At 54.2% G+C, this 57,500-nt stretch overlaps 1 protein-coding gene and 1 long non-coding RNA gene across 6 annotated transcripts; one reads left to right on the top strand and one right to left on the bottom strand.

Annotated features, from left to right (window-relative positions):
* Positions 1-11,654: 11,654 nt before the first annotated feature.
* On the bottom strand, positions 11,655-37,281 carry HCFC1R1 (host cell factor C1 regulator 1). 5 transcript variants are annotated; one of them, XR_012790616.1, is made up of 6 exons: positions 37,098-37,256; positions 33,260-33,322; positions 23,747-23,881; positions 19,337-19,495; positions 18,166-18,427; positions 11,655-13,633 (listed from the first exon to the last, which is right to left on the bottom strand). XR_012790616.1 is itself a non-coding variant. In XM_075581035.1 (5 exons), the coding sequence occupies exons 1-5, from the start codon at positions 37,264-37,266 to the stop codon at positions 18,262-18,264; spliced, it is 588 nt and encodes a 195-aa protein (XP_075437150.1). In that variant the 5' UTR covers positions 37,267-37,281; the 3' UTR covers positions 17,856-18,261. The 5 variants fall into 5 exon arrangements, 2 of the variants coding, with proteins under 2 accessions (XP_075437150.1, XP_075437149.1); XR_012790617.1 differs by having other exon boundaries at positions 11,657-13,337; XR_012790615.1 differs by lacking the exon at positions 11,655-13,633 and adding an exon at positions 17,863-17,956 and having other exon boundaries at positions 18,010-18,427.
* Positions 37,282-44,958: 7,677 nt separating this feature from the next.
* LOC142474891 (uncharacterized) lies at positions 44,959-51,651 on the top strand. Its single transcript, XR_012790614.1, has 3 exons — positions 44,959-45,025; positions 45,889-46,140; positions 51,343-51,651. It is a non-coding gene; the product is annotated as an uncharacterized LOC142474891 (long non-coding RNA).
* Positions 51,652-57,500: the final 5,849 nt, after the last annotated feature.

Raw genomic sequence — 57,500 nt, 5'->3', positions numbered from 1 at the left:
TGTGGTCAATCCAACATATTGTTTCAAACAACCACATGTCAAAAGATATATGACATAATCTGTTTGACACGTGGTAAAACTTTTAATAGAGAATGATTTAGTTCTCTCCATGTTTTCAAAAATAGGTGTACGCTGCATATACGGACACATATTGCAACGGCCGCACTTATAGGAGCCCTTCCACTGTGGAAAGAATCCTTGCGCATACTTGTTATAAGACTGTGTACAGAACATGGAAGGTGATATCAGATTGCCTATAGTCTGAGACTTAGAAAAAACTATCCAGGGGCTCTGAATGGCTAAATGTTTGATCTGGGCATCAAGGGTGAGCATAGACCAATGCTTTTTAATAATGGCTGAAATCGCCATGGCCTGACCACTATATGAAGTAATAAAATACGATGGTTGTTCAACACTAGTATCCTGTTGTGTACTAAAGTTACTCTTTGTCTTCGCATTGGTCATGCTAATGAGTTCCCTCCTATCCCTAGACAAAGCATATTCAAAGGCATCATTCAGATCCTGAGCGGCGTAGCCTCTATCCAGAAAACGCTCCTTCAAATCAGCAGACCGTAACAGGTAATCATCCACAGAACAGTTCCTGCGTAAACGCAGAAACTGTCCTCGTGGTATACCCTTGAAGAGGGATCTGTTGTGACAGCTGTTATCGTGAAGCAATGCATTGCGCAAATGCTCCTTGCGATAAATATCGCTTTTAATAGTACCATCCATATCAATGAATAGGTACAGGTCCAAGAACTGAATGTGATGTCCGTGATGAGAGTGAGTGAAAGAAATGTTGAGAGTGTTGTCATTGAGATAGTGTATGAATGAAATTAAATCTGTGATGGGACCCTTCCAAATAATAAGCAGGTCATCAATGTAACGGTTGTAAAGCATTACATTGTGACGGAATGGGTTTCTGTCTCCAAACACCTGGGACTGCTCCCACCAACCCATGAATAGGTTGGCTTAAGATGGCGCAAAACAGCTGCCCATGGCAGTCCCACGTGTTTGGAGATAAAAATGAACATCGAAAAGAAAATAATTGTGATGTAAAAGATATGTAATACTGTCCAATAAAATTTGATATGTGATGGTGATAAAGTGGAAGTGTGTTCTAAACAATGTTTGATGGCAGAGATGCCATGTGAATGCGTAAGGATTGTGTAAAGCGATGCCACGTCCAAAGTGACCCAAGTGTAATCCGTGCACCAAGTGAAATCATGCAAGAGTGAAAGTACATGTTTGGAATCTAATAAAAAAGAAGGTAAAGGTGCAGACTAGGGGTTGCAAAAAGTGATCAACGTAAATGGACAAGTGCTCACCCTGGGACCCAATGCTGGAAACTATAGGTCTACCAGGGGGCGCCAAAAGTGTTTTATGTATCTTGGGTAAGTGGTGAAATGTGGGTGTAACCGGGTGTGGAGTGTAAAGGTATTCATGTGCAGCCTTGGACTGAAAATACAGCATGATACCCTCTTCAATCAATTCTGAAAGCTCCAACTGGAACTTTAATGTTGGATCACTCTGGAGTCTGGAATATGAGGCTACATCGCTCAGTTGCCTGAGAGCCTCATTTTTGTAGTACACGCTATCAAGAAGAACCACAGCAGCCCCTTTGTCTGCATTCTTGACTACAATGGAGTCATTGTCAGACAAGGAGCGGGTGGCCTCTCTTTGCAGCATAGTCAAATTATCTGATTGATTGAAACATTTTTTAATGCCTGGTACCTGAATGCCCCTTGATAGCAGATAAAGATCTCTCAACGGGTTATGAAACATATTGATTGCTAGGCCCTTCATAAAAGTGGGATTGAAAGTGGACTTATTTCTAAGTCCCGAATTTCTAGTTCCCAAGAAGGTATTCCAAGAATCATCAAAACTCTCATGATATAAATCATTTAGATCTTGCATATGACTGTGATCTCTGTAGTTGAGTCTAGATTGTGAAGAAATATCCAAGTCAAAAATAGAGATAGTCATGCTATCAACGGAGGCATTACTGTCAGGCATGTTATTTCTAGTCTTGAAAAAATTTTAAGACACAATTTACGTATAAACTTGTGTAAGTCCATAACTGTAGTAAACAGATTAAATGCATGATATGGTGCAAAGGAGATGCCGAGCTGAAGCACTGAGATCTCTGAAAGTGTGTAGTTGGATAAATTAATAACATTGCTGTTAATGTTTAATCTCTCTGCCGTTTGCTCCGCAGTCTTCCCTTTGTTTTTTCGGCGACGCGTCTGACGTCATTTTTTGACTGTATTGTGTCATCACCATTGGCCTGTTGTATACCAGAATTTCTAATCTGTTGTATCTCATCACCAGAAGAGAAGTTCGATTCATTCTCTGAGAATGAAACCCCAGAAGCAGAGAGTTCATGACCAGAGCCATCGCTATCCCATTTGTGTTGAGTTTTTTTTCAAAATAGATTTAGTTGTAATTTTGACACTCTGCTTTTTATACCGGTTACCCATCTTTAATTATAAGCTTTTGCCACAAATATGCTTGCTTACGTTTGTAGTCTATTTTGTCGCGTTCAAATTTATTCTGTTTAGTAATCATAATATTATTCTCTATGGTGTTAATCCTAAATGCGAGTTTAGTATCATATTCCTTAAAACCATCAAATTGTGTACAGGCTCGGAGTTTTACCTGTAATTCATTGACCTGTTTTTTAATATTCACATTTTCTCTCTGTCTATGTATGATAATGAGATTCATCAATTTAAGAGAACAATCATCCAGAATCTTACACCAGTCCTGTTTGAACCCCCCATTTTCAAAACCAAAAGATGGTGCTTTGGTCAGGCGGGGTCCCCTGGGTATCCGTTTAGTCTTGATGTAGTTCTCTAATGTAAGGATGTCCCAACTGGAACGTACGTCCTGAGTGAGGTATTTCTCTAGATGAGTAAAATGCGCCTTTAGGTCAAGAGAATCCTCACAAAACAGATCCTTAGTGTTATCAGGGACAGATTCAGCCCGTTAGGTCCTCTTAGCTGTGTTAAAGCAGTTAAGAACAACGTGTGAACTCATCTCCGCTGATGTTTCCATGCTGTGTCACTTTTGTAATTTTAGTGCAAAAAAAAGTCAAATATTCCACTGATAAATCAAAAAATGTGTACTGTGCCAATAATCTGTCAATAAGAGTCCCACAAATCAGCAAATGTATCAAATACTCTAACAATGGGAGACTGTGACGTTCAGGGGATTCCTTCCCCTTCTTTCTCTTCCTCTGTCCCCTCTCTTACTAATCCCCCTGCAGTTACCCACTCCTGTCCCGCTCCGTCCTCCCCTCTTTCTGCCCCATTGCCTCAGCACATGCCCCACAAGTCTCGCGCACCCGCGCGGTCCCCGAGCCCCTGCGGCAACGCTCCCCGCTCCCAGACACTCCCTGTGCCCGCTGCCTGTACCTCACCTCCGGTGGCGGTCCCGTCCGGTCCTCTGCTTCCCTCCGCTGGGGTGTCCGCGGCGCTCCGTGCGCCGTGTGATGCAGCCTGTGCGCGCGCACCCACAGATTACAGGGGGCACGCGCACATGCTCCTCTTCTAAGCCCTGTCACTCTCCTGACTCCTCCCCCCATTCCTTGCAGGCGATCTCGCTCTCTGTTCCTTCTGGCTCCTCCTCTTCTCTCCCTGACCTATCCTTGTTGTCTCCCACTTCTCTCTCTGCTCCTCCCCTCTCTCCTATTGGTGTGTCTCCGTTTATAATCCCTGTCTGTCCTCTCTATTGTCGCTCTGCATAGTTCCTGTTTCCCTGTGTGTGCTGACCTATGCTGTGCTCCCTGTGTCCCTGCTGTATCCTGCTCCTGTGTTACTTTGGATTTCCCTGGCTTTGACCCCTGCTTGTCTTGGACTACCCTGCTCTCTGTACCCCTTGAACCTTGCTACGAACTCTACTTTGCTGACCTCTGGAATCCTTGGACCTGGCTTTGAACTCTGACTACTCTGTTCTCTGGACCCCTGGACATTGGTACACGGACACGACCATTCTTACGTTTAACCCTACAAGACGTTGCAAGTATCCTAACCACTTTTCCAACAGGCCCAGCAACGCTATACCACACTCCGGGCTTGCTTCCACTGCTGTGGGTGTGTGGTGTAATACCGTTCCCACCTCAGTATTGGGGTCCTGCCAGGTCTGCAGGCATACAGGCGTGACATTATGCAGAGCCCAACAAACGCAGACCCCCCTGAGGTGGGTACAGGTATTTCCATAGACGCCTTACAATTTGTAAGTAACCAGTTGTCTACTGTCTCCCAGCAACTGGCCAAGTTCTCCCCTCAGGAGAGTCCCATGGTTCCTACACCACCGGTTGCCACAACCTATGCCAGTTCTGGACCCCGTATTCCTTCACCGAATCGCTATGATGGGGACCCCCTCGCCTGCCGCGGTTTCTTACACCAATGCGAGGTGCAATTCGAGATGTCCCCCTCCCTGTTTCCCACCGGTCGTGCTAAGGTAGCGTATATCTACGCCTTGCTCACGGAGACGCTCTCGCCTGGGCCTCCCCCCTATGGGAGTGCAAAAGCGAATTAACGCAAGATTACTCTCTCTTCAGACGCAAGTTTCAACTTGTATTCGATACTCCTGCACGGCGCGAGGCAGCCGCCTTCTCTCTTTTTCACATTTCACAGGCCCGAAGATCTGCAGCCAAATATGCCATTGAGTTCCGCACGCTAGCCGCTGAAACCCAATGGAATGATGAGGCACTCGCCGCCGCGTACTGGCACGGACTCTCAGATACGTTGAAGGATGATCTTGCTACTCATGCCCGGCCTTCATCCCTGGAGGAGTTGATTACCCTGAGCGTACGCATGGATCAGCGTACTCAGGAGCGACGGCACGAGAGGCACTGTTCTCGCTCTCCTTCTTCTGTTGTTTCTCACAGGTTGCCTACAACACCCCTCCTGGCACTAGAGGCTCCGGAGCCGATGCAGGTCGGCAGTCAGCAACTTCGGGCCACGGAGAGAGCGCGGCGTCACCTGAATAGACTTTGTTTCTACTGTGCTTCTCCGGAACATCGTCTCCAGAATTGTCCCCTGAAGTTGGGAAACGGGCACACCCAGTAAAGGTAGAGGGGCTTCTACTGGGTACTGTCTCTCCTTGTCCCTCTCTCCCCGAAACTTTCCCAAAGAAGTTTCTGCTTCCTGCTACTTTGGAGGGTCCTAACCTTTTCCTGCAGGTAGAAGCTTTCATCGATTCGGGATCTGGTGGTAACTTTCTGGACCAGAAGTTCGCGTTGGAGAATCAAATCCCTATGGTCAGAAGGAAAACTCCCATTGGCCTCGAGGCCATCGACGGCTGACCACTCCAGCCGGCGTTTATCATTTGGGAGTCTATTCCTCTCACACTGACCTTTTCTGATGGTCATAAGGAGGTAATAATCTTCGATATTTTTCAATCTCCTACTGTGCAAATTATTTTAGGATTGCCTTGGCTTCAACTCCACAATCCGCGCATTGACTGGACCGGTACTCTGCCTCTCCAGTGGCCTTCGTCCGCAGATGCCGTTCCTGCGGAGTCTCCTGTTGCAGTGCTTGCTGGCCTGGATTCCGTTCCTTCTAATCTATTGATCCTGCCTACCGTGTATCATGAGTACTTGGATGTGTTCAACAAGGTACAAGCGGAGGTTCTACCTCCCCATCGCCCATACGATTGTCCTATCGATCTCATTCCTGGGACCATCCTGCCGAAGTCTAAGTCATATCCACTCTCCATCCCAGAGACCGAGGCCATGACGTCCTGCATTCAAGAAAATTTGGAGAAAGGATTCATCCGCAACTTTACCTCCCCTGCCGGGGCTGGCTTCTTCTTTGTGAAGAAGGATGGATCACTTAGGCCGTGCATTGACTTCCGCGGACTCAATAAGATCACGGTGAAGAACCGGTATCCTCTTCCGCTTATCTCAGAACTGTTCGATCGTCTCCAGGGGGCCTCTATCTTCTCAAAGCTCGACTTAAGAGGTGCCCATAATCTCATTCACATAAGGGAGGGGGACGAGTGGAAAACAGCATTTAACACACGTTCAGGACATTATGAATATCTTGTTATGCCCTTTGGTTTATGTAACGCTCCTGCCGTTTTTCAAGAGTTCATGAACGACATCTTCCGCGATGTATTAGGAACATTTGTCATAGTCTATCTAGATGACATTCTTATTTTCTCTAAAAGTCTGGAGGAACACATTCAACATACAAAACTAGTGCTTTCTAGGCCCCGTTCTAATCGCCTATATGCCAAGATGGGGAAGTGTTTGTTTCACCAGACCTCTACTGCCTTCTTAGGCTATATCATCTCCAGTCAAGGCTTCTCCATGGATCCAGAAAAACTGAAAGCTCTTCTCGATTGGCCGCTGCCTAATTCACTCAAGGCTGTGCAGCGTTTTCTCAGCTTTGCCTACTATTACAGGAAATTAATCAAAAATGTTTCTTCTATTGCTCTTCCCATCACAGCATTGACCAAGAAGGGCGCCGATACAACTTCCTGGTCCCCGGAGGCTATTCTTGCTTTTGAGGTACTCAAGAAGGCTTTTGTTTCCGCACCCATCCTTCGCCATCTGGATACCTCCCTCCCCTTCACTTTGGAGGTCAACGCCTCGAACGTTGGAGCCGGCGCAGTCCTTTCCCAGAGGACTTCTCCCCAAGAGAAACTCCACCCCTGTGGGGTTTTTTTGCGGAAATTTTCATCTGCCGAAAGGAATTATGATGTCGGTAATCGTGAACTTTTGGCCATAAAACTGGCTCTTCAAGAATGGAGGCACCTTTAGGAGGGTTCCAAGGAACCAGTTGCTATTCTCACTGACCAGAAAAATTTGTAGTATATCGAGGGGGCTCGTCGCCTGGGGTCCCGCCAAGCTCGGTGGTCGCTCTTCTTTTCCCGCTTTAACTATACTATTTCATATATTCCTGGTACCAAAAATGTTAAAGCGGACGCTCTCTCTCGTCAGTTCGCCACCGAAACCGAAGCTAATGAAACCACGGAGCCTATTCCTCCTGCCAAATATATAATTTCCGCTAACAACTTCGATGTGTTGGACGAAATCAACAAAGTTCAAGCTCACATTCCCAGCAGGTTCAGGGTACCAGAAGGACACCTATACGCAGCTCCACACTTTCACCATAAAATTTTGCTTTGGGGTCATTCTTCTAGAGCAGTCGGTCATCCAGGCTTCAAAAGGACAGCAGATCTCATTAAACGGACATTTTGGTGGCCAAAGATGAACAGAGATATTCTCGACTTTACTTCTGCCTGTCCTGTATGTGCCCAGAGTAAAACACTCCATCACAAACCTTCGGGACTTCTCTTACCTCTTCCCATTCCGGAACAACCCTGGAAGCATATATCAATGGATTTCATTGTCGAATTGCCCAATTCCAAAGGAATGAACACCATTTTGGTCGTAGTGGACAGGTTCTCTAAACAAGCACACTTTATTCCCCTCAAGGGTCTTCCTAACTCTGCCACTTTGGCTGATGTCTTCTCCAAAGAAATTTTCAGATTACATGGCGTTCCCATTTCTATTGTCTCTGACTGTGGATCGCAGTTCATCTCTAAATTTTGGCGGGCATTTTCCCAAAGACTCGGAATCTCTCTCTTGTTTTCCTCAGGATACCATCCTCAAACCAATGGTCATACCGAAAGGATGAATCAAGCTCTAGAACAATATCTAAGATGCGTCATATCTGACTCACAGGACAACTGGGTGGACCTTTTGCCATGGGCCGAATTTGCTATCAATTCTCTCAAAAACGAGTCTACTCAAGAGTCTCCCTTTTTTATTAACTTCGGTTTCCACCCCAGTAGCCTTTCTCTCTCGCCTTCTCCTTCGGGCGTTCCTGCGGCTGACTCTCATGTTGCTAATCTACAGGAATCTTGGAAAAAAATCCTCAAAACTCTACAATCTGCAGTTGCCAAACAAAAGACCAAGACGGATCGTCATCGTCAACCTGGGCCTTCTTTCAAACCTGGTGACAGGGTGTGGTTGTCCTCAAAGAATATCAGGCTTAAAACACCATCACCTAAATTATCTCCGAGATTCCTGGGCCCGTTCAAAATATTAGAAAAGATTAACCCAGTAGCTTACCGTCTTGACCTCCCTCCCACCATGAGGATTCCTTCCGTGTTTCACGCTTCCCTTCTCAAAGTTGTGCAAAGTTCTCATTTTCCTGTTCCCTCTCGGAAACCCAATCCAGTCTCCACCCTAGGACAACAGGAGTACGAGGTCCAATCCCTCATTGATTCCCGCTGGTCTAAAAACAAACTCCAGTTCCTGGTCCACTGGAAGGGCTATGGTCCGGAAGAACGTTCGTGGGTACCAGCACGTAATATCCATGCCCCACGATTACTCCAGCAATTCCACCAAAAATTTCCGCTTAAGCCTTGGTTGGATCGCTCGGAGATTGATCCTAAAGGGGGGGATACTGTGACGGTTCAGGGGATTCCTTCCCCTTCTTTCTCTTCCTGTCCCCTCTCTTACTAATCCCTCTGCACTTACCCACTCCTGTCCCGCTCCGTCCTCCTCTTTCTGCCCCATTGCCTCAGCACATGCCCCACAAGTCTCGCGCACCCGCGCAGTCCCCGAGCCCCTGCGACAACGCTCCCCGCTCCCAGACACACTCTATGCCCGCTGCCTGTACCTCACCTCCGGTGGCGGTCACGTCCGGTCCTCTGCTTCCCTCCGCTGGGGTGCCCGCGGCACGGCGCTCCGCGCGTCTGGTGACGCAGCCTGTGCGCACGCACCCTCAGCTTACAGAGGGCCCGCGCACACGCTCCTCTTCTAAGCCCTGTCACTCTCCTGACTCCTCCTTCCATTCCCTGCAGGCTATCTAGCTCTCTGTTCCTTCTGGCTCCTCCTCTTCTCTCCCTGACCTATCCTTGTTGTCTCCCACTTCTCTCTGCTCCTCCCCTCTCTCCCATTGGTGTGTCTCCCTTTATAATCCCTGTCTGTCCTCTCTCTCATCGCTCTGCATAGTTCCTGTTTCCCTGTGTGTGCTGACCTATGCTGTGCTCCCTGTGTCCCTGCTGTATCCTGCTCCTGTGTTACTTTGGATTTCCCTGGCTTTGACCCCTGCTTGTCTTGGACTACCCTGCTCTCTGTACCCTTTGAACCTTGCTACGAACTCTACTTTGCTGACCTCTGGAATCCTTGGACCTGGCTTTGAACTTCGACTACTCTGTTCTCTGGACCCCTGGACATTGGTACACGGACACGACCATTCTTACGTTTAACCCTACAAGACGTTGCAAGTATCCTAACCACTTTTCCAACAGGCCCATCAATGCTATACCACACTCCGGGCTTGCTTCCACTGCTGTGGGTGTGTGGTGTAATACCGTTCCCACCTCAGTATTGGGGTCTTGCCAGGTCTGCGGGCATACAGGCATGACAGGGATCCACGAAGTGTGTAATAACAGTCACAATTCCTTCCTTCTTTTTGATGGTCATTTCTATCCCCAAACACGTGGGACTGCCATGGGCAGCTGTTTTGCGCCATCTTAAGCCAACCTATTCATGGGTTGGTGGGAGCAGTCCCAGGTGTTTGGAGACAGAAACCCATTCCGTCACAATGTAATGCTTTACAACCGTTACATTGATGACCTGCTTATTATTTGGAAGGGTCCCATCACAGATTTAATTTCATTCATACACTATCTCAATGACAACACTCTCAACATTTCTTTCACTCACTCTCATCACGGACATCACATTCAGTTCTTGGACCTGTACCTATTCATTGATATGGATGGTACTATTAAAAGCGATATTTATCGCAAGGAGCATTTGCGCAATGCATTGCTTCATGATAACAGCTGTCACAACAGATCCCTCTTCAAGGGTATACCACGAGGACAGTTTCTGCGTTTACGCAGGAACTGTTCTGTGGATGATTACCTGTTACGGTCTGCTGATTTGAAGGAGCGTTTTCTGGATAGAGGCTACGCCGCTCAGGATCTGAATGATGCCTTTGAATATGCTTTATCTGGGGATAGGAGGGAACTCATTAGCATGACCAATGCGAAGACAAAGAGTAACTTTAGTACACAACAGGATACTAATGTTGAACAACCACCCTATTTTATTACTCCATATAATGGTCAGGCTATGGCGATTGCAGCCATTATTTCACCCATTGGGCCTGCGGGGACCCGCGGGTACGACCTGGAGGCCCACGGAGCCTAGCGGGGACCACCCAGAGGCCCCCAGACACCCGTGGTCACCCCTGGGGAGCAGTGTGGGGCTGGAGTACACCCGTTGGGACCCCCGCCGGCCTGGGGTATTAATCGTGTGTGTAAAATAATAAATCATGTTTTTATGGAGGGGCACGTGGATGGGTGGTGTATTAGATATTGCAATGTTTATTGGGGGCCTAGGGTGTGAGTAGTGGGGCTGTTGTGTGTATTGTTTTTATTGTGGGTAGTGGGGGTGGGTAAAGGGGGTATTAGCCCCAAGGATGGGTGTTTAGGCCTTGCGGGTGGGTTTAACCCCTTCATTACCTTAGCGGTATTAACCGCTAATGTAATGAAGGGGGTTAAGTCCACCTGCAACCCCACAGCAAGGCCTAAACACCCATCTTTGGGCTAATACCCCCTTCACCCGGATAGCCGCGATTGTAATGAATTTTAACATTGTTTACATTTAAATTTTATTCATAGTGTAAATGAGCAGGGGGTCTTCGGAGCAGAAACGCGGTTGGTTTCAGGTCCGGGACCCCCTGCTTCCCGAGATACAGGCCCCGTTATGATTAGCCCCTGAGGAAGTCCCCGAGATTAGCCCGAGGAAGACTTTTATGTAGAAACGCACGTTGGGTGAGTCGTGGATTACAGAGCGGCACTTTGCTGGCGACATTCACAGTGGAGGACATCACTAATCAGCCCAGTGCATGCTGGGACGGCCGCGGAGCAGGTGCTGTTGCTGTGAAGAATACTGTCTGTCCATATGGCCCAGGGTGGTCTGAATGCTCACCACAAAGACACTTATGTAAGTGGAATACTTTGTGTTTTTAATATTAAAAGCAATATTATACTATTTTGCTTTTTCTCCTTTGTATATGGATTTCCCTTCCTTTCTTGTGGAACAATTTCAGAGTTGATCTGGAGCATGTATCTGGATAAATAAAGTTGGTAACTTCTAACAACCACAACGCCCCAATATCACGTTGTACACGCGAGTGCAAACTTTATAGCGCTTTCAACAATGACCACATTGTTGTAATTGACAATATTGCACTATTTGGTGTCTTCGTTTCTTTCTTCTATGTCCTGATGAGATTTGCGCACCGGTTTCCTTCGTAGATATTCAGTGGGGATAGAAATTGGTACACATACAAAATGCTATATTTCAATGCATCTGGCAGAACAAACGCTGTACAATTCCCAGATCTGTCTTATTGGACTCAAAAATAAGAGGAGGCCTAGCGGCACCCGATATTAAAAAATATTACTCAGCGTGTCAATTTGCTAAACAAATTAAAAATTGTTAAAAACGAGGGAGATATTGTTGGGTGGATATTGAAAAACACTGGTTATCCCACATATTTTACCCCCAACACCAAGGTAATTGAAAACCAAACAAATAAGAAAAAAATTAGAAAAAAAAACCAGGGGTCGTGTCCCATACCTGGAAGATCGGGAGTTACGCAAACTCTACGCAAACTCTACGCAAACCCTAAATACCGATTGACAAATGTAACATCAAAAATGGTCCCGATTCAGGATCATTCAAATTTTATTCCGGGCTTAAACTCAAAGGCATTTGAGGTATGGAAACCAAAGACATTTTAGATTTTGTTGATTTACCCTCTGGGGGAAAATACCTAACCTTTGAGGAATTCAGCACAAAACGTGACCTTTCAGAGAGGGTGGTTTATAGATTTCTGCAGATAAGACGTTTTCGTACCCAGACCTTCTCTACCTCGGTATTTCATGCAGACAGGGGGTCCCAGAGAGGTCCGATCACAATCCTATATAACGAATTAGTGGATTGGGAAACCCAACAGGACCATTCTTATACTGTATGACAAGGTAGGAAGCTGATTTCCAAAGGGAATCCATTGGAGAGGAAGCAGCAGTCTTAAAGATCTCAATGTGTGCAATAACCAAGGAAAATATATATAAAATAATGTTGATATACCACACCAAAGAGGCTGAGCATAATCTTCCCGGGTACCTCGAACCTCTGCTGGTGGTTGTTTGTGGTTCTGTTCCAAGAGCCAAAGATTTTGGACAAGGACTCAAAATCTAATTGAGGAGGTTGTGGATGTCTTAATACCACTAGGACCCACCGATTATCATTCCGGCCAAACCATTGGAAAACCCCAACTCCGCTAAAAAATAGCTTGCTGCCCAGATTGTCACCTGCAAGGTGTTGTATCATGGCACGTTGAAAGAACCACGTGGTCCCCTTCCTGAGAATGGCAGAACAAAGGGTAGATGAGGTGATGGAGATGGAAAAGTTACCTTTCCTGTCTTGCCGTCAAATACTTTCTGGGCAAGCTACCTGCCTATCTGAACAAGCTCCTCACCCCTACCACACGCAGCACTTCTCCTCTGAGATCTGACTCCAAAAGACTGTTCATGGTCCCAAGGCTCAACAAAGTATCCGGACGTTCCTCCTTCTCTTACCGTGCACCCCAAAACTGGAACAACCTACCAGAGACTCCCACATCCACCACCAGTTTAAGTTCTTTCAAATCTAAGGCTGTCTCACACTTTAATCTGGTCTGTAACTGTTTCATACGCCCATAATATATATTATCTCTAACTGTGCATGCAATGTCTTGTATATAATATATACCCTGTTCAATTATGTAACTGTATTTGTAACTGTGTATTATTTGTCTTAACTCTGTGCCCAGGACATACGTGAAAACGAGAGGTAACTCTCAATGTATTACTTCCTGGTAACACATTTTATAAATAAATAAATAAGGTTGACTGCATTTTTGAGACACAGTAGTTGGACCTTCTAGAAAACCTGGGACCCGCGGGAGAGGAGAAGGGGCTTGAGTAGTCATTTAGCCTAGAACAACCCAGGGATGCCAGCTTTGGCACAGCTCCCTGTTTAGGGTGTTGATTATAATGATTGTAACCCGTGTGTCCAGCTGTTTCATGCTGTTTGCCCTTTCCTGCGAATACCTCCCTAATATGCATACAATACTGCTGTCTCCTCTCCCCCCTCTCTGCTCGTTCTGTAGCCTTTGTCCGCAAAAACCTCAATAAAAACTTTTTGCGATAAAAAGTTTATTTTGATAAAAGTCCATGTGGCCCATTCTGCGTTTCCTTCTGCGCACCACCCCGGGCCCACTAGACCCTGCCGCCATTTTCCCTTGTCCCTGAAAAGACGGCAACAGCATTAGCCGACCACTACGAGTTTGGATTGTGTACACCCGGAGGTCAGGAGGGGGGGTCACTCGGACGTATCCCATCAGGCGCCATTGAGTTTCTCACTTCCAGTTTTGAAAGTTTCAGTAGGACCGTCTCCTGGAAATGGACTTGTGCCCCTCACTGCATCCCTGTGCCCCTCACTGCATCCCTGTGCCCCTCACTGCATCCCTGTGCCCCTCACTGCATCCCTGCGTCCCTCACTGCATCCCTCACTGTGTACATCACGGTGCTCCTTCCCCTTCAGCTGTGTAGACAGAAATAAAACATAATAATGGAGGTGTCTCCTCACTGTCTCCTACACCTGTCTCCCTCACTGTCTCCTACACCTGTCTCCTCACTGTCTCCTCACTGTCTCCTCACTGTCTCCTACACCTGTCTCCCTCACTGTCTCCTACACCTGTCTCCCTCACTGTCTCCTACACCTGTCTCCCTCACTGTCTCCTATCCCTGTCTCCTCACTGTCTCCTACACCTGTCTCCCTCACTGTCTCCTATCCCTGTCTCCCTCACTGTCTCCTCACTGTCCCCTCACTGTCTCCTCACTGTCTCCTACACCTGTCTCCTCACTGTCTCCTCACTGTCTCCTCACTGTCTCCTACACCTGTCTCCCTCACTGTCTCCCTCCCTGTGTCCTACACCTGTCTCCTACACCTGTCTCCCTCACTGTCTCCTCACTGTCTCCTACACCTGTCTCCCTCACTGTCTCTTACACCTGTCTCCCTTACTGTGTCCTACACCTGTCTCTCTCACTGTGTCCTACACCTGTCTCCCTCACTGTGTCCTACACCTGTCTCCCTCACTGTCTCTTACACTTGTCTCCCTCACTGTGTCCTACACCTGTCTCCTTCACTGTGTCCTACACCTGTCTCCCTCACTGTGTCCCTCACTGTGTCCTACACCTGTCTCCTTCACTGTGTCCTACACCTGTCTCCGTCACTGTGTCCTACACCTGTCTCCTTCACTGTGTCCTACACCTGTCTCCCTCACTGTGTCCTACACCTGTCTCCCTCACTGTGTCCTACACCTGTCTCCTTCACTGTGTCCTACACCTGTCTCCCTCACTATCTCCTACACCTGTCTACCTCACTTTCTCCTACACCTGTCTACCTCACTGTCCTACACCTGTCTACCTCACTGTGTCCTACACCTGTCTACCTCACTGTGTCCTACACCTGTCTACCTCACTGTGTCCTACACCTGTCTCCCTCACTGTCTCCTACACCTGTCTCCCTCACTGTGTCCTACACCTGTCTCCCTCACTGTGTCCTACACCTGTCTCCCTCACTGTGTCCCTCACTGTCTCCTACACCAGTCTCCCTCACTGTGTCCTACACCTGTGTCCCTCACTGTCTCCTACACCTGTCTCCCTCACTGTGTCCTACACCTGTCTCCCTCACTGTCTCCTTCACCTGTCTCCCTCACTGTCTCTTACACCTGTCTCCCTCACTGTGTCCTACACCTGTCTCCTACACCTGTCTCCCTCACTGTGTCCTACACCTGTCTCCCTCACTGTGTCCTACACCTGTCTCCCTCACTGTGTCCTACACCTGTCTCCCTCACTGTCTCCTACTCCTGTCTCCTACTCCTGTCTCCCTCACTGTGTCCTACACCTGTCTCCCTCACTGTCTCCTACACCTGTCTCCCTCACTGTGTCCTACACCTGTCTCCCTCATTGTGTCCTACACCTGTCTCCCTCACTGTCTCCTACACCTGTCTCCCTCACTGTCTCCTACTCCTGTCTCTCTCACTGTGTCCTACACCTGTCTCCCTCACTGTCTCCTACTCCTGTCTCCCTCACTGTGTCCTACACCTGTCTCCTACTCCTGTCTCCCTCACTGTGTCCTACACCTGTCTCCCTCACTGTCTCCCTCACTGTCTCCTACACCTGTCTCCCTCACTGTCTCCCACACCTGTCTCCCTCACTGTGTCCTACACCTGTCTCCCTCACTGTGTTCTGTCTTCAGTCTATTTCTCCTTTCACTTATATTCTGAAGATTGTCTCCTTTACTGACTGGGCTATATTCTCTATCGGGCCTCTATTTGCTTAGCCTGATATAGTTCTCTCCTCCCTCTCAGTCTAGTTATATTTGACATTACCCGCTACCTCCATTCAGCCCAATAATATCTTTCTTATCCTTGTAGTATTGTTACTCACCTGCCTGACACACAGGTACGTTGCTTTTAGAATTAAGTCTTTAAGTTTGTCCCACTGCTACTTCACTTCACTCAAATACCCACACCCTACCACATAAATACCCACACCCTACCACATAAATACCCACAGCCGGCCACATAAATACCCACACCCTAACACATAAATACCCACAGCCGGCCACATAAATACCCCTACCCTGCCACATAAATACCCACACCCTACCACATAAATACCCCCATCCCACCACATAAATACCCACAGCCGGCCACATACCCACACCCTACCACATAAATACCCCCACCCTGCCACATAAATACCCACACCCTACCACATAAATACCCCCATCCCACCACATAAATACCCACACCCTACCACATAAATACCCCTACCCTACAACATAAATACCCCCATCCCACCACATAAATACCCCAACCCTGCCACATAAATACCCCCATCCTACCACATAAATACCCGCACCCTACCACATAAATACCCCCATCCTACCACATAAATACCCCATCCTACCACATAAATACCCACACCCGGCCACATAAATACCGACACCCTACTACATAAATACCCACACCCTACCACATGTACCGCTCTTTTCTGCTGGAGGGAGAATGGCCACAGTGGGCCTGTCCTACACAGGAACATGAAACTGCTCATTGGAAAGTGGGGCGGTTTTGGGGCGGTTTTGGGGTTCTTGAGCTTGTTGGGATTGTGTGTTTATTAATTCCAAATAAAACCAGCAGAATAACCAGAACTCAACACATTAATTACACATTACTTACACATTACTTACACATTACTTACACATTCACTAAACTATCCGGAATATCCGCGATACGCCCTACCCCCCCGAGAACCGCGATACACTCACCCCCTCACCCCCCCCGGGACCCTCGATACACCCACCTCCTCACCCCCCCCCCCCGGGACACGAGATACACCCTCCTCCTCCCCTCCTGGGACCCGCGATACACCATCCTCCCCCCTCCCCCCCCCCGGAACCGCGATGCACCCTCCTCCTCCCCCCCCCCCCCCCCGGGACCCGCGATACACCCTCCTCCTCCCCCCCCCCACAGGACCCGCGATACACCCTCCTCCCAACCCCCGGGAACCGCGATACACCCTCCTCCTCCCCCCCCACAGGACCCGCGATACACCCTCATCCCCCCCCCCCACAGGACCCGCGATACACCCTCCTCCTCCCCCCCCCCCACAGGACCAGCGATACACCCTCCTCCCCCCCCCCAGGACCTGCGATACACCCTCCTCCTCCCCCCCCCGGACCTGCGATACACCCTCCTCCTCCCCCCCCCCCCCCCCCGGGACCTGCGATACACCCTCCTCCCAACCCCCGGGACCGGCGATACACCCTCCTCCTACTCCCCCCCCCCCCCGGGACCCGCGATACACCATCCTCCTCCCCCCCGGGACCCGCGATACACCATCCTCCTCCCCCCCGGGACCCGCGATACACCCTCCCCCCCCCCCCCCGGACCCGCGATATACCCTCCTCCCCCCCCGGGACCCGCGATACACCCTCCTCCTCCCCCCCCCCCCCCAGGACCCGCGATACACCCTCCTCCCCCCCCCCCCACAGGACCTTCGATACACCCTCCTCCCCCCCCTTACCCCCGGGACCTGCGATACACCCTCCTCCCAACCCCCGGGACCCGCAACACACCCTCCTCCTCCTCCCCCCCCACCCCCGGGACCCGCGATACACCGTCCTCCTCCCCCCCCCCCTTGGACCCCACACAGGCCCCACCTCTCCCACAGGCCCCACCCTCTTCAAAGCCCTGCCTCTCCCACAAGCCCCACCTCTCCTACAGGCCCTGCCTCTCCCACACAGGCCCTACCTCTCCTACAGGCCTCTCCCACACAGGCCCCATCCTCCTCAAGGCCCTGCCTCTCCTACAGGCCCTGCCTCTCCCACACAGGCCCCACCTCTCCTACAGGCCCCTCCCTCCTCAAGGCCCTGCCCCTCCCACACAGGCCACCTCTCCTACAGGCCCCTCCCTCCTCAAGGCCCTGCCTCTCCCACAAGCCCCACCTCTCCTATAGACCCTGCCTCTCCTACAGGCCCCCCCTCCTCCAGGCCCCACCCTCTTCAAACCCCTGCCTCTCCCACAAGCCCCACCTCTCCTACAGGCCCCTCCCTCCTTCAGGCCCCACCCTCCTCAAGGCCCTGCCTCTCCCACAAGCCCCACCTCTCCTATAGGCCCCTCCCTCCTCCAGGCCCCACCCTCTTCAAAACCCTGCCTCTCCCACAAGCCCCACCTCTCCTACAGGCCCCACCCTCCTCAAGGCCCTGCCTCTCCCACAAGCCCCACCTCTCCTATAGGCCCTGCCTCTCCTACAGGCCCCTCCCTCCTCAAGGCCCTGCTTCTCCCACATAGGCCACCTCTCCTACAGGCCCCGCCCTGCTCCAGGCCCTGCCCCTCCCACACAGGCCACCTCTCCCACAGGCCCCGCCCTGCTCCAGGCCCTTCTCCCACACAGGCCACCTCTCCCACAGGCCCCGTCCTGCTCCAGGCCCTGCCCCTCCCACACAGGCCACCTCTCCCACAGGCCCTGCCTTTCCTGCAGGCCACACCCTGCTCTAGGCCCCACCTTCTTCAGTGCCACCCATCCAGTCCCGTTCTGCTCAGCCACAGGCCCCGCCTCTCCAGCACAAGCCCCGCCTCTCCAGCACAGGCCCGTCTCCAATCACAGCTCCATGTGGTCCTCCACCTCCTGCACACCCCTCCTGGGGCAAGCTGGGGGGGAGGGCAGCTCTCTGGGGTGCTGGAGGAGGCTGGCGAGGGAACAGATCAGCTGCTGGATCTGACTTGCAGGGGGAGACCAAAGGACCAGCTCCATACAGGGGGAGGATCTGGGGGGAAGGAGAGAGAGAGGTGTGTGTGAGATAAGGGAGAGGGGAGAGGGATGGTAGGAAGGGAGAGAGGTTTGTGTGCTGAGGGAGGGAAGGGGGAGAGAGAGAGTTGTGTGAGAGAAGTGAGACAAGGGAGAAGGAGGGAAGGGAGAGAGGTTTGTGTGCTGAGGGAGGGAAGGGGGAGAGAGAGAGTTGTTTGAGAGAAGTGAGACAAGGGAGGAGGGAAGGGAGAGAGAAAGAGGTGTGTGTGTGATAAGGGAGAGAGGTATAAGGGATCTATCCGAATATCCAGGATGACTGCTGACAGGAAGTGACATCTCCGAAGCTGCCGTGCCCATCTTCCTGGCAAATTCTGCCCTTACCCCCGACAGGAAGTAAGCCTCGATTTAGACCTTATTGCCAGTAGCTGCCTCTGGCCTTGAAGTAGCAGGCAGTTGCTATCCAACTGTGCTCGTGCAAAGTACTTGTACCGTCTGAGCTCTGCCTTGCCTGCCGCCTGCCTCGACCTCGGAACCGGACCTGACCACTCTTTGCCTGCCGCCTGGCTCGGCCCCCGAACCGTACCCGACTACCCCTGCATCCAAAGCCCCTGATCCCTGCGGGTCCGTAGCCTGACCTACAGTCAGCAACGTTGCACGAGCCACGCAATGGACCCCGCAGAGTCTGTGCGCGCGCGTCTGTGCGCGCGCGTCTGTGCGCGCGCGTCTGTGCGCGTGCGTCTGTGCGCGCGTGCGTCTGTGCGCGCGTGTGTCTGTGCGCGCGTGTGTCTGTGCGCGCGCGTCTGTGCGCGTGCGTCTGGTGCACAGATTGGAATGGAACATTTGATCGCGGCAGTCTCGCTGCTGTCCTCAGGGCGGGCGCTCTCGCAGAGCGCTTTTAATGCAGTGATGTAGTAGTGTGCGGTCTCACAGTGAGTGCAGCAGTCTCTGCGGCAGGATGTCCCCGGGCGGGCGATCTCGCAGGCTGTCTCGCAGGACGGGACAGACGGTCAGAACCTTAGATCGGCTCATACAGAATTCTCCCGGATCCACGAGGATTCTCTCCCCCCCGTCCAGCTCCGCCGGGGACCTGAGGGGGGCACAAGGGGAGGGAAAAGGTCAGAGGGCCGGGGGAGGGGGGGAAGTCAGAGGGGTCGGGAGGGGAGTCAGAGGGATGGGGGGGCAGAGAGGGGTAGGGGGGAGTCAGGAATTGGGGGGAACGGGGGGAGATGGGGATATGGGAGTCAGACTGGGGGGCTGTGTCAGAGAGGGACGGAGGTGAGTCAGAGAGGGACAGGCGGGGGAGCCAGAGAGGGACAGGCGGGGTAGCCAGAGAGGGACAGGTGGGGGAGTGAGAGAGGGACAGGCGGGGGAGTCAGAGAGGGACAGGCGGGGGAGTCAGAGAGGGACAGGCGGGGGAGTCAGAGAGGGACAAGCGGGGGAGTCAGAGAGGGACAGGCGGGGGAGTCAGAGAGGGACAGGCGGGGGAGTCAGAGAGGGACAGGCGGGGGAGCCAGAGAGGGACAGGCGGGGGAGTCAGAGAGGGACAGGCGGGGGAGTCAGAGAGGGACAGGCGGGGAGCCAGAGAGGGACAGGCGGGTGAGTCAGAGAGGGACAGGCGGGGGAGCCAGAGAGGGACAGGCGGGGGAGCCAGAGAGGGACAGGCGGGAGAGCCAGAGAGGGACAGGCGGGGGAGTCAGAGAGGGACAGGCGGGGGAGCCAGAGAGGGACAGGCGGGGGGGAGTCAGAGAGGGACAGGCGGGGGAGTCAGAGAGGGACAGGCGGGGGAGTCAGAGAGGGACAGGCGGGGGAGTCAGAGAGGGACAGGCGGGGGAGCGAGAGAGGGACAGGCGGGGGAGCCAGAGAGGGACAGGCGGGGGAGTCAGAGGGACAGGCGGGGGAGTGAGAGAGGGACAAGCGGGGGAGTCAGAGAGGGACAGGCGGGGGAGCCAGAGAGGGACAGGCGGGGGAGCGAGAGAGGGACAGGCGGGGGAGTCAGAGAGGGACAGGCGGGGGAGTCAGAGAGGGACAGGCGGGGGAGCCAGAGAGGGACAGGCGGGGGAGTCAGAGAGGGACAGGCGGGGGAGTCAGAGAGGGACAGGCGGGGGAGCCAGAGAGGGACAAGCGGGGGAGTGAGAGAGGGACAGGCGGGGGAGTCAGAGAGGGACAGGCGGGGGAGTGAGAGAGGGACAGGCGGGGGAGTCAGAGAGGGACAAGCGGGGGAGTCAGAGAGGGACAGGCGGGGGAGTCAGAGAGGGACAGGCGGGGGAGCCAGAGAGGGACAAGCGGGGGAGTCAGAGAGGGACAGGCGGGGGAGTCAGAGAGGGACAGGCGGGGGAGCCAGAGAGGGACAGGCGGGGGAGTGAGAGAGGGACAGGCGGGGGAGCCAGAGAGGGACAGGCGGGTGAGTCAGAGAGGGACAAGCGGGGGAGTCAGAGAGGGACAGGCGGGGGAGTCAGAGAGGGACAGGCGGGGGAGTCAGAGAGGGACAGGCGGGGGAGTCAGAGAGGGACAGGCGGGGGAGTCAGAGAGGGACAGGCGGGGGAGTCAGAGAGGGACAGGCGGGGGAGTCAGAGAGGGACAGGCGGGGGAGTCAGAGAGGGACAGGCGGGGGAGTCAGAGAGGGACAGGCGGGGGAGCCAGAGAGGGACAGGCGGGGGAGCCAGAGAGGGACAGGCGGGGGAGTCAGAGAGGGACAGGCGGGGGAGTCAGAGAGGGACAGGCGGGGGAGCCAGAGAGGGACAGGCGGGGGAGTCAGAGAGGGACAAGCGGGGGAGTCAGAGAGGGACAGGCGGGGGAGCCAGAGAGGGACAGGCGGGGGAGTGAGAGAGGGACAGGCGGGGGAGCCAGAGAGGGACAGGCGGGTGAGTCAGAGAGGGACAAGCGGGGGAGTCAGAGAGGGACAGGCGGGGGAGTCAGAGAGGGACGGAGGGCGGGGGAGTCAGAGGGACAGGCGGGGGAGTCAGAGAGGGACAGGCGGGGGAGTCAGAGAGGGACAGGCGGGGGAGTGAGAGAGGGACAGGCGGGGGAGCGAGAGAGGGACAGGCGGGGGAGCGAGAGAGGGACAGGCGGGGGAGCCAGAGAGGGACAGGCGGGGGAGCGAGAGAGGGACAGGCGGGGGAGCGAGAGAGGGACAGGCGGGGGAGTCAGAGAGGGACAGGCGGGGGAGTCAGAGAGGGACAGGCGGGGGAGTCAGAGAGGGACAGGCGGGGGAGTCAGAGAGGGACAGGCGGGGGAGTCAGAGGGACAGGCGGGGGAGTCAGAGAGGGACAGGCGGGGGAGCCAGAGAGGGACAGGCGGGGGAGCCAGAGAGGGACAGGTGGGGGAGTCAGAGAGGGACAGGCGGGGGAGTCAGAGAGGGACAGGCGGGGGAGCCAGAGAGGGACAGGCGGGGGAGTCAGAGAGGGACAGGCGGGGGAGTCAGAGAGGGACAGGCGGGGGAGTCAGAGAGGGACAGGCGGGGGAGTCAGAGGGACAGGCGGGGGAGTCAGAGAGGGACAGGCGGGGGAGTCAGAGAGGGACAGGCGGGGGAGTCAGAGAGGGACAGGCGGGGGAGTCAGAGAGGGACAGGCGGGGGAGTGAGAGAGGGACAGGCGGGGGAGTGAGAGAGGGACAGGCGGGGGAGTCAGAGAGGGACAGGCGGGGGAGTCAGAGGGACAGGCGGGGGAGTCAGAGAGGGACAGGCGGGGGAGTCAGAGAGGGACAGGCGGGGGAGCCAGAGAGGGACAGGCGGGGGAGTCAGAGAGGGACAGGCGGGGGAGTCAGAGAGGGACAGGCGGGGGAGTGAGAGAGGGACAGGCGGGGGAGTGAGAGAGGGACAGGCGGGGGAGCCAGAGAGGGACAGGCGGGGGAGTCAGAGGGACAGGCGGGGGAGTCAAAGAGGGACAGGCGGGGGAGTCAGAGGGACAGGCGGGGGAGTCAAAGAGGGACAGGGGGGGGAGTCAGAGAGGGACAGGCGGGGGAGTCAGAGAGGGACAGCCTGGGGGAGTCAGAGAGGGACAGGTGGGGGAGTCAGAGAGGGACAGGCGGGGGAGTCAGAGAGGGACAGGCGGGGGAGCCAGAGAGGGACAGGTGGGGGAGTCAGAGGGACAGGCGGGGGAGTCAGAGAGGGACAGGTGGGGGAGTCAGAGAGGGACAGGCGGGGGAGTCAGAGAGGGACGGAGGGCGGGGGAGTCAGAGAGGGACAGGCGGGGGAGTCAGAGAGGGACAGGCGGGGGAGCCAGAGAGGGACAGGCGGGGGAGTCAGAGAGGGACAGGCGGGGGAGTCAGAGAGGGACAGGCGGGGGAGTCAGAGAGGGACAGGCGGGGGAGTCAGAGAGGGACAGGCGGGGGAGTCAGAGAGGGACAGGCGGGGGAGTCAGAGAGGGACAGGCGGGGGAGCCAGAGAGGGACAGGCGGGGGAGCCAGAGAGGGACAGGCGGGGGAGTCAGAGAGGGACAGGCGGGGGAGTCAGAGAGGGACAGGCGGGGGAGCCAGAGAGGGACAGGCGGGGGAGTCAGAGAGGGACAGGGGGGGGAGTCAGAGAGGGACAGGCGGGGGGGAGTCAGAGAGGGACAGGCGGGGGAGTCAGAGAAGGACGGAGGGTGGGGGAGTCAGAGAGGGACGGAGGGCGGGGGAGTCAGAGAGGGACAGGCGGGGGAGCCAGAGAGGGACAGGTGGGGGAGTCAGAGGGACAGGTGGGGGAGTCAGAGGGACAGGCGGGGGAGTCAAAGAGGGACAGGCGGGGGAGTCAGAGAGGGACAGGTGGGGGAGTCAGAGAGGGACAGGCGGGGGAGTCAGAGAGGGACAGGCGGGGGAGCCAGAGAGGGACAGGCGGGGGGGTGTCAGAGGGACAGGCGGGGGAGCCAGAGAGGGACAGGCGGGGGAGTCAGAGAGGGACAGGCGGGGGAGTCAGAGAGGGACAGGCGGGGGAGTCAGAGAGGGACAGGCGGGGGAGTCAGAGAGGGACAGGCGGGGGAGCCAGAGAGGGACAGGCGGGGGAGTCAGAGAGGGACAGGCGGGGGAGTCAGAGAGGGACAGGCGGGGGAGTCAGAGAGGGACAGGCGGGGGAGTCAGAGAGGGACAGGCGGGGGAGCCAGAGAGGGACAGGCGGGGGAGTCAGAGAGGGACAGGCGGGGGAGTCAGAGAGGGACAGGCGGGGGAGTCAGAGAGGGACAGGCGGGGGAGTCAGAGAGGGACAGGCGGGGGAGTCAGAGAGGGACAGGCGGGGGAGCCAGAGAGGGACAGGCGGGGGAGCCAGAGAGGGACAGGCGGGGGAGTCAGAGGGAGGGGGATCGCGTGGGTCAGAGGGGCGAGAAATCCCATCCTCCCTTTGCCCCACATCAGATCCGCTCCTCCTCACCCTGTTTGGGGGTCCAGGTGCGGGGGGCCCCTGGGGAAGCCGCTGCTCCCGTATCTGTGATCATTGTCCAGGCTGAGGCGCTGCAGACGAGCGGTGACCGCGTCCTCACTCAGGAACAGCTTCAGGGCCGGAGCACTGGGAGGAGACACACAGGTCAGTACCGGGAAATGGGGGTGGGAGGAGAACTGAAGAGACAGAACTTGGGGGGGGGGGGTCAGTCAGACAGTGGGTGGGCAGAGTCCTACAGTGGGGGGGGGGGTCAGACAGTGAGGGGGGGGCAGTCAGACATTGGGGGGGTCAGAGTCAGACAGTGGGGGGGGTCAGACAGTGAGGGGGTGGTCACTCAGACAGTGGGGGTGGTCAGTCAGACAATGGGGAGGTCAGTCAGACAGTGGGGAGGTCAGACAGACAGTGAGGGGGTCAGTCAGACAGTGAGGGGATCTCCCAACATGGCCGCCGAGGCAGGAAGTCCGCCTCTCTATGATCACATTGCCTGCACATGCTTACCTCTTTATAAGGTTCTATTCCCTTTTCCTGCTATTGCCGTATCCTGTCTGCCTTCGTTCACCCTATTGCCGACCCCTGCCTGTGAACGCGACCTACCTGCCTTCTCCAGCCCTGACCTCTGACCCCTACTACCCTGCCTTCTCCAGCCCTGACCTCTGACCCCTACTACCCTGCCGTCTCCAGCCTTGACCTCTAAACTGTGACCCCTACTACCCTGCCTTCTCCAGCCCTGACCCAGGAACAGTGACCCCTACTACCCTGCCTTCTCCTGCCCTGACCTCTGACCCCTACTAACCTGCCTTCTCCTGCCCTGACCTCTGAACTGTGACCCCTACTACCCTGCCTTCTCCTGCCCTGACCCCGGAACTGTGACCCCTACTACCCTGCCTTCTCCAGCCCTGACCCCGGAACTGTGACCCCTACTACCCTGCCTTCTCCTGCCCTGACCTCTGACCCCTACTACCCTGCCCTGACCTCTGACCCCTACTACCCTGCCTTCTCCAGCCCTGACCTCTGAACTGTGACCCCTACTACCCTGCCTTCTGCAGCCCTGACCCCGGAACTGTGACCCCTACTACCCTGCCTTCTCCTGCCCTGACCTCTGACCCCTACTACCCTGCCTTCTCCAGCCCTGACCCCAGAACAGTGACCCCTACTACCATGCCTTCTCCAGCCCTGACCTCTGAACTGTGACCCCTACTATCCTGCCTTCTCCAGCCCTGACCCCGGAACTGTGACCCCTACTACCCTGCCTTCTCCTGCCCTGACCTCTGAACTGTGACCCCTACTACCCTGCCTTCTCCAGCCCCGACCCCGGAACTGTGACCCCTACTACTCTGCCTTCTCCAGCCCTGACCCTGGAACAGTGACCACGATTATCCTACCTTCTCCAGCCCTGGCCTCGGATCTGGACCTCACTATTCTACTCTTCAGGATTCGGATCCCAGGTACGGGTCGCTCTCTACTCTCCACCTGTGCCTAGCGGGTCTGTCTCCTGGACAGTACACAGCGACGTACGTGACCGGAACACGTTGCACAGGCCTAACACAATGGACCCCGCAGAGGTGGAGAAGGCCGTGTCCCTTCAGGGGACAGCACCTACCTGGCTACATTGGCTTCCCCATTGGCTTCCATCGCCTCCACCTTGCAAACCCTCGCTACCCATTTTCTCTGCGCACTCCCAGCGGATCCCTATTCGGCGCTCACTCCTCCGGCCCAGCAGGCGACACCCATTCCGGTGGTTCTTAAGGAGCCAACTATTCCCAATCCTGAACGCTATGCTGGCTCCCCCCGGCTGCAGGGGGTTCCTGAACGCTATGCTGTCTCACCCCCCGGCTGCAGGGGGTTCCTGAGCGCTATGCTGTCTCACCCCCCGGCTGCAGGGGGTTCCTGAACGCTATGCTGTCTCACCCCCCGGCTGCAGGGGGTTCCTGAGCGCTATGCTGGCTCCCCCCGGCTGCAGGGGGTTCCTGAACGCTATGCTGGCTCACCCCCCGGCTGCAGGGGGTTCCTGAACACTATGCTGTCTCACCCCCCGGCTGCAGGGGGTTCCTGAACGCTATGCTGTCTCACCCCCCGGCTGCAGGGGGTTCCTGAACGCTATGCTGTCTCACCCCCCGGCTGCAGGGGGTTCCTGAACGCTATGCTGGCTCACCCCCCGGCTGCAGGGGGTTCCTGAGCGCTATGCTGTCTCACCCCCCGGCTGCAGGGGGTTCCGGAAACAATGTCAGATCCTCCTTCAGCCCCATGGCTCTCGGTGCGTCTATCTTCTCTTTCCTGGTTGGTGAGGCTCTGGCATGGGCACCACCTTTGTACGAGAGCGATTCGCCTCTCATTCACCACTCTGCAGCGTCACCCCGGCTTTCCGAAGGGGTTTCCACACGCCAGCTCAGGCAATCACAGCCGACTCTTTTGCGAATTCAACGAGGGAGTCGCCCGGTAGGCGTAGCCAGTGGCGTAGCTGCAGCCCGGGCAAAGGCCGGGAGCCAGCGCTCTTGGGGGGCCCGCTCTCTTGGGGAGCCCGCGCTCTTGGGGGAGACAGGCTCTTGTAGAGACAGGCGGGGGAGATGGTATGCGGCGGCGGGTCCCGGCAAACAGAAGCCGGTAGAGGAAATCGACAAGGCAAGGGCGCCCCTCTAGCAGTCTGACCCGGAAGCCTTCATCACTTCCGGTGCCGGCTGCCACAGCTCCTCTGATCATCTCCTCCCACCAAAGGTAGGCGTGGGAGAGAGAGAGAGAGAGAGAGCTGAGGGGAAGAGAAAGAGGGAGAGAGAGCTGGGGGGAGAGAGAGAGAGAGAGCTGAGGGGAAGAGAAAGAGGGAGAGAGAGCAGAGGGAGAGAGAGCTGAGGGAGAGAGAGCTGAGGGAGAGAGAGCTGGGGAGAGAGAGCTGGGAAGAGAGAGCTGGGGGGAGAGAGCTGAGAGGAAGAGCTGAGAGGGAGAGCTGAGAGACAGAGAGCTGGGGGGAGAGGGAGAGAGAGCTGAGGGAGAGAGCTGGGGGGAGAGAGAGAGCTGAGGGGAAGAGAGCTGAGAGGAAGGGAGAGCCGAGGGAGAGAGCTGAGAGAGAGAGCTGAGGGGAAGAGAGCTGAGGGAGAGAGAGGGAGGGAGGTAGGAGAGCTGAGGGGAAGAGAGAGAGAGAGTTGGTGAGGGGGAGCTGATGATGAGGATGAGGGGGAGCTGATGACGAGGAGGGGGGAGAGCTAGTGACGGGAGCTGATGATGAGGAGAGGGAGAGCTGGTGAGGGGGAGCTGATGATGAAGATGAGGGGGGGGGATCTGGTGAGGGGGAGCTGATGATGAGGATGAGGGGGGAGCTGGTGAGGGGGAGCTGATGATGAGGGGGAGAGCTGGATTCACTCCCCAGGCACGGACATTATTCTGGGACTCCCATGGCTGCGAGTCCAAAACACGGATCGACTGGTCATCGGCCAGGTGACCGCATGAGCCTCATCCTGTAGGTCCAAGTGTCTAGTTATACCACACTCCTTGGGGAACCTTCAATGCCCCAAACCAGAGGTGAATCTTCCTCCGCCTTCCCGGCTCTTCACAACGTCTTCAGCAATAGGCAGGTGGACGAACTACTCCATCGTCATCCTTTCGACTGTCCCATCAATCTGCTCCTGGCACGGTTCCTCCAAGGGGGCGGACTTACCCTTTGTCGGAAACGGAGACAGTAGAAGTCCAGCTCCCCTGCAGCTGCGGGCTTCTTTTTCGCCCAGGAAAAAGATGAGTCCTTAAGACCCGTGTAGTCCACACAGGTTCTTATCAACTTTGCGGTTAAGAATCGCTACCCGCTTCCTCCAATTGCGGAATTCCTCGATCGCCTTCGTGGAGCAACCACTTCTCCAAACTCGATCTAAGGAGGAGCCTATAGCTTGGTCCGAATCAGGCAGGGGGTGAGTGGAAGACTGCGTTTTTAACACCAGAGATGGTCAGCACGAGGACCGCGTCATGCCTTTCGGGCTATGTAATGTCCCCGCAGTTTTCCAATTTTTTGTCAACGAGATCTTCAGAGACTTCCTGGGCTCTTCTCATCGTCGTCTATCTCAAAGACATCCTTATTTCTTCTAAATCCTTGGAGCACGATCGTGAGCAGGTAAAAGTGGCGCTTCCACGCCTTCAGGTAAAAGTGGCACTTCCATGCCTTCAGGTAAAAGTGGCGCTTCCACGCCTTCAGGTTAAAGTGGCGCTTCCACGCCTTCAGGTAAAAGTGGCGCTTCCCCGCCTTCAGGTGAAAGTGGCGCTTCCACACCTTCAGGTAAAAGTGGCGCTTCCACGCCTTCAGGTAAAAGTGGAGCTTCCACGCCTTCAGGTAAAAGTGGCGCTTCCACGCCTTCAGGTAAAAGTGGCGCTTCCACGCCTTCAGGTAAAAGTGGCGCTTCCCCGCCTTCCGGTAAAAGTGGAGCTTCCACGCCTTCAGGTAAAAGTGGCACTTCCATGCCTTCAGGTAAAAGTGGCGCTTCCACGCCTTCAGGTTAAAGTGGCGCTTCCACGCCTTCAGGTAAAAGTGGCGCTTCCACGCCTTCAGGTAAAAGTGGAGCTTCCCCGCCTTCAGGTAAAAGTGGCGCTTCCCCGCCTTCAGGTAAAAGTGGCGCTTCCACGCCTTCAGGTAAAAGTGGCGCTTCCACGCCTTCAGGTAAAAGTGGCGCTTCCACGCCTTCAGGTAAAAGTGGCGCTTCCACGCCTTCAGGTAAAAGTGGCGCTTCCACGCCTTCAGGTAAAAGTGGCGCTTCCACGCCTTCAGGTAAAAGTGGCGCTTCCACGCCTTCAGGTAAAAGTGGCGCTTCCACGCCTTCAGGTAAAAGTGGCGCTTCCACGCCTTCAGGTAAAAGTGGCGCTTCCACGCCTTCAGGTAAAAGTGGAGCTTCCACGCCTTCAGGTAAAAGTGGCGCTTCCACGCCTTCAGGTAAAAGTGGAGCTTCCACGCCTTCAGGTAAAAGTGGAGCTTCCACGCCTTCAGGTAAAAGTGGAACTTCCACGCCTTCAGGTAAAAGTGGAGCTTCCACGCCTTCAGGTAAAAGTGGCGCTTCCACGCCTTCAGGTAAAAGTGGCGCTTCCACGCCTTCAGGTAAAAGTGGCGCTTCCACGCCTTCAGGTAAAAGTGGCGCTTCCCCGCCTTCAGGTAAAAGTGGAGCTTCCACGCCTTCAGGTAAAAGTGGCGCTTCCCCGCCTTCAGGTAAAAGTGGCACTTCCCCGCCTTCAGGTAAAAGTGGAGCTTCCTCGCCTTCAGGTAAAAGTGGCACTTCCCCGCCTTCAGGTAAAAGTGGCGCTTTCAGGTAAAAGTGGCGCTTCCACGCTTTCAGGTAAAAGTGGCGCTTCCACGCCTTCAGGTAAAAGTGGAGCTTCCACGCCTTCAGGTAAAAGTGGCGCTTCCACGCCTTCAGGTAAAAGTGGCGCTTTCAGGTAAAAGTGGCGCTTCCACGCCTTCAGGTAAAAGTGGCGCTTTCAGGTAAAAGTGGCGCTTCCACGCCTTCAGGTAAAAGTGGCGCTTTCAGGTAAAAGTGGCGCTTCCACGCCTTCAGGTAAAAGTGGCGCTTCCACGCCTTCAGGTAAAAGTGGCGCTTCCTCGCCTTCAGGTAAAAGTGGCGCTTCCACGCCTTCAGGTAAAAGTGGCGCTTCCACGCCTTCAGGTAAAAGTGGAGCTTCCCCGCCTTCAGGTAAAAGTGGCGCTTCCACGCCTTCAGGTAAAAGTGGCGCTTCCACGCCTTCAGGTAAAAGTGGCGCTTCCACGCCTTCAGGTAAAAGTGGCGCTTCCCCGCCTTCAGGTAAAAGTGGAGCTTCCACGCCTTCAGGTAAAAGTGGCGCTTCCCCGCCTTCAGGTAAAAGTGGCACTTCCCCGCCTTCAGGTAAAAGTGGAGCTTCCTCGCCTTCAGGTAAAAGTGGCACTTCCCCGCCTTCAGGTAAAAGTGGCGCTTTCAGGTAAAAGTGGCGCTTCCACGCTTTCAGGTAAAAGTGGCGCTTCCACGCCTTCAGGTAAAAGTGGAGCTTCCACGCCTTCAGGTAAAAGTGGCGCTTCCACGCCTTCAGGTAAAAGTGGCGCTTTCAGGTAAAAGTGGCGCTTCCACGCCTTCAGGTAAAAGTGGCGCTTTCAGGTAAAAGTGGCGCTTCCACGCCTTCAGGTAAAAGTGGCGCTTTCAGGTAAAAGTGGCGCTTCCACGCCTTCAGGTAAAAGTGGCGCTTTCAGGTAAAAGTGGCGCTTCCACGCCTTCAGGTAAAAGTGGCGCTTCCACGCCTTCAGGTAAAAGTGGCGCTTCCACGCCTTCAGGTAAAAGTGGCGCTTCCGCGCCTTCAGGTAAAAGTGGAGCTTCCACGCCTTCAGGTAAAAGTGGCGCTTCCACACCTTCAGGTAAAAGTGGCGCATCCACGCCTTCAGGTAAAAGTGGCGCTTCCACACCTTCAGGTAAAAGTGGAGCTTCCACGCCTTCAGGTAAAAGTGGCGCTTCCGCGCCTTCAGGTAAAAGTGGAGCTTCCACGCCTTCAGGTAAAAGTGGAGCTTCCACGCCTTCAGGTAAAAGTGGCGCTTCCACGCCTTCAGGTAAAAGTGGCGCTTCCTCGCCTTCAGGTAAAAGTGGCGCTTCCACGCCTTCAGGTAAAAGTGGCGCTTCCACGCCTTCAGGTAAAAGTGGAGCTTCCCCGCCTTCAGGTAAAAGTGGCGCTTCCACGCCTTCAGGTAAAAGTGGCACTTCCCCGCCTTCAGGTAAAAGTGGCACTTCCCCGCCTTCAGGTAAAAGTGGCGCTTCCTCGCCTTCAGGTAAAAGTGGAGCTTCCACGCCTTCAGGTAAAAGTGGCGCTTCCACGCCTTCAGGTAAAAGTGGAGCTTCCACGCCTTCAGGTAAAAGTGGAGCTTCCACGCCTTCAGGTAAAAGTGGCGCTTCCACGCCTTCAGGTAAAAGTGGAGCTTCCACGCCTTCAGGTAAAAGTGGCGCTTCCTCGCCTTCAGGTAAAAGTGGCGCTTCCTCGCCTTCAGGTAAAAGTGGCGCTTCCACGCCTTCAGGTAAAAGTGGCGCTTCCACGCCTTCAGGTAAAAGTGGCGCTTCCACGCCTTCAGGTAAAAGTGGCGCTTCCACGCCTTCAGGTAAAAGTGGCGCTTCCACGCCTTCAGGTAAAAGTGGAGCTTCCACGCCTTCAGGTAAAAGTGGCGCTTCCCCGCCTTCAGGTAAAAGTGGCACTTCCCCGCCTTCAGGTAAAAGTGGAGCTTCCTCGCCTTCAGGTAAAAGTGGCACTTCCCCGCCTTCAGGTAAAAGTGGCGCTTTCAGGTAAAAGTGGCGCTTCCACGCCTTCAGGTAAAAGTGGAGCTTCCACGCCTTCAGGTAAAAGTGGCGCTTCCACGCCTTCAGGTAAAAGTGGCGCTTTCAGGTAAAAGTGGCGCTTCCACGCCTTCAGGTAAAAGTGGCGCTTTCAGGTAAAAGTGGCGCTTCCACGCCTTCAGGTAAAAGTGGCGCTTTCAGGTAAAAGTGGCGCTTCCACGCCTTCAGGTAAAAGTGGCGCTTTCAGGTAAAAGTGGCGCTTCCACGCCTTCAGGTAAAAGTGGAGCTTCCACGCCTTCAGGTAAAAGTGGAGCTTCCACGCCTTCAGGTAAAAGTGGAGCTTCCACGCCTTCAGGTAAAAGTGGAGCTTCCACGCCTTCAGGTAAAAGTGGCGCTTCCACACCTTCAGGTAAAAGTGGAGCTTCCACGCCTTCAGGTAAAAGTGGCGCTTCCACGCCTTCAGGTAAAAGTGGAGCTTCCACGCCTTCAGGTAAAAGTGGCGCTTCCACGCCTTCAGGTAAAAGTGGCGCTTCCACACCTTCAGGTAAAAGTGGAGCTTCCACGCCTTAGGTAAAAGTGGCGCTTCCACGCCTTCAGGTAAAAGTGGCGCTTCCTCGCCTTCAGGTAAAAGTGGCGCTTCCTCGCCTTCAGGTAAAAGTGGCGCTTCCACGCCTTCAGGTAAAAGTGGCGCTTCCACGCCTTCAGGTAAAAGTGGCGCTTCCACGCCTTCAGGTAAAAGTGGCGCTTCCACGCCTTCAGGTAAAAGTGGAGCTTCCACGCCTTCAGGTAAAAGTGGCGCTTCCACGCCTTCAGGTAAAAGTGGCGCTTCCTCGCCTTCAGGTAAAAGTGGCGCTTCCTCGCCTTCAGGTAAAAGTGGAGCTTCCACGCCTTCAGGTAAAAGTGGCGCTTCCACGCCTTCAGGTAAAAGTGGCGCTTCCACGCCTTCAGGTAAAAGTGGAGCTTCCACGCCTTCAGGTAAAAGTGGAGCTTCCACGCCTTCAGGTAAAAGTGGCGCTTCCACGCCTTCAGGTAAAAGTGGAGCTTCCTCGCCTTCAGGTAAAAGTGGCGCTTCCTCGCCTTCAGGTAAAAGTGGCGCTTCCACGCCTTCAGGTAAAAGTGGCGCTTCCACGCCTTCAGGTAAAAGTGGCGCTTCCACGCCTTCAGGTAAAAGTGGCGCTTCCACGCCTTCAGGTAAAAGTGGCGCTTCCACGCCTTCAGGTAAAAGTGGCGCTTCCACGCCTTCAGGTAAAAGTGGCGCTTCCACGCCTTCAGGTAAAAGTGGAGCTTCCCCGCCTTCAGGTAAAAGTGGCGCTTCCACGCCTTCAGGTAAAAGTGGCGCTTCCACGCCTTCAGGTAAAAGTGGCGCTTCCACGCCTTCAGGTAAAAGTGGCGCTTCCACGCCTTCAGGTAAAAGTGGCGCTTCCACGCCTTCAGGTAAAAGTGGAGCTTCCACGCCTTCAGGTAAAAGTGGCGCTTCCACGCCTTCAGGTAAAAGTGGCGCTTCCACGCCTTCAGGTAAAAGTGGCGCTTCCACGCCTTCAGGTAAAAGTGGCGCTTCCTCGCCTTCAGGTAAAAGTGGAGCTTCCTCGCCTTCAGGTAAAAGTGGCGCTTCCACGCCTTCAGGTAAAAGTGGCGCTTCCACGCCTTCAGGTAAAAGTGGCGCTTCCACGCCTTCAGGTAAAAGTGGCGCTTCCACGCCTTCAGGTAAAAGTGGCGCTTCCACGCCTTCAGGTAAAAGTGGCGCTTCCACGCCTTCAGGTAAAAGTGGCGCTTCCTCGCCTTCAGGTAAAAGTGGAGCTTCCTCGCCTTCAGGTAAAAGTGGCGCTTCCACGCCTTCAGGTAAAAGTGGCGCTTCCCCGCCTTCAGGTAAAAGTGGCGCTTCCACGCCTTCAGGTAAAAGTGGCGCTTCCACGCCTTCAGGTAAAAGTGGCGCTTCCACGCCTTCAGGTAAAAGTGGAGCTTCCACGCCTTCAGGTAAAAGTGGCGCTTCCACGCCTTCAGGTAAAAGTGGCGCTTCCCCGCCTTCGTGAGCATCAACCGAGATTGAACAATGTGAATTCACAAAATCTCGTCTTGCTTTCCCTGGATACATCATATCCGCGCCGGGCTCACAGGTGGATCCTGCTAAGGTCTCTGCCAACCTCACAGCAGGAGGGTGGGGGGAGTCAGTCAGACAGTGGGGGGGTTAGAGTCAGATAGAGGGGGGGGAATCAGTCAGACAGAGGGGGGGAGGGTTCAGAAGAAGCCCCGGGTTATCACTCACCCCTCCTCCTCTTCCATCCGGCGCTTGGTGCCCGCGGTTTCCGGACGGTGTGGGGGTAAGGGTCTGTGGGGGCATAGAGAGGGAAGAGGATTCATCCTAAATACGCCGTTTCTTCAGAGCTTCTTATCTACTAAACTGTTCTGTAAGAGCTTGGGCAAGAAGGAGAGACCACAGCGCCCAGCATAACACCCCCCCCCCCCCCCAAACACACACACACACACACATACATAAACACACATTATATATATATATATATATATATATATATATATATATATATATATATATATATAACAAAAAGCAGCAGCCAGCACTCCAAGCAACAAATGTAAAGTCAAGGTGCATGCTCCATAGAAATCAATATAGAAACCCTGTCTTCCCATAAGAAAAGGCACAAAAGCAGCAACACTCAGATAAAGGTTTATCTGAGTGTTGCTGCTTTTGTGCCTTTTCTTATGGGAAGACAGGGTTTATATATATATATATATATATATATATATATATATATATATATATATATATATATATATATACACACAGCTGGGCCCCGCTTCTCAGCGCCCCGCTTTTCGGCGATCCGCCGACACGGCGGCACCGAGAAGGGGGCCGCCATCTTGGTTCTTAAATCGCACATGCGCAGAACGAGCGGTTGCGCCCGGCGCACATGCGCAGACCGTAGTTTGCGCACACATACTGTAGCATACCATAGGCCGCGCATGCGCAGAACGGCAAAAATGCCGATTTGCGCATGCAAAAACAACTGAAAATCGCCGGATTCGCTTTCCGGCGATTTTCACTATACGGCGGGCCCCTGGAACGGAACCCGCCGTATACCCGGGGCCCCTGGAACGGAACCCGCCGTATACCCGGGGCCCCTGGAACGGAACCCGCCGTATACCCGGGGCCCCTGGAACAGAACCCGCCGTATACCCGGGGCCCCTGGAACGGAACCCGCCGTATACCCGGGGCCCCTGGAACGGAACCCGCCGTATACCCGGGGCCCCTGGAACGGAACCCGCCGTATACCCGGGGCCCCTGGAACGGAACCCGCCGTATACCCGGGCCCCTGGAACGGAACCCGCCGTATACCCGGGGCCCCTGGAAAGGAACCCGCCGTATACCCGGGCCCCTGGAACGGAACCCGCCGTATACCCGGGCCCCTGGAACCCGCCGTATACCCGGGGCCCTGGAACGGAACCCGCCGTATACCCGGGCCCCTGGAACCCGCCGTATACCCGGGGCCCTGCTGTAGTTACATAGTAGATGAGATTGAAAAAAAGAATACGTCCATCAAGTACAACCTACACTAAATTTAGACAACAGATACTTTATCCTATATCTATAGTTATTGATCCAGAGGAAGGCAAACAAAAAACCCCATTAAGGGGAAAAATTAATTCCTTCCTGACTCCAAGAATTGGCAATCAGATTAATCCCTGGATCAACATCCTTCCCATGTATACTTATTTGGTATATCCCTGTGTACCTTTCCCATCTAAAAAGATGTCCAACCCTTTTTTGAACAAATCTATTGTATCTGCCATCACAATCTCCATGGGTAATGAATCTCACATTGTAACTGCCCTTACTGTAAAGAACCCTTTCCTTTGTTGCTGGTGAAATTTCCTTTCCTCCAACCTTAAGGGGTGCCCCGAGTCCCTAGTACTGCCCGTGGGATGAATAGTTCATTTGAAAGCTCCTTGTATTGTCCCCGAATATATTTGTATATAGTTATCATATCCCCTCTTAGACGCCTTTTTTTAATGTAAATATAATCTAGCTAGCCTCGCCTCATAAATTAGATTGTCCATCCCCTTTAATAATTTGGTGGCTCTTCTCTGCACTCTCTCTAGTTTCATAATGTCTTTTTTAAGGAGTGACGCCCAAAATTGTACTCCACATTCAAGGTGTGGTCTTAATAATGCTTTTATAAAAGGGGTATAATTATGTTTACTGCCCTTCCACCCATTGCCCGTTTAATGCAAGATAAGATCTTGTTTGCCTTTGCAGCTAATGCCTGACATTGGGCACTATTGCTAAGCCTGCTGTCTACAAGCACTCCTAAATCCTTCTCCATCAAGGATTCTCCCAATTTATCCCATTTAATTTGTAAGTCGCCTTTTTATTCTTGCTTCCCAAATGCATAACCTTACATTTATCTGAATTAAACCTCATCTGCCATTTACCTGCCCAAGTTTCCAGTCTCTCCAAGTCCTTCTGAAGAGAAGTTACACCCTGCTCTGATTCTATTACCTTACACAATTTAGTGTCATCAGCAAAGATGGAGACTTTGCTCTCGATCCCAACCTCAAGGTCATTAATAAACAAGTTAAAAAGCAGGGGTCCCAGTACCGATCCCTGAGGTACTGCACTCACGACTTTAGCCCAACCTGAAAAAGTTCCATTTATGACAACCCTCCGTTGTCTGTCCTTCAATCCAGGTGCAAATATTTTTACTGAGACCAATTTGCTTTATTTTGTACACCAACCTCTTGTGTGAAACCGCATCAAAAGCCTTTGCAAAATCTAAGTAGACCACATCAACTGCATTACCCTGGTCTAAATTCCTACTTACCTCCTCAAAGAAACAAATAAGGTTAGTTTGGCAAGATCTTTCCTTCATAAATCCATGCTGACTATTACTAATAAATTTGTTTTCCATTAGGTATTCCTGAATATTATCCCGTATTAAACCTTCAAGTAGTTTCCCTACTATTGAAGTCAGGCTTACAGGTCTGTAATTTCCCGGTTGTGATCTAGCTCCCTTTTTAAATATAGGCACCACATCTGCTTTACACCAATCTTGTGGTACTGAGCCTGTGGAAATGGAGTCCTTGAATATTAAATATAATGGTTTTGCTATTACTGAGCTTAACTCCTTGAGAACTCTTGGATGTATGCCATCGGGGCCAAGTGCCTTATTTACTTTAATTTTATCAAACAAATTGGTCATTAATATGGAGGTTGTGGCTTCCTCCTGCGGCACTACTATTGAACTTGATTCTTCCCTGGTAAACACAGAGGCAAAGAATTTGTTTAATACCTCAGCTTTTTCCTTATCTCCCATAATCTGCCTGCCCATCTCACACTGAAAGGGTCCTATATTTTCTTTTCTCATGTTTTTGTTATTGAGGTACTTAAAGAACTTTTTAGGGTTGACCTTACTTTCTATTGCAATCCTTTTTTCTTTATCCATTTTTGCTAATTTGATTGCCCTTTTGCACCTCTTGTTACATTCCTTATAATTCTGATATGATGCCTCCGTCTCGAACACGCGCACATGCGCGCACACACAATTAGGGACAGTTGGCGGGTATAGAACCCAGCCAATCAAGATCTTCTAATCAAAACCCAGTCCACCGGAACCTGACATTCAGAATCCAGCCCAGCAGAACCTGACATTAGAACCCAGCCCAGCAGAACCTGACATTAGAACCCAGCCCAGCAGAACCCAACATTAGAACCCAGCTCACCGGAACCTGACAACAGAACCCAGCCCAGCAGAACCTGACATTAGAGCCAAAGCAGAACCTGACATTAGAACCCAGCCCAGCAGAACCCAACATTAGAACCCAGCTCACAGGAACCTGACATCAGAACCCAGCCCAGCAGAACCTGATATTAGAGCCAAAGCAGAACCTGATATTAGAGCCAAAGCAGAACCTGCCATTAGAACCCAGCAGAACCAGGCATTAGAGCCCAGCAGAACCAGGCATTAGAACCCAGCAGAACCAGGCATTAGAACCCAGCAGAACCAGGCATTGGAGCCCAGCAGAACCTGACAATAGAGCCCAGCAGAACCACCCGTGAAATTCACACGAGTCTCTGCCCTTCTCACCCGGGCTCCTGCTCCCTGAGCCGGCGGGGCACCGCGTGAGTCCCCGGCAGCCTCATGCTAAAGAGCCACGTATAGAAATTAATCCAGTCCGAGGCTTCAGAGACCTGAGCAGGCCGCAGGCACACTGCGCATGTGCGAGCACGGGACGGAGGGCCGGAGCACTGCGCATGTGCGAGGACGGGACGGAGGGCCGGAGCACTGCGCATGTGCGAGGGGGGGGGCTTCAGCTTGAGCACTGCGCATGTGCGAGCACGGGACGGAAGACTTCAGCTGGAGCACTGCGCATGTGCGAGGACGGGTGGGAGGGGCTCAGCTTGAGCACTGCGCATGTGCGAGGACGGAGACCTTTTCCCCTAAAGTACTGCGGATGCGCGACACTGTCGGGAGTACAGGGGCTTCAGTTGCGACAATGCGCATGCGCGGCGAACAATACTTTTTTTTATTGCCTTTTAAACTTTATCAGCATCACAAACAGTGACATTGACACATCGATCTCTCCCTCCTCCCCCTGTGTCCCCCTCCTTTCTTTCTCGCCCATCCCCCCTCTCCCTCCTCCCCCTGTGTCCCCCTCCTTTCTCTCTCTCTCCCCCCATCCCCCTCCTTTCGCTCTCTTTCCCCCTCCTTTCTCTCCCCCAATCCCCCCTCTCCCCCATCCGTTCTCTCTCTCCCCCTCCTCTCCCTCTCACTCCTCCCCCCGTGTCCCCCTCCTTTCGCTCTCTTTCCCCCTCCTTTCTCTCCCCCAATCCCCCCTCTCCCCCATCCGTTCTCTCCCTCCCCCTCCTCTCCCCCCATCCCCCCTCCATCCTCTCTCCCACTCCTCTCCTGTGTCCCCCTCCTTTCTCTCTCCCCCCTCCTTTCTCTCTCCCCCTTCCTTTCTCTCTCTCCCCATCCCCCTCTCTTCTCTCCCTCCTCCCCGTGTCCCCCCTCCTCTCCCTCTCACTTTCTCCCCCACCATCCTCTCTCCCCCTCCTCACTCTACTTCTCCCCGTGTCCCCCTCCTTTCTCTGCTTCTCCCCGTGTCCCCCTCCTTTCTCTCTCTGCTTCTCCCCGTGTCCCCCTCCCTTCTCTCTCCCCCTCCTTTCTCTCTCCCCCATCCCCCCTCGCTCCTCCTCACCCTGTGTCCCCCTTTCTCTTCCCCCCATTTCACCTCTCTCCCCCCTCCTCTCTCTGCTCCTCTCTTGTGTTCCCCTCCTTTCTCTCTCTCCCCATCCCCCTCTCTTCTCTCCCTCCTCTCCGTGTCCCACCTCCTTTCTCTCCCTCCCTCCTCCCTGTGTCCCCCTCCTCTCCCCCCCACCATCCTCTCTCCCCCCCCCTCTTTTCTCTCTCTGCTTCTCCCCGTGTCCCCCTCATTTCTCTCTCTGCTTCTCCCCGTGTCCCCCTCCTTTCTCTCTCTGCTTCTCCCCGTGTCCCCCTCCTTTCTCTCTCTGCTTCTCCCCTTGTCCCCCTCCTTTCTTTCCCCCTCCTTTCTCTCTCCCCTTTCCTTTCTCTCTCCCCCATCCCCCCTCGCTCCTCTCCCTCCTCACCCTGTCCCCCTCCTTTCTCTCTTCCCCCCATTCCCCCTCTCTCTCCCCCCTCCTCTCTCTGCTCCTCTCGTGTCCCCCTCCTTTCTCTCTCTCCCCCCTCCTTTCTCTCTCCCCCCTCCTTTCTCTCTCCCCCATCACCCTTTCCCTCCTCCCCGTGTCTCTCTCCACCCTCTGCTTCTCCCCGTGTCCCCCTCCTTTCTCTCTCTGCTTCTCCCCGTGTCCCCCTCCTTTCTCTTTCCCCTCCTTTCTCTTTCCCCCTCCCTTTCTCTCCCTCCTCCTCACCCTGTGTTCCCCTCCTTTCTCTCCCCTCCATCCTCTCTGCTCCTCCCCGTGTCCCCCTCCTTTTTCTCTCTGCTTCTCCCCGTGTCCCCCTCCTTTCTCTCTTCCTCCCCTCCTTTCTCTCTTCCCCCCCTCCTCTCTATCCCCCTCCTGTCTTCTGTCTGCCTAAGTGAAAAAGACTAACAATAGCGCTCTAAACACACCCTAAATGTGACAATATACAATTCAACCACATATGTGTATGTAACCATGCTGCAAAATGGCTACAGTCATCTCTCCTGCTGACAGTAAGGCCTGGTAAGTTATGGGCATGCCAGCAGTAATTATGGAGGTTTGCCCTCACACCCTGGTGAGGTGCCCTATGTATGGATGGGAGTGGTCACATGCTCTGAAGCCACGATTAGTGATGTCAGAGTTGTGCCAGCCCCCAGAGGATACATAAGGCACAGCACTGCTCAAAAGTTAGAGGCTGAAGTAGATCATCAGTAGAGTTCAGTGAGTTGGTTGTAGAAGGAGCAAGTCTCAGTACAGACTTGGGAGGAGACAGCTCATGAGACTGTGACCAGGGACCTGGCACAGGGACTATCTCCCTGAGGGGAGATAGGGAATCCCCCAATTTGGGGAAGGACACCTTTCAAAGGGAAGTGCGGTGAACATGAGCGGCTGAGTACACCCACTGTGAGGGGCAGCTGGCCCGCCGCAAGCAATAAAGATGATCCTGTTAACTCATACCCTCGTGTGTAAGTGTGGAGTGATTACACAGAGGAGTGCACCACAGAGGAGTTCCTCACCAGGACCATCCACAAGCGGACGCTGGGATCCTGATGAGGTGGAGGCGCTGCACTGGATATAGGTAGGACTCATGCACACTACCTCAGCTGCCTGTCTGGGCGGGCAATCCCCATACACCATCATGCGGGAGACTCAGGAGTCCTGTTGCCAACAGGTGCACCACCAGACACTACACTGTAATGGGGACTGGTTAGACCACAGGGGCCAATGTGAGATTGGGTGGTTCAGGCTAGGCCAGAAAATCCGTTACATGTAAATAATAAAGCAGTGTGATAATAACAATCAAGTGATCTAAAGAAAAAATGTAAGAAACTTAGAAACAAACTGCAACCCTTGATAAAGACTGTTCCACTCGTCTTGCACCAGGTGATCCTCCAACAAATCAGGGGAGCTCGTCTCGTAGTTATGAAATAAAGAAACACTACATAGTGTAATACTGTTGTGAATAAATTTGTGCAAACAAAGCTCAAAAATGACTACTCACAATAGAGCAGTCAAATTCAGGCAGTCATCCAACTTAAGGGGTGGATGTTCCCTGTGTATACAGCAGCCACCAGCCCCCAACCTCCAAGGAGAAAAAAAGAAGAAAAGAGACCATATAGTGCAGATGGTATTTAGTATTAAAAGGGATTCAAAAAATGCAGGCTTGCACTTCATATGATCGAGGTCGGCAGTGTGATATTATAGGTAGTGGTGCTCATCTGGTCGCGATCCTTTTGAGTTCCACACTATCCTCTGCTCCACCGCAATACTCTCGCGTCCACGCCAGGCACTCCCGTTGCGTCACTTCCGGTTGTTAAGCGAACTTCCGGATCTGATGACGGGGGTGGACCTCAGTTGTTCTTCCTCTTTGGTATGGGCTGAAACACTCTACATGTTTCGCCGTTGTTACGGCTTCATCAGGATGATCATCGATCATATGAAGTGTAAGCCTGCATTTTTTGAATCCCTTTTTTTTTCCAACCAAAAATTTTTTTATTGAGTGCAGGGTACAATCATCACATACGCTACCAACCCATTGTCTCACATAACGGTACCCCGAACAGCTCATTTTGTATTTGGGGTCACAGAAGACATACCGGGGATACGCACAGACCCACCAGACTTACGGCCAGACTACACCGGGAAAAAGGTGGGGAGGGGGGGTGGGGGGAAGGGGTGGGGCTGCCCCAGACAGGCTCCGGGTCAGCTGGGCTCGTCCTGGCTATCACAGCCGCAGAAAGGCTCCGGATCATTTGGGTTTCGGAGGCTTCAGGTTCGTCAGATCTCGGGTTAGCTGTTATCTTATTGTTTGCGGACGTCTGCGAGTATGTACACTAGACCCTGTTCACTCCCTTTGCTGCCAAATTTAGCTGTTCCTCTTTGTTGACTGTATTCTATGTCTCCCCGTCAGCTACACTCGTCCAAGGAGAACGCGCCTATAGCTATTAAAGCAGTATGTTGGAGGCATTGATCCCTGGGAGATCGTTCAGGGCTAACCATGGAGCCCAGACTTTTAGGAAGTTTGTGCCGGTGTCGTTAACCAGACTCGTTAACTGTTCCATCCGGCAAACGTGCCAAATTCGATTTCTGATTTTTGGGATATTTGGTAGTTCGGGCTGCTTCCACAATGCTGCGATTTCGCACCTCAGGGCAGTTGCAAAATGTGCAATTAATTTGTGCTCCGATCTGTTTAACCCCGGGGTGCGTCTGGCCAGCAGAAACAACCAGGGGTCCAAAGGGATCGTGCGGTCGAGAATTCTCTGGAGCCAATTTCTGATATCTTCCCAGATTGGGAGTATCTTGGTGCGACCCCACAGCATGTGCAGCAAGTCTGCCTGCTCCCCACATTGTTTAGGGCACAATGGAGGGTAGCCCCTGACAAACTTTGATAATCGTAGTGGGGTCAAATACCACCGCATCAGGACCTTATACGCGTTCTCCTTCAACGTCGTGCAGATTGAGCTCTTAGCTGCCGCCAAGACAATATAGTCCCAGTCTTCGTCCTCTAGTGTGTCCCCTAAGTCTCTTTCCCATCTATTCTTATATTTTAACGTCACGTCGGCGTCGGGAGTCGGACAGACCACCGCTTTGTACATTGTAGAGATAAGTCCCTTGGTTCCTGTTCCAGTAGAACAGAGCTGTTCAAAATTAGTGCGTTTAGCGCGAATGGGAAATTTGTCATAGAAAGCTCGTAGCTGGAGGTATCTAAAGAATTCTGAATTTGGAATTGACTTTTCAGACTTAATTTGCTCAAACGATTTAATCGATATTCTACCCTCCAGGTGTCGAAGGCGAGTATAGCCCTTCTGCGTCCATATAATAAAATCTTTCTTCTGCAGGCCTGGAGCGAAATCAGGGTTTCCCAAAATTGGGGTCATCAAAGAGTGTTGTCTCATCAGGACGTGGTTATATTTGCATTTGTCCCATACTGCCAAAGAGCTGACAACCGCGGGGAGCGGGTGTGTGAAGTCCTTGCGGACCTTATTTGGGAGCCAGATCAGGTCCTGCAGTGCCACCGGGGCACAGCAGGCCGCCTCCAGCTCCACCCATCGCCTCCGAATAGGATGGGTGTGCCACTGGATAATTTGGGTTAATTGGGCCGCTCTGAAGTATGATAACAGGCAAGGTACCGCTAATCCTCCTCTTGTTGTGGGTCGAATTAGTGTGCTAGTTTTGATGCGGGGGGTTTTATTACCCCAGATAAACTTCACCATTGCGGACTGTAACCGAAGGATCTCTTCCCTGATTATAGGGACCGGAAGAGTCTGAAATAGGTACAATATTCTGGGAAGGAGGTTCATTTTTAGAGATTGAATTCTACCAATCCAGGATATGTTGTACCCTGCCCATTTCCGGAGATCTTCCTTCAGTGTCCGTATTAGTCTGGGGTAATTTGCCTTATACAGGGTGCCTGATTGCTTCGTGATATTTATCCCTAAATATTTTATGGAGGAGGTTTGCCATTTGAATTCAAAGTTCACCGTGATCAGTTTCTCCGTGACCTTAGGTAAGTTGATACTTAGAGCTTCTGATTTTGCTTGGTTAATTTTGAACCCAGATATCGCATTAAATTCCCCTAGTAATTGAAAGACGTTTGGCAGAGAGGTGAGGGGCTGTGATAGCGTGAGTATCACGTCATCAGCGTACAGGGCCACCTTATGTGGCTGGTCACTAATTTGGATTCCTACTATATTCGGGCTGAGGCGGATATGCGCCGCTAGGGGTTCGATGCATAACGCAAAGAGAAGGGGTGACAGAGGACAGCCTTGCCTGGTGCCGCTCTTAATCTGGAATTCTTCCGAGGGGAAGCCCTGGTGTCTGACCTTCGCCGTCGGTCCCTTATATAGAGCGAGAATTGCCTCAATCATTCTCCCACCTAGGCCAAACGCCCCCAGCGTCTCTCTCAAGTAGGGCCAGTCAATTCTGTCGAACGCTTTTTCTGCATCTAAACTAAGCACCATAGACGGGATATTCTTTTTGTGCGCCAGATCAATCAAATCTATAATCCGTCTGGTGTTATCAGCTGCTTGTCGACCACATATGAACCCCACTTGATCAGGATGGACCAACTTGGACAACACCTGGTTAAGGCGGTTAGCTAAAAGTTTGGAAAAGATTTTTGTATCTGAGTTTATTAACGAGATGGGCCTGTAGCTTTTACAGTCCGCTGGGTCCTTTCCTGGTTTGTGGATTACTGAGATAGACGCCTGGAGCATCGAGCCCGGGATGGGGGCACCATCCAGGAAGGAATTGCATAGTTTTAGTAGATGAGGAGCTAATATTTTACGAAATTTCTTATAATAGAGATTGGAAAAGCCATCTGGGCCTGGGGCCTTGGCTGCTTTTAATGACTTCATTACCTCTAGGAGTTCCTCGATAGTAAAGTCTGCCTGTAGTGCGTCCCTCTCCTCTCTGGTCACTTTAGGCAAATGAGCCTCTGCTAAGAACGTCTTTAGCCGTGTTTTTGTGGTTGGCGTGTGTGCCACCTTCGCCCCATCGTAAAGGGTTTCATAATATGTTTTAAATTCTTGGACTATTTTTTTGGGGTCAGAGGTCAGATCCCCCTGTTTTGTTCGAATTGTCTGAATTTGGGAGACTTGGTTTTTGTCTCGTAATTTGTTGGCAAGTAGGGTATCTGGCCTGTTTGCTTTCTCGAAAAATTTCCGTCTAGACCATGTCAGCTCCTTTTCAGCACGGGAGGTCAGCAAGATATTAAGTTTGGTTTTAGTGTCTAGCAACTCCTTAAGGGTCATTGCATCTTTGCTAATTTTATGTCGAGCTGAGAGGACTGCCAATTCTTCTTGTAACCGATTAATTTTTGTGTCCTTCTCCCTCTTTCGCTTGCTTGCAATCCTTATGAGCTCTCCTCTCAGAGTTGCCTTATGGGCCTCCCATAGGGTAGCCTGCGAAGTCACGCTTCCCATATTCTCTTGAAAATATTCCCTGATTCTATCCCCTACCTTTTGTGCAATATCGGGGATTTTTATTAAAACTTCATTTAGTTTCCAGTTCGCTCCTGGTCTGTCTAGAATAAAATCGGAGCACCGCAGCTCTATCGGCGCATGATCTGACCACGAAATATCGTGGATGCCCGAGTGGGAGATCTGTGAAACCATTCTATTGGATACAAAGAGGTAATCTATCCTACTATATCTGTCATGTGGGTGGGAGTAAAATGTAAATCCTTTGTCCTGGCGGTGTTGTTCCCGCCATATATCTAACAAATTATTAGCTCTCAGCCCTCTATTCCAGGTTTGTCTAACCTTTGATTTAACTTTGCCGTTCGGGGTGCATCTATCCATTGCTGGATCTAGTGTCTGATTAAAATCGCCCCCTAGTATTATGCATCCCTGTGCTATCCTCTGGAGGACTGAGAAAAACCGTTCCAGGAAAGCTTCTGTGCCTTCACTTGGCGCATAAACGTTTGCCAGTGTGATCGGTTGGCCTCTTATTTCGCCGATTATAATTAAAAATCGGCCGTTGTAGTCTTTTTTAATGGTCTTAATCGCAAAGGGCAAACGGTTATGCAGTAAAATAGCTACTCCTCTTTTTTTTTTGGTGGCTGAGGCTGAGAACCAATTCCTAAATCTATAATCAATATATTTTGGTGAGCTAGTTTTGGAGAAATGCGTTTCTTGTAACAAAATTATGTCGGGGTCTGTTTTTTTATAGTCCGCCATAGCTAGTCTGCGTTTCCCTGGATTGTTAAAGCCTTTCACATTGTGTGAAATAATAGTGATCCCTTTACTCATGAGTGTATTGCCTGACCTTTTCTCTTTCAAAATCAACCGACAGAGCCCATGGTGTGACGACGGCTGGGGTGCTTATCCAGGGTCCCTCTGATGCCTGCTGGTATGGAAGACTCTTTGTGTTATCATGCACACTGCTGGCCCAGTTATGGGGCGTGGTCCTCAGATCTATCTCCGGACTCTGTTCCTTGCCCTTGTTTCTGGACTCACGGTCTGCATGTGGGAAAAACGAAGGGGCACACACCGGGGAAACATGGGGAACACAACATAGACAAATAGAACCTTTGGTGTACAGACGGGGTCGACCCCCCGCTGTCACCCTGGTTGCCCCTCCTGGGTGTCCGGTCAGGTCCCCAGCCCGGGTGGTTTCCCTCCCGTCTCTAGAGTCCCCTCCCACCGGCCCAGTGGGGTCTTGCATGGGCTCCCTGAGGGATAGCCCCCAGGTGCCCACGTGGAGTCCCATGACGATGGTAGGCGTGAGCTCTCCTCCCTCTCCTCCCCGCCAAGTAATGCCATATAAAACAAAAACAGTAACCACTTTTTTTTTTTTTTTTTTTTTTTAAACTTTCCCCCCCCTCCCCTCTCTTTTCTTCTTCTCCCCCCCTTTTTTTTTTTTTTTTTTTTTTTTTTTTATTATGATAAACCGGAACCATGTGTGACCGTAACTCACTCTCCTTATGCCTGTATTCTGTGTTCTGGGATGTGTCCTATGCTTATAGAGCTATGGACCTCCTTTCTGTCCCCCCCTTACCTCTAGGGCCCGGGAGTCCCTTTTAATTCTCTCAGTGTTTCTGATTTATGTTCCCTATATAGTGAGCTGTGTGTGATTTTTATTGTTTTCTTTACTGGTGTTTATGTGGCTGAGTTTAGGCTGAAATACATGTCTATGGTGGGTGCTTAAACTCCTCGCGACAATGTCCGTCGCGGGCCTATGACGTATGTCCGCCTTTGGCCTCTTGTCTTTAGATGGTACCACCTCTGCCTCTACCAAGATGGCCGCCGGGCCATATCCTGTGACGTCCTTCCGGGTGGCGCCATTTTCTCCTCGGCTGGTCACAGAGATGGATGTCTTCCCGCGTTGTCTTCCCGCCACTGGTCCTTCTTCATCCGGTGCTGGTTTCTCCGTCTGCCATGACCAGGAACGCCTCCATCTTGGTCAACCTGCGTGTCACCGCCATCCACCGTGACCCGCTTTTCTCTTCTCAGCCGCCCGACAAGGTAAGTGTGCCGCTGATCTTCTTTTTTAGCTCGTTTCCACGTGTTTTTAAGGGGATTATTTTGTCCCATTGCTGGGGCTTCGGTGGGGGCAGTCTCCTCACTGCTTGGGTGAGAGTGTATGTCAACAGCGCCATTTTGACGCAAACTGGGTCCGCAACTGCGGAAACTTTAAGTTGGTTTGGGCTGATTTACATAGTGTAAAACACATTGCAGTGTCCCTTGTTTCAATCGGTGTCGCCCTTCTGCGGCTCCCGGCTCCGTTTGGGGCTAGCCACTCTCTGCCAGTCCACCTCTCGTGATGGCTCCTCTTGAGGCCTGTTGATCGGGGCCTCTTTCACTCCCAGTTTGTGGAGGAAATCATCCCCCTCTTCTGGTTCTCTCATGGAGATGGCCCTCCCGTTCTTGATGACAAGTAGGCCGAACGGGAAGGTCCATCTATATCTAATGGCTCTGTCCCGAAGGAGCCTCGTGACCGGCTGCAGTTTCTGCCGTCTAGCCAGTGTGAGCGGGGAGAGATCCTGAAACAGTTGGAGGTTAGTTTCTTCGAACTTGCAGGCATTTTGGGTGCGTGTCTTCTGGAAAAGTGCTTCTCTGGTACGAAAGAAATGCAGTCGTGCTATTACATCGCGTGGCTGTTGATTAGCAACAGGTCGGCTCCTGAGAGCGCGGTGGCAGCGGTCCATCAGGAGCTCCGGTGTAGGGGTGTCGGGCAGCAGGGATGCCATCCAGCGAGAAACAAAGTCGTCTATCTCTGTAATCTCTTCAGGGATGCCACGGATCCGTATGTTATTGCGGCGATCCCTGTTCTCTGCATCTTCCTGCCGCTCTGCTAATTCTGTGATTTGGGCTTGTAAGTGTGAGGATCTCTTGTCAGATTTTCGCATGGCTTTTGAAGTTGCCGCCATTTTTTCTTCCAGCGCCCCTGTGCGCTCCCCCACTCCCTGAACCTCCTTGCGAAGTTCCTGTATTTCTGCCCGAAACAGTTTATGCATGTCATTATAGAGCCGGTCAAAATCACAGCGCCTTACCGGCAGCTGTTCAGGCTCCTCCACTGCTTCCTCCTCGCGGTCGGAGTCCGACCCCGCGGCTGAGCCCGCCGCCATTTCGGCACCGGAACCCTTTGCCGCAGATCTGTTGAGGTATCTGCGAAGATCGCCCGTGGCTTTCTTTTTATTAGATTGCGGGGCCATCTCTGATTGCTCTTTATTCACTGAGTATAAGTGCTGGGGATTGAAGGTCGCAATAAAGTGGTTTTTTCAGCTTTAATGTGTTGGCGGGGGACGGAGCTCTAGGCTTAAGCAGCCATCTGCCTTTCCATCGCGCATGCGCCTCTTTTGAATCCCTTTTAATACTAAATACCATCTGCACTATATGGTATCTTCTTTTTTTCTCCTTGGGGGTTGGGGGCTGGTGGCTGCTGTATACACAGGGAACATCCACCCCTTAAGTTGGATGACTGCCTGAATTTGACTGCTTTATTGTGAGTAGTCATTTTTGAGCTTTGTTTGCACAAATTTATTCACAACAGTATTACACTGTGTAGTGTTTCTGTCTCTGCCTGCCTGATAGTTTCCTGTTCCTCTTTGCCTGTGTTTTGTGACCCTGACTCCTTCTGTTTCTGTCATGATCTGACCTGACCTGTTCCTTGTAGTCCTGATTTCATATTAAAGGCCCTTGCTATTGAACTAGCTTGCCCCAGTCTGTTTCCTGTTAGCAAGTCCAAGTCCTGTTCATGAGTTCCAGTCCTGTACCTGCTTCCCTGCCTTCCTGCCTTCCTGCCTTCCTGCCCTCGACGTCTGCCTGTGAACCTGACCACGCCACTTGCCTTTGACCCTGACCACGCTATCTGCTATCTGCCATCTGCCTGCGATCCTTACAAGTCTTGCCTGCTCCGCGCTGTTCTGGCCACTGAAGTCCTACGCACTCCTGGAGTCTCCACCATGTACACGCATGCGCAAACTGAGCTTCCCCACCACGCATGATCAAACAGAGCTTCCCCACCGCGAATGCTCAAACGAAGCTTCCCCACCGCGCATAAGCGAAGCTTCCCCACCACGCATGCACAAACTGAGCTGCCCCATTGCACATGTGCAAACTGAGCTTGGCCCTGAGGCTGGTCCTTGTTGGCTCACATTGGGTGGTAGTGTAGGAGCTTTGCCCTGAGGCTGGTCCTTGTTGGCTCACATTTGGTGGTAGTGTAGGTTGACTCGGAGGCTGCTCCTTGTTGGCTCACGTTGGGTGGTAGTGTAGGAGGTTGGCCCTGAGGCTGCTCCTTGTTGGCTCACGTTGGGTGGTAGTGTAGGAGGTTGGCCCTGAGGCTGGTCCTTGTTGGCTCACATTTGGTGGTAGTGTAGGAGCTTGGCCCTGAGGCTGGTCCTTGTTGGCTCACGTTGGGTGGTAATGTAGAAGCTTGGCCCTGAGGCTGCTCCTTGTTGGCTCACGTTGGTGGTAGTGTAGGAGGTTGGCCCTGAGGCTGCTCCTTGTTGGCTCACGTTGGTGGTAGTGTAGAAGGTTGGCCTGAGGCTGCTTCTTGTTGGCTCACGTTGGGTGGTAGTGTAGGAGGTTGGCCCTGAGGCTGCTCCTTGTTGGCTCACGTTGGGTGGTAGTGTAGGAGGTTGGCCCTGAGGCTGCTCCTTGTTTGCTCACGTTGGTGGTAGTGTAGGAGGTTGGCCCTGAGGCTGCTGTTGGCTCACATTGGTGGTAGTGTAGGTTAGCTCGGAGGCTGCTCCTTGTTGGCTCACGTTGGGTGGTAGTGTAGGAGGTTGGCCCTGAGGCTGCTCCTTGTTGGCTCACGTTGGGTGGTAGTGTAGGAGGTTGGCCCTGAGGCTGGTCCTTGTTGGCTCACGTTGGGTGGTAGTGTAGGAGGTTGGCCCTGAGGCTGCTCCTTGTTGGCTCACGTTGGGTGGTAGTGTAGGAGGTTGGCCCTGAGGCTGCTCCTTGTTGGCTCACGTTGGGTGGTAGTGTAGGAGGTTGGCCCTGAGGCTGCTCCTTGTTGGCTCACGTTGGGTGGTAGTGTAGGAGGTTGGCCCTGAGGCTGCTCCTTGTTGGCTCACGTTGGGTGGTAGTGTAGGAGGTTGGCCCTGAGGCTGCTCCTTGTTGGCTCACGTTGGGTGGTAGTGTAGGAGGTTGGCCCTGAGGCTGCTCCTTGTTGGCTCACGTTTGGTGGTAGTGTAGGAGGTTGGCCCTGAGGCTGCTCCTTGTTGGCTCACGTTGGGTGGTAGTGTAGGAGGTTGGCCCTGAGGCTGCTCCTTGTTGGCTCACGTTGGGTGGTAGTGTAGGAGCTTGGCCCTGAGGCTGCTCCTTGTTGGCTCACGTTGGGTGGTAGTGTAGGAGGTTGGCCCTGAGGCTGCTCCTTGTTGGCTCACGTTGGTGGTAGTGTAGGAGGTTGGCCCTGAGGCTGCTCCTTGTTGGCTCACGAAGGGTGGTAGTGCAGGAAGTTGGCCCTGAGGCTGCTCCTTGTTGGCCCACGTTGGTGGTAGTGTAGGAGGTTGGCCCTGAGGCTGCTCCTTGTTGGCTCACGTTGGTGGTAGTGTAGGAGGTTGGCCCTGAGGCTGGTCCTTGTTGGCTCACGTTGGGTGGTAGTGTAGGAGGTTGGCTCGGAGGCTGGTCCTTGTTGGCTCACGTTGGGTGGTAGTGTAGGAAGTTGGCCCTGAGGCTGCTCCTTGTTGGCTCACGTTGGTGGTAGTGTAGGAGGTTGGCCCTGAGGCTGCTCCTTGTTGGCTCACGTTGGTGGTAGTGTAGGAGGTTGGCCCTGAGGCTGCGCCCTGTTGGCTCACGTTGGTGGTAATGTAGGAGCTTGGCCCTGAGGCTGCTCCTTGTTGGCTCACGTTGGGTGGTAGTGTAGGAGGTTGGCCCTGAGGCTGGTCCTTGTTGGCTCACGTTGGGTGGTAATGTAGGAGGTTGGCCCTGAGGCTGCTCCTTGTTGGCTCACGTTGGGTGGTAGTGTAGGAGGTTGGCCCTGAGGCTGCTCCTTGTTGGCTCACGTTGGGTGGTAGTGTAGGAGGTTGGCCCTGGGGCTGGTCCTTGTTGGCTCACGGTGGTAGTGTAGGAGGTTGGCCCTGAGGCTGCTCCTTGTTGGCTCACGTTGGGTGGTAGTGTAGGAGGTTGGCCCTGAGGCTGCTCCTTGTTGGCTCACGTTGGGTGGTAGTATAGGAGGTTGGCCCTGAGGCTGGTCCTTGTTGGCTCACGTTGGGTGGTAGTGTAGGAGGTTGGCCCTGAGGCTGGTCCTTGTTGGCTCACGTTGGTGGTACTGTAGGAGCTTGGTGTGATGGTAGGGGTAGCTGGCATCATAAAATAAAGGTGAAGCCCAGCTAGCTACTCCTAAAACGTGCAACTTGGCCGTCTATGTAAGGCCGCACTTATAGTGCTAGCGACGCGACCGATGACATCACCCGTCGCCACCAGCGAAAGTTAAAATTAGTTTTTTAGCGACATTCGCCAGTGACGTCACTAAAGGGGCCGCGCCGCGCAATTTGATTGGTTTAGAGACAGTCACATGTGGTGACTGTCTCTACAAAAAATATTACATTTTGCCGGCTTCCAAATTTTCAGTCGCTCCTACTATAAGCGCTTGCGCCGGAGTCAATTGATTTGTTTTGGAGCGAAGTCGCAAGGCGCTATAAGCGCGGCTGTAGGCTGATTTTGGCTAAATGTACTTTATATAGAAAAAAATATGGACCGGGCGCTTCTAGATGAATGTGAACTGTGTAAAGTGAGATATATATATATATATATATATATATATATATATATATATATATATATATAATGTGTAATAACCACAAATCATGGGACAATAACCATATGGTGATGTAATACTTCAAATTGTGCCAAACCCTTCACCCAAAAGAACAAGTGACAATAGTGAAAATATATGTGAAGCATAATAGCTGCTCTCCACCCTTAAATAGGACTGTCCGCTGTCCTAATTGTAGTAGTTTTCGTCTTCCAGGTAAGGGGGGAGCGCTTGGTGAGTCAGGTGATATATGGAAAGAGAAAGAAGAGACCAAAAAACAATAGTGTGGACCAGTGGGGGGAATATACTGCTATCAGTATGTGTTTGTCCCACTCACAATATTCTTCTTATTGCATGTAGCATGTCACAGGTCCATCACTCTCTGACACGAGCCCTTGTGAAGCATTCCTCGGTTGGAGTCTCGTATAATGATACACCCTCTGTTATATGTACCATGTCCTCATCAGGTGGAAACCCAAATGGAAAGAAGAGAGATTCCGCAATAGTGTAATACGATATAAATAATGTATTGCACAAATAACAAATAGAACAATTACACGCCAGGAAGATTCCTGCCGAAGCCTCAGCGAAACACGCTGAATCTATTATCCTGGGAGGACCGGAGACTGAAGTGCCTGGCAGTGCAGCAGCCGAGGAGACCAGAGAAGCCTCTTCCGCCCATAACGTGTCACAGGAAGTGACATACGTGGATGTGTATGCGGGTCACAGTGGTCTGGCGGTCAGAACGGCGAGACGTGCAGCACACCAGCGGTTCTCTCCCATGTATATTAACTAATCACTAAAATGTGAGTGCAATTGTTCTACTTGTTATTTGTGCAATACATTATTTATATCGTATTACACTAGTTTATGAATAAACAACTTTTGAAGTATTTGCTTATTTATGCATTAATTTATAGTACTCCAGCCTCATGTACACAAGTATATAACATTTGTATATAACAGATTATATTAATGACTAGCTGAGAGACCCGGCGTTGCCCGGGATGTAAATGCGTAATAGGTAGTATTATTTATAAATGGTGGAACAATAGGTGAGTATTTGTTGGAAAGGTTGGATAATAATATTGAAAAGAAAGATGGAAGAACATGTAATACGATGTTGTATAAAAATGGTTTATTGTAAACACACCACAGTACAATGTATATTTTGGTGCCATAAGTGATGTAAAAATGTGAGGCGTGTGTCCTGCTAGGGTGTGAGGCGGCGGGTGGCGCGTGGGTTGTGAGTGCTGTCTGCGAGTGGGGGTCCTGCTAGGGTGTGAGGCGGCGGGTGGTGCGTGGGTTGTGAGTGCTGTCTGTGAGTGTGGGTCCTGCTAGGGTGTGAGGCGGCGGGTGGCGCGTGGGTTGTGAGTGCTGTCTGCGAGTGGGTGTCCTGCTAGGGTGTGAGGCGGCGGGTGGCGCGTGGGTTGTGAGTGCTGTCTGCGAGTGGGGGTCCTGCTAGGGTGTGAGGCGGCAGGTGGTGCGTGGGTTGTGAGTGCTGTCTGTGAGTGTGGGTCCTGCTAGGGTGTGAGGCGGCGGGTGGCGCGTGGGTTGTGAGTGCTGTCTGTGCGTGGGGGTCCTGCTAGGGTGTGAGGCGGCGGGTGGCGCGTGGGTTGTGAGTGCTGTCTGTGAGTGGGGGTCCTGCTAGGGTGTGAGGCGGCGGGTGGCGCGTGGGTTGTGAGTGCTGTCTGCGAGTGGGTGTCCTGCTAGGGTGTGAGGCGGCGGGTGGCGCGTGGGTTGTGAGTGCTGTCTGCGAGTGGGGGTCCTGCTAGGGTGTGAGGCGGCAGGTGGTGCGTGGGTTGTGAGTGCTGTCTGTGAGTGTGGGTCCTGCTAGGGTGTGAGGCGGCGGGTGGCGCGTGGGTTGTGAGTGCTGTCTGTGAGTGTGGGTCCTGCTAGGGTGTGAGGCGGCGGGTGGCGCGTGGGTTGTGAGTGCTGTCTGTGAGTGGGGGTCCTGCTAGGGTGTGAGGCGGCGGGTGGCGCGTGGGTTGTGAGTGCTGTCTGTGAGTGGGGGTCCTGCTAGGGTGTGAGGCGGCGGGTGGCGCGTGGGTTGTGAGTGCTGTCTGTGCGTGGGGGTCCTGCTAGGGTGTGAGGCGGTGGGTGGCGCGTGGGTTGTGAGTGCTGTCTGTGAGTGGGGGTCCTGCTAGGGTGTGAGGCGGTGGGTCAGTGATGTCGGTGCGTAGGGGCGGGAGGCAGCAGGTGTGTGTGGCGGCAGGTATGTGTCGAGTGTGGCGGGTGTCTGTTGAGTGCATGCAGCGGCTGTGAGGCGGTGGGTGAAAGGCAGAGGCGGCCGGAGTAAGGGCGGGTGAAAGGCCGAGGCGGGGGTGGGGAGGCGGTAAGGCGGGCAGGAAGGCGAAGGGCGGCGGGAAGGGGAGGAGGGGGTGGTGGAGGGGGGCAAGGGGTGGAGGAGGGGGGCAAGGGGTGGAGGAGGGGGGCAAGGGGTGGAGGAGGGGGGAAGGGTTAGAGGAGCGGGGAAGGGTTAGAGGAGCAGGTGGGGGGGAAGGGTTAGAGGAGGGGGGGGAAGGGTTAGAGGAGGGGGGGGAAGGGGGAGGTGGGAGGGGAGGGGGGTGGAGGGGAGGGGGGTGCAGGGGTGGAGGGGAGGGGAGGGGGGGGGTGGAGGGGAGCGGAGGGGGGGGAAAGGGGAGCGGAGGGGGGGAAAGGGGAGCGGAGGGGGGGGGGAAAGGGGAGCGGAGGGGGGGGGGAAAGGGGAGCGGAGGGGGGGGGAAAGGGAGCGGTGGGGGGGGAAAGGGGAGCGGTGGGGGGGGAAAGGGGAGCGGAGGGGGGGGAAAGGGGAGCGGAGGGGGGGGAAAGGGGAGCGGAGGGGGGGGAAAGGGGAGCGGAGGGGGGGGAAAGGGGAGCGGAGGGGGGGGAAAGGGGAGCGGAGGGGGGGGAAAGGGGAGCGGAGGGGGGGGAAAGGGGAGCGGAGGGGGGGGAAAGGGGAGCGGAGGGGGGGGAAAGGGGAGCGGAGGGGGGGGAAAGGGGAGCGGAGGGGGGGGAAAGGGGAGCGGAGGGGGAAGGGGGGGGGAGGCGGTGGGAAGGGGGGGGGAGGCGGTGGGAAGGGGGGGGGGGAGGCGGTGGGAAGGGGGGGGGGGAGGCGGTGGGAAGGGGGGGGGAGGCGGTGGGAAGGAGGGGGGAGGCGGTGGGAAGGAGGGGGGAGGCGGTGGGAAGGGGGGGAGAGGCGGTGGGAAGGGGGGGGGAGGCGGTGGGAAGGGGGTGGGGAGGCGGTGGGAAGGGGGTGGGGAGGCGGTGGGAAGGGAGGCGGTGGGAAGGGAGGCGGTGGGAAGGGGCGGTGGGAAGGGGGGGGGCGGTGGGAAGGGGGGGGGCGGTGGGAAGGTGCTGTGGGGGGGAGGGGAGGCGGTGGGAAGGGGGGGGGGAGGCGGTGGGAAGGGGGGAGGGGAGGCGGTGGGAAGGGGGAGGGGAGGCGGTGGGAAGGGGGAGGGGAGGCAGTGGGAAGGGGGGAGGGGGGGCAGTGGACAGGAAGGGGGGGCAGTGGACAGGAAGGGGGGGCAGTGGACAGGAGGGGGGGGCAGTGGACAGGAGGGGGATGCAGTGGACAGGAGGGGGGGGCAGTGGACAGGAGGGGGGGGCAGTGGACAGGAGGGGGGGGCAGTGGACAGGAGGGGGGGGCAGTGGACAGGAGGGGGGGGCAGTGGACAGGAGGGGGATGCAGTGGACAGGAGGGGGGGGCAGTGGACAGGAGGGGGGGGCAGTGGACAGGAGGGGGGGGATGTGGACAGGAGGGGGGGCAGTGGACAGGAGGGGGGGGGGGCAGTGGACAGGAGGGGGGGGGCAGTGGACAGGAGGGGGGGGGCAGTGGACAGGAGGGGGGGCAGTGGACAGGAGGGGGGGGGGCAGTGGACAGGAGGGGGGGGCAGTGGACAGTAGGGGGGGGCAGTGGACAGTAGGGGGGCAGTGGACAGTAGGGGGGGCAGTGGACAGGAGGGGGGGCAGTGGACAGTAGGGGGGGCAGTGGACAGGAGGGGGGGCAGTGGACAGGAGGGGGGGCAGTGGACAGGAGGGGGGGCAGTGGACAGTGGACAGGAGGGGGTGGACAGTGGACAGGAGGGGGGGGCAGTGGACAGTGGACAGGAGGGGGTGGACAGTGGACAGGAGAGGGGGGCAGTGGACAGGAGAGGGGGGGCAGTGGACAGGAGAGGGGGGGCAGTGGACAGGAGAGGGGGGGCAGTGGACAGGAGAGGGGGGGCAGTGGACAGGAGAGGGGGGGCAGTGGACAGGAGAGGGGGGGCAGTGGACAGGAGAGGGGGGCAGTGGACAGGAGAGGGGGGGCAGTGGACAGGAGAGGGGGGGCAGTGGACAGGAGAGGGGGGGCAGTGGACAGGAGGGGGGGGCTGTGGACAGGAGAGGGGGGCAGTGGACAGGAGAGGGGGGGCAGTGGACAGGAGGGGTGGGGCTGTGGACAGGAGGGGGGGGGCTGTGGACAGGAGGGGGGGGCAGTGGACAGGAGGAGGGGGGGCAGTGGACAGGAGGGGGGGCAGTGGACAGGAGGGGGGGCAGTGGACAGGAGGGGGGGCAGTGGACAGGAGGGGGGGCAGTGGACAGGAGGGGGGGCAGTGGACAGGAGGGGGGGCAGTGTCACACACACACACACACACACACACACACACACACGCGACACCTACCTGTACTTCCGGCCGCCGCCATCTTCTCACTCGGCGCCGCGAGGGAGGAAGGGGGTCCGCCATCTTACGCGCCGCGTGGCAGCCTGTTCCCCCGCCGGGGAGGGAGGTGAGTGTAGCGGGAGGGAGTGGTGTGTAGCGGGAGGGAGTGGTGTGTAGCGGGAGGGAGTGGTGAGTGGAGCGCGAGGGAATGGAGCGGGAGGGTGGTGAGTGGAGCGGGAGGGAGTAGAGCGGGAGGGAATGGAGCGCGAGGGAGGAAGGGGGTCCGCCATCTTAGGCGCCGAGTGGCAGCCTGCCTGTTCCCCCGCCGGGGAGGGAATGGAGCGGGAGGGAGTGGTGTGTAGCGGGAGGGAGTGGTGTGTAGCGGGAGCTACACTGTGTGAGGTAGCGGGATAGGGGGAGGGACATTGGTGGCATGGTGTAGCGGGGTAGGGGGCCTCGCGGTCTGGTTGCGGTAGGGAGCTGTGTGAGGTGCAGGAGATGAGGCGTGCTGTGCGGTTCGCGGGAGCTACACTGTGTGAGGGGTGGCGGGATAGGGGGAGGGACATCGTTGCCATGGTGTGTGAGTGGAGGCCGCGGCCTCGCGGTCCGGTTGCGGGAGGGAGATGTGTGGCGTGGAGGGGAGGGGGGGTTTGAAGAGGCAGTCTGCAGTGTTTGGTGTTGTGTGAATGTGTGTGTGTGCTGTGTTTGTGCGTTGTGTGTAGATTCTGTACCTGATTCGGCAGTCTGTGGTAGCAGACGTGAAGGTTTTGATAGCTGTGAAGCGTGGCCCCAGAGCAGGTTGAGGATTAGAGGATTAGGTGTTGCAAAAGCAAAGCGTTCCCAAAACTCAGTGAGGGGTGGGACAGTGTGGAAGTATTAGGGCAGTGGTTCCCAAACTTTTTTTCGGTTCAAGGCTCCCCAAGGCGATCAGGATTTTTACGCGGCGCCCAAAGTAAAAACAAAGGTGTACATACATACATAGGTGTACAAACATACCTAACAGTTGCAGTGCGCAGTTGGTGTCTCTCTCAGACACTCTCACTCTCTCTCACACACTCTAACTCTCTCTGACCTCACTCTCTCTCTCTCTCTGACCTCTCTCTGACCGCACTCTCTCTCTGACCTCACTCTCTCTCCTCACTCTCTCTCTGACCTCACACTCTCTCTCTCTGACCTCACACTCTCTCTCTCTGACCTCACACTCTCTCTCTCTCTGACCTCACACTCTCTCTCTCTCTGACCTCTGACCTCACATTCTCTCTGACCACCCTCTCTCTCTCTCTCTGACCTCACACTCTCTCTGACCTCACACTCTCTCTCTCTGACCTCACACTCTCTCTGACCTCACATTCTCTCTGACCTCCCTCTCTCTCTGACCTCACTCTCTCTCTCTCTGACCTCACTCTCTCTCTCTCTGACCTCACTCTCTCTCTCTGACCTCTCTCTCTCTCTCTCTGACCTCACTCTCTCTCTCTGACCTCACTCTCTCTCTCTCTCTCTGACCTCACTCTCTGTCTCTCTGACCTCACTCTCTCTCTCTCTGACCTCACTCTCTCTCTCTCTGACCTCACTCTCTCTCTGACCTCACTCTCTCTCTGACCTCACTCTCTCTCTCTCTGACCTCACTCTCTCTCTCTGACCTCACTCTCTCTCTCTCTGACCTCACTCTCTCTCTCTCTGACCTCACTCTCTCTCTCTCTGACCTCACTCTCTCTCTCTCTCTGACCTCACTCTCTCTCTCTCTCTGACCTCACTCTCTCTCTCTCTCTGACCTCACTCTCTCTCTCTCTCTGACCTCACTCTCTCTGACCTCACTCTCTCTCTCTCTCTGACCTCACTCTCTCTCTCTCTCTCTCTCTCTCTGACCTCACTCTCTCTCTCAGACACACACAAATAAATACACACATAAATACACACACACACACACAAATACACACACACACAAATAAATACACACACACACACACACACACACACACACACAAATAAATACACACAGATACACA

The sequence above is a fragment of the Ascaphus truei genome, unplaced genomic scaffold (assembly GCF_040206685.1).
Source record: "Ascaphus truei isolate aAscTru1 unplaced genomic scaffold, aAscTru1.hap1 HAP1_SCAFFOLD_1012, whole genome shotgun sequence".
NCBI lineage: Eukaryota > Metazoa > Chordata > Amphibia > Anura > Ascaphidae > Ascaphus > Ascaphus truei.
Note: the sequence above shows the minus strand (reverse complement) of the source record. Positions and strands in the feature narration are given on the sequence as shown.

Bases quoted from the DNA above. Each gene is read 5' to 3' on its own strand.
- HCFC1R1 (XM_075581035.1), bottom strand. From the start codon at position 37,266: ATGCGCAGTGCTCCGGCCCTCCGTCCCGTGCTCGCACATGCGCAGTGT. The intron at 23,882-33,259 runs GTGAGTGATAAC...GTCTCCTCCCAG, and splicing joins CGGATGGAAGAGGAGGAGGG to TGCTCCGGCCCTGAAGCTGT. The intron at 19,496-23,746 runs GTGAGGAGGAGC...TGCCCCCCTCAG, and splicing joins CACCTGGACCCCCAAACAGG to GTCCCCGGCGGAGCTGGACG.